The sequence below is a fragment of the Aythya marila genome, assembly GCF_965140915.1.
Source record: "Aythya marila genome assembly, contig: HAP1_HAP1_SCAFFOLD_153, whole genome shotgun sequence".
NCBI classification, from domain to species: domain Eukaryota; kingdom Metazoa; phylum Chordata; class Aves; order Anseriformes; family Anatidae; genus Aythya; species Aythya marila.
The window spans coordinates 2,901,535-2,972,302 of NW_028137334.1; the positions used below are offsets into that span (position 1 = coordinate 2,901,535).

The following is a 70,768-nucleotide window of genomic DNA, read 5'->3' on the forward strand; positions in this document are numbered from 1 at the left end:
TGAGCTCTGCCCTTGCTAAAACCATATCTCCGTCTCCACCATAATTTCCTGTTTTGGAGCCTGTCCTTGCTGTCACCCCCTACCAGCTCATTCATGGCCCCTCTCAGAGCCCTGTTCCTGCATCGTCCCAGCCCCACTGCCCCACACATGGTCCCACAGCAGTGCCACCATGGCACCGCACATGGCAGTGCACATTCAGGGCTGGGAGGAGCTCCCCCCATTACAATCCCAATGGCACCCTCAGGGTCCCCTCCTGCCATGGCCCTCCTTCCTTTGCAGCCTTCTCCTGCCCATGGCACCTGCCCTGACCCAGCCACCTCCCATGGGGGCCTCTGCAGACAGCCCTGCTCCAGGTCAGCAGGGCTCTGGGCCAGGACAGAGGCCAACAGAGCTGGCTGTTCCCCCAACACAGACCTCGAGCACGGCTCTTCCACCTCCCTGATCTCTGCCCACCTCCCTGCCCTCATCCCAGCCCAGTGCCAGTGGTACTTAGGGTAGTGTCTACCGCAGGCTGCTGCAGGGCTCTGGGCACTGCCACCACAGCCCCAGCCCCTCTGAAGGGCAAAGCAGTTCCTGGGGCACAGAGGGCTCAGCCCCACAGATGGGGACTTCCATGGCACAAGCGTACAGTGGTCAGTGTCCCCTGCTGTGTCCCCTTCTCTCTTCTGCAGCAGATCCCCTTGAAGCCTGCAGCCCCTCAGTGCCATCCCTGACAGCACTTGACATCCATGACATCACTTTCCTAATGGCAGACATGGTCTCTCTTTGTGCTCCTGGTTCCTTGTGCGGTAGATGAGGGGGTTCACTGCTGGGAGCATCACTGAGTACAGGACAGCCATCACCAGGTCCAAGGATGGGGACGAGATGGAAGGGCACTTCAGGTAGGCAAGAAAGGCAAAAGGCTTCCTGAGAAACAGGAAGACCATGGCCATGTGAGGGATGCACGTGGAGAAGGCTTTGTGCCATCCCTGCTCAGAGGGCATCCTCAGCACAGCAATGAAAATCTGCATATAGCTAATGGACTCTCCTGGCAGCTTCACATTTATGTCCTGGAGGATGTCCTCTGCTGTGTCCCATGTGGGACAGTCATGCCTATGTACCTCAGTGACCATCTCTGCTGCCATTAGACACCAACAGGTTGGTCCTAAATCCTATGCTTGGTCTCTCCCAAATCCATGCAACAGCATGGGGAGCAACTGCACAGCCCTGATTTTGGCACAAGCTGTGAAAGAAGAGCGAAGCATTCAGACTGCACTATGAAGATCCTGTTTTATTAAGCAGATACTAAAACAGGCAGTGCTGTCCTGCTGTCCTACTGTGAGACATGTTTATAGAGCCTCCAGAGTAAACAGAGCGGTATCATTACTCATTACAGACATCTGCAAATGTTTCTCTAAGAACATAAATGGTAATGACATTAAAGATAACAATGAAAATATACATATGAAACAAGGATGAGGCCTTCATGGGGATAGGAAAGTCACTTGTGTGGAAAGAAGGGAAATTTATCACTACACAGAAACATCCATGAAATCATTTGTCTAATGGCACCCTTGAGCTCCTGGTTCCTCATGCTGTAGATGAGGGGGTTCAGTGCTGGAGGCATCACCGAGTACAGAACTGCCACCACTAGGTCAGAGGATGGGGAGGAAATAGTCAGGGGCTTCAGGTAGGCAAAAATGGCTGTGCTGAGAAAAAGAGAGACCACAGCCAGGTGAGGGAGGCATGTGGAAAAGGCTTTGTGCCGTCCCTCCTCGGGAGGCGCTGTCAGCACAGCCCTGAAGATCTGTACATAGGAAAAGACAATGAAAGCAAAACATCCAGATGTCAAACAAGCACTGAACAGAAGCACCCAAACTTCCCTGAGGTAGGAGTCTGTACAGGAGAGCTTGAGGATCTGGGGAATTTCACAGAAGAACTGGTCCAAGGCATTGCCTTGGCAGAGGGGAAGGGAAAATGTACTAGCTGTATGCAGCAGAGCATAGAGAACGGCACTGCCCCAGGCAGCTGCTGCCATCTGGGCACAAGCTCTGCTGCCCAGGAGGATCCCATAGTGCAGGGGCTTGCAGATGGCAATGTAGCGGTCATAGGACATGATGGTGAGAATTGAAAACTCTGCTGATATCAAGAAGACAAACAGAAAGACCTGTGCAACACATCCTGAGTAGGAAATGGCCCTGGTGTCCCAGAGGGAATTGGCCATGGCTTTGGGGACAGTGGTGGAGATGCAGCCCAGGTCGAGGATGGCAAGGTTGAGGAGGAAGAAGTACATGGGGGTGTGGAGGCGGTGGTTGCAGGCTATGGCTATGAGGATGAGGCCGTTGCCCAAGAGGGCAGCCAGGTAGATGCCCAGGAAGAGCGCGAAGTGCAGGAGCTGCAGCTCCCGTGTGTCTGCAAATGCCAGGAGGAGGAACTCAGTGATGGAGCTGCTGTTGGACATTTGCTGCCTTTTAGGTATAGGGATCTGTACAGGTAGTAAAAGATAATGAAAAGTTAGAACAGTCTTCTCTGAGTGAAACCTATACTGTTCCTTGTAGACCCTCCCCCTGCCATTCTTACAGGCTTTTATTTTCTCTCCTGGAATCTTTCAGTTAGCTCCATGACATGTGCTTCATTTTTAAAGTTCACTGCACCATGAGGAGCAGGGAACTCTGCTCCTGGGCTCTTGAGGGAATCAGTCCTGACTCAGTGCAGTGAGTACACAGGCGCATGGCAGCTGGGCAAAGTTTTATATTCAGATTTTGTCAGATGAAATCCTTTTTCACACAGAAGGGCATGTCAGCATCTGCATTCCTGTGCTACAGAATGTAGTTGACAGAAAGGAGTTTTAGGGGCAATTTTTTCTAGATATCCTCTTCCCCCTCTTCATGCCAAAGCAGTGTTCTCTACAGTCAGAAATTCTGAGGATTTCTGCTGCACTCACAGTGAACGGCTGTGAGACCTGAGAGGCAAAGGGATTCCCTTTAGCTCAGAGCAGCCTGAGGTGAGTGGGCTGGGCTTGTTCCCAATGACCATGATCTTGCAGCTTTTGGAGATGGAGGATAATCACATTTCTCTTACCCTGAAAAGAAGCCAGACACTGCTAAGAGAGGAGGAATGCACTGCCAATCCCTCAACGCCCAGCCCTTCTCAAGGTACCTGAACAAGGTCTCAGCACCACACCTCTTGCCAAGGACACCTAACATTCATTTCTACAGCCCAATAGCATGTCTTTGCATTTAGCATCTCCTCTAATATGTATGCCTTCCAGATATTACAAACATACTATGGGAAAGATTTATCTCTTCAGGGCAGCTCACAGCTCAAAAGACCAAGAGGGCAGCGACTTTTTTGTTTAGGTGGGAGAAGAAGCTAGGGGTAGGTTCAGAGGAAGGGGTCTTCACTGAATGGAAGAACATGGAGTTTTCTGATGAATTAACCCTCTGATCTCCCTTCCTCTCATTCCTTGATCATATCCCCACTGACAGAAAGTTTTATTTCTGGGAGCTGTTTCCTTGTCTCAAGTCTTATTCCTGTTTCGGCTCACAGCCTCAACCCAATCTCTGTGCAGTAATCTTTGCCCTTCAGCAACCTCCTGTATGCAGGGGACTGGCTAGTTGCCTGTGCATGTTTACAGGTGGAAAAGGACCTGTAAAAATGCCTGGATGGGTGCAGCAAAGATGATGCTGTTGCTTTTGATAGGAAGAGGAGAGTCTGCAGGCAGCTTTGGGGCAGCTCACAAACCTACTGATCATCAGTACCACAGTTCAGGAGTCTCAGCCATGAGCTCATACTTGGCAGCTCCTTTTCCGTTTCTCCCTGCTATCCGTCTCCATCCAGAAGAGTAGGACACTGGCAAGAGGACAGAACATTCCTAATTGGACTTTAAACATTAAAAACTTGCCTGCGAAATGCCACTGGGTGCTGTGGAGCTGTGAGCAGGCTGCCCAAGGAAGCAGCCTCCTGCCAGCAGCAGGACCCTGCCCTGCCAGGGGGGCTCCTTCCACCCACAGCTTCTCCCCGCAGCGCCCTGGGCAGCTCCCCGGGCAGGCTGAGTGCTGAGCCTGGCAGGCGGCAGAGGCCCTGCCCCAGCACACAGCCCCTGGGGCACAGGAGGGACCCTGCTCTGCACCACAGCCCTGGCCTCCACTGCCTGCACCCCCAGCTTCTCCTGCCTCCAGGAACTGTGGCTGCATTGCCCTCCAGCCAGAGACTTACCAGGTGCAGGGCTGGGAAGTCTTGTCCAGCAAGGAGCTCCGTGCATCCTGCCACTGCTGCCTGCCTTTAAGCACTGTGTCTCTGCAGGCAGTGCCCCCAGCCCTGCTGCGCTGTGCACAGGAGCTGCTCCTGGGCAGAGCTGTCTCTCTGCAGCGCTGCCCGCTTGCCACGAGCTCCCCTTGGGCCCAGGAGCCCGGCCCAGCTCAGCAGCAGAGGCCCAGCCCAAGGCCTCCCTTGCTCTGCCCCCCACCAGGCTCTCTGCACATGGCCCTGGGGCTCCAATGCTCACGGCTCCTTGAAGACAGCAGGGTCTCTCCTGGGGAACACACTTGAAAGCAGACAAAGCAAACACTGACTGGCCCTCTCTAAACACTGTGCTGACTGATTCCTGCAGCAGGAATTGCCTTACCAAGATTTGCAGGGTTATGGGACGTGCCAAAGTTCCTCTCTGTTGTTCAACTTATTCATCAGTGAAGTGGATGATGTAACAGAGTGCACCCTCAGCAACTTTTCTGATGACACAAAGCTGGGAGGAGTGGCTGATACCCCAGAGGGCTGTGCTGCCATTCAGAGGGACCCTGACAGGCTGGAGAGACAGGTTGAGAGAAACTCCATGAAGTTCAACAAGGGCAAGTGCAGGGTCCTGTCTCCTTCCTAGGAAGGAATAACCCCCAGCACCAGTACAGGCTGGGAATGACCTGATGGAGAGCAGCTCTGCAGAGAAGGACCTGGGAGTCCTGGGGGACCGCAGGTTGAGCATGAGCCAGCAGTGTGCCCTTGTGGCCAAGAAGACCAACGGGATCCTGGGGTGCATTCCGAAGAGTGTTGCCAGCAGGTCAATGGAGGTGATCCTCCCCCTCGACTCAGCCTGTACTAGTGCTTGGGGTTATTCCTCACTAGGAAGGAGACACCACCTTTTCTTTGCGATGTCAAATGCATGAGAATCTTTACAGGGTCAGAAAAGTGGCCATTTAGTTGCAGAATAAATAATAGGGCTGAATTCTCCTGAAGTGCTACTTGTTGCTTGACAGAGCGGCACATTGCGACAGTCATGGTGACAGCCTGGCAGCCTTGTGCCTGGGTATGACTGTAAGATCAGTCCAACAGGATGAAGGCTTTGTTCCTCATCCATTGTGCCAAGAGAGGGGTTTTGCCTCTTGGCAGAAGCTATCGCTGCCACATGTCACCTGGGCAACCTCTGTGATTGGCATCCGCACTTGGGGACAGAGATACACAAAGCCCCAGTTCCACTGGCATTCATTCCAAGCTAAGCAACCCAAGGCCTTCACCAGAGCTGGTCACTGGGGAAGGCACTTCCAGGACTGCTTGCAACAGGTTGCAGTAATTCTGCTATAGCTTATGTCAATTGTGAGTGCCTGGAGGGTTTTGGACTCTTCTAGAGGTGAATTTGGAGTACGGGAATGCTCTATACAAACACAAAAGAGGTTTGATCTATTAGCTTGTGCTCAGTGACTTCTGTCCTAGAGGTTATTGAATCAAAGCCTAGAATATCTGGAGTGCATCCTTGTCCTACAGCCACTCACACACTGGCTGGTAATGACTTGGTTACTGAAAATACATTCGGGCGGGGGACTTCAACTTCCCAGATGTCAGCTCGAAATACAATGCAGCAGAGAGGAAACAGTCTAGGAGGTCTTTGGAGCGGGTGGAAGATAACTTCTTGACACAGCTGTTGAGTGAGACAAGCAGGGAAGGTGCCCTGCTGGACATTTTGCTTCCAAACAGAGAAGGTCTTGAGGGGAATGTGAAAGTTGAAGGGCAAATCTTGGGCATAGCGATCATGAATTAATAGAGTTTTTGATTTTTGGAGAGGTAAGAAGAGGGGTTAGAAGAATTGCCATCCTGGAATTCCAAAGGGCTGACTTTGGCCTGTTAAGGAGCCGGCTTGGCAGAGTCCCTCGGGAGGCAGTCCAGAAGGGCAAAGGAGTCCAGGAAGGCTGGACTCATTTCAGGAACGAAATCCTAAAGGCACAGGAAAAGGTCATCCCTGTGTGCTGAAAGATGAGCCAGCAGAAAAGGTCAGCGTGGCTGAACAGAGCTTTGGCTAGAGCTGAGGAAGAAAAAGAGAGTTTATGATCTTTGGAACAAGGAGCAAGATGCTCAGTAGGACTAACTATAAAGATGTTGTGAGGCTGTGCAGGCAGAAAATTAGAAGGGTCAAAGCCCAACTGGAACTCAGTCTGGCTACTGCCATAAAGGAGAATGAAAAATGTTTTTATAAATGCCTTAGGAACAAAAGGAGGACTAAGGAGAATAATATCCATATCCATCCATAACCAGCTCAAGGGTATTGAAGGAGCTGGCAGAAGTACTTACCAAGACATTTTCTGTAATTTATCAGCAGGCCTGGCTGTCAGGGGAGGTCCCAGTCAACTCTCGGCTAGCAAATGTGATACCCATCTACAGGAATGGCCAGAAGGAGTACAAAGGGAACTACAGGCCTGTCAGTCTTATATTGGTGACAAGGAAGGTTATGGTGCAGATTATCTTGAGTGCCATCATACGACATATACAGGATAACCAGGTGATCAGGCCCAGTCAGCATGGCATGAAAAGCAGGTCTTGCTTAACAAACCTGTTCTCCTATGGAAAGGTGATGCACTTAGTGAATGAAGGAGAGGCTGTGGATGTTTTCTACCTAAGGTTTAGTAAAGGTTTTGACTCTGTTTCCCAGAGTTAAATCCAATTGGCAGCAGGTCACAAGTGGAGTCCCCCGGGACTCAGTACTGGGGCCAGCAACAGGACAAGAGGAAATGGCCTCAAGTTGCACCAGGAGAGATTTAGGTTGAATATTGGGAAAAATGTTTTCCCTGAAAGGGTTGTGATGCACTGGAACAAGCTGCCCAGGGATGTGGTGGAGTGGTCATCCCTGGAGGTGTTCACAAGACGTGTAGATGTGGTGCTTAGGGACACGGTTTAGTGGTAGATGTGGTACTGTTAGGTAAATGGTTGAACTTGATGATTTGAGAGATCTTTTCCAATCTACATTATTCTATGGCTCTATGGTTCTATGAGTCTAACATAAGTCACAATCATTGGAAGGCAGCCACTGCAGTCTGGGAATTCAAGACTATGGCCTGGACAAGTCTGTAGGTTCTGCAAGGGATTCCTCTAGGCTGGCACCACACATCCTGGAAGACTTTCCAGTGGATTCCTGGAGTTCACTACACTTGAAATTGCCACTGAAACCCGAAGATATTAATGTTTGTCCATGTGTGATAAACTCAGGCTGAAAGACTCAAGAATAGGCGACTTTGAGTGGCTGTGGCAGAACCCAGCTGCTTGTCCCAGTCTGGGAATATGTTACATTCCAACTAGGGAAATTAAAAGGGATTAATGTAAACAGACCCATCAGGTCAATCCGCACAGTAAGGGAAAGTAATAGTTATTGTGTGGTGCATTCGGGCATCAGGAGACTCAAGCAGATGTAATCCAGTTCATCCGTGAGCTAAGACAAACACCGTGAGCAGAGCAAAGGACATGGAGTGGTGCCCTCCCGTGAAGGAGGATGCAGAGTGCATCTGTAAAAGGTGTCTTGCTTGTGCCACAACCAACACAGGTTTAGCTGAAGTGAAAGCCCCAGCACAGGACCAATGGAGTGAAGGTCCCTGGGCACAACTGCAGAAAGACTTTGCAAGACCTCTGCCAGTGACAGCTCGAAACACCAAATGCATCTTAGTGGTAGTAGGTCCTTTTGGCACATGGGCAGTTGTCCTCCCTGAAATTGTCCTGCACATCAGAAAGCCCCCTGGGCAGCAATGATGTCACTGCAGAGGGGAGGGCAAGGGGCTGGCAGAGCCCCATCGAGGGGCTGGCTGGGGGTCCCCTCTGCTACAGCCACCTGCCGGCGCGAGGCAGGCAGGAGGGCAGGCAGGGCTTGTGGCCGCCTTGCTCAGGACGAGCCCTGGGTGAGCTGGGTGAGTAATCTGAGCCTTAGCTCCAGCAGAAGCTCTTCTCTTTGCTCTTGACTTTTCTTGATAACATCAATTCCAGGTGAGCTCTGCCCTTGCTAAAACCGTATCTCCATCTCCGCCATAATTTCCTGTTTTGGAGCCTGTCCTTGCTGTCACCCCCTACCAGCTCATTCATGGCCCCTCTCAGAGCCCTGTTCCTGCATCGTCCCAGCCCCACTGCCCCACATATGGTCCCATAGCCGTGCCACCACGGCACCGCACATGGCAGTGCACATTCAGGGCTGGGAGGAGCTCCCCCCATTAAAATCCCAATGGAACCCTCAGGGTCCCTTCCTGCTATGGCCTTCCTTTGCAGCCTCCTCCAGCCCATGGCCCCTGCCCTGACCCAGCCACGTCCCATGGGGGCCTCTGCAGACAGCCCTGCTCCAGGTCTGCAGGGCTCTAGGCCAGGACAGAGGCCAATAGAGCTGGCTGTTCCCCTAACACAGACCTCGAGCACAGGTCTTCCACCTTCCTGACCTCTGCCCACCTCCCTGCCCTCTGCCCAGCCCAGTGGCAGTGGCTCCAGGGCAGTGCCCACTGCAGGCTGCTGCAGGGCTCTGGGTACTGCCACCACAGCCCCAGCCCCTCTGAAGGGAACACCAGCTCCTGGGGCATAGAGGGTTCAGCCCCACAGATGGAAACATCCATGGCAGAAGCATACAGAGATCAGCGTACCCTGCTGTGGTGTCTCCTGCTCTTCTCTGCAGCAGATCCTCAGAGGCCTGCAGCCCCTCCGTGCAATCCCTGTGGGTCCTCAGGCAGATCCTGCAGCCCACGGGCCAGGGCAGCCTGCCCCGAGCTGCTGCAGCCAGAAAGGGGTTTGCTGGTCCCATTATGTCTCTGCTCTGCTGAGAGTGGGATCCAGAAAAAGAATTTGCTTTAGGTTCATTTATTTTGTTTAAATACACAGACAGGCTGGCTCCTTGTTTATGCAGAGCCTCAGGGTCACACAAGATATGTTGGTACTTAAGTGCAAGGGGATGAAGAATGGCATTTCTTTGTGGAAAACAGTATCACAAGGGGAAAATGAAAAAAAAAAGACATCTAGAAGTAAAACCAGGCTTAGCCTGTCATGACGTAAACCACAATTCATGTGTAGAAGAAGCAAAAGAAGCAGTCTATAGCTGCTGAAGGGTCCAATTAATTTCCTGAGCAAATCCTGATAAACATCCATGACATCATTTTCCTAATGGCACACTTGAGCTCCTGGTTTCTCATGCTGTAGATGAGGGGGTTCACTGCTGGGGGAATCACCGCATATAGAACAGCCATTATCATGTCCAGGGATGTAGAGGAGATAGTGGGAGGCTTCAGGCAGGCAGATACACCAGTGCTAACCAGCAGGGAGACCACGACCAGGTGAAGGAGGCACGTGGAAAAGGCTTTGTGGCGTCCCTGCTCAGAGGTGATCCTCAGCACATCCCTGAAGATCTGCACATAGGACAGCACAATGAATACAAAACACCCTAAAACCAGAATGCCACTGAATGTGAGAAGCCCAGTTTCCCTGAGGTAGGAGTCTGAGCAGGAGGTTTTTAGGATCTGGGTGATTTCACAGAAGAACTGGTCCATGGTATTGCCTTGGCAGAGGGGCAGGGAAAATGTATTGGTAGCGTGCAGCAGAGCATGGAGAACCCCACTGCCCCAGGCAGCTGCTGCCATCTGGGCACAAGCTCTGCTGCTGAGGAGGGTCTCGTAGTGCAGGGGCTTGCAGATGGCAACGTAGCGGTCATAGGACATGACAGTGAGAAGAAACAAATCTGCTGACATGAGAAAAGGAAAAAGAAAAACCTGTGCAACACATCCTGCATAGGAAATGGTCCTGGTGTCCCAGAGGGAATTGGCCATGGCTTTGGGGACAGTGGTGGAGATGCAGCCTAGGTCAAGGAGGGCGAGGTTGAGGAGGAAGAAGTACATGGGGGTGTGGAGGCGGTGGTCGCAGGCTACAGTGGTGAGGATGAGGCCGTTGCCCAGGAGGGCAGCCAGGTAGATGCCCAGGAAGAGCATTAAGTGCAGGAGCTGCAACTCCTGTGTGTCTGCAAATGGCAGGAGGAGGAACTCGGTGATGGAGCTGCTGTTGGACATCTGATCTTCCTGGACAAAGGGGACTACCCAAGGAAGAAAAGACTGTGATAATTAAGAGAGACATCTCTGAGAAAAACCTACTCCACTTCTCACTGAAATCCCACACAGTGACTTTCCCCTTTCTGAGACCTTTCTGCTGCTCTGTTGCTTGAGCTTTGGATGGTGCTGGAAGAAGGTGCCACTGGGAGCAGGGGACACTGCTGTGCTCTGTGGAGGAGTCACGCCGGTCCTACAGGTCTAAACATAAAGAAATCAGGAGTGATCTCTGATTAAATCTACCTCTGATGTATGTGGACTTCCCAGCATTACCACTCTCAACACTCTTGATTGCCAAATGGCATTTGTGGTTTAATTTCTTCCAACTGCACGTGTGAAACTCTTCTAAGTTTTTTGAGGGTAGAAAACCCTGGCATTTTTCCTACATTCCAGGTGAGATTTTGTGAATGTCCTTAGTGCAGTGAGGATAGGCAGTCTGTCCATCTACCCTGGTCTCAGCCAAACTCCTCTAGGGCTCAGTCGAGTTGCCCATATAGAACTGCTCAATGATTGTGGCCTTAAGAATGTCTGGGAAAATGATTCATTTTTTTCCTTCCCTCCAGACTGCATTGCCTCAAGCCCCAGAGTTTAGACGGGGTTTGGGAACCTTTCTCCTAAGGACAGATCTGTGTGGTGGGACCAAGAGGGTCAGAGCTTGAGCTACAGCTGAAAGCCAGATCTGCAGGGAGCCATAAACCAAAAACAACAATAGGTGTAGGAGCAGTGAGAAACAGCAGAGGGCTTCTGCCAGGGGAGGCAAGGCCAGGGAGGGACTGACAAGAACTCAGGAGACTGCTCTGCTGGAGGTTCTGCTGCTGAGGTTATGAGTCACGTCCTTGTAGTGGGTTTATGTGGCAAGGTTTTGGTAGCAGGGAGCCATAGGGGTGGTTTCTGTGAGAAAGATCTAGAAGCTGCCCCATGTTTGGGAAGGGCCCCATTGTTTTCCAGATCTGAGCCAATAAGCGATGTTGTTTGCACCTCTGTGAAAGCATATTTAAGACAGGGAAAAAAAACGCTGTGCCAGACAGCAGCCGGGAGAGTCAAGGGAGTGAGAAAACAGCCTTGCAGATGCCAAGGTCAGTGTAGAGGGAGGGGGAGAGGTGCTCCAGGCGCCGGAGCAGAAGTCCCCTGCGGCCTGTGGTGAGGACCATGGTGAAGCAGGATGTCCCCCTGCAGCCCATGGAGTACCACGGTGGAGCAGGGTTCCACGCTGCAGCCCGTGGAGGAGACCACGGTGGAGCAGGTGGCCCTGCACCAATGGAGGCTGCTGCCTGTGGAAGACCCCTGCCGGAGCAGATTCCGGGCCGGACCTGTAACGCATGGAGAGGAGCCCACGCAGGAGCAGGTGATCTGGCAGGAGCTGCTGCCCGTGGGGGAGACAGGTTGAAGCAGTTTTCTCCTGAGGGTTGGACCCCGTGGTACGGACCCATATCCGGAGCAGTTCTGGAAGAGCTGCTGCCTGTGGGAAGCCCACGCCGGATCAGTTCATCAAGGACTGCATCCCGTGGGTGGGACCCCACAGCACAGGGGACGAGAGTGACCGAGAAGGAGCGGCAGAGAAGAAATGCTGTAGACTGACCATAACCCCCATTCCCCCGTTCCCCTGCACCGCTCGGGGGGAGGAGGTGGAAGAGGGTGGATGGGGGGGAAGGTGCTTTTGTTTTTTTCTTTTTTCCTTTGTTTTCTCACTTCTCTCACTTGTTAGTAATAGGCAATAAATCTTACTATCTCCTTATGCCGAGTCTGTTTTGCCCGTTACAATAATTATTGCATGATTTTCTCATCCTTATCTCAATCCTTGAGCCCTTTTCACATATTTTCTCCCCATTCCTCTTTGAGGAGGGGGAGTGAGAGAGCGGCTGTGGTGGAGCTCGGCTGCCCACTCGAGCGGAACCACGACACTGAGCCGAAAAGAAAACTGAAAGCAGAGGCTAAGGAAAGATGAGAGTGAAGTTCCCTTTGAAATTCCCTTGGTGTGCTGTGGATCTGTGAGCAGGCTGCCCCAGGCAGCAGCCTCCTGCCAGCAGCAGGACCCTGCCCTGCCGGAAGGGCTCCTTCCACCCTCAGCTTCTCCCCGCAGCGCCCTGGGCAGCTCCCCGGGCAGGCTGAGTGTTGAGCCTGGCAGGCAGCAGAGGCCCTGGCCCAGCACAGAGCCCCTGGGGCACAGCAGGGACCCTGCTCTGCACCACAGCCCTGGACACCCCTGCCTGCACCCCCAGCTTCTCCTGCCTCCACGAACTGTGGCTGCATTGCCCTCCAGCCAGAGACTTACCGGGTGCACGGCTGCGAAGTCTTATCCCGCAGGGAGTTCCATGTGTTCTTCCACTTCTCCCTGTCTTTAAGCACTTTGTCTCTGCAGGCAGTGCCCCCAGGCCTGCCGCACTGTGCAGAGGAGCTGCTCCTGGGCAGAGCTGTCTCTCTGCAGCGCTGCCCGCTTGCCACGAGCTCCCCTTGGGCCCAGGAGCCCAGCCCAGCTCAGCAGCAGAGGCCCAGCCCAAGGCCTCCCTTGCTCTGCCCCCCACCAGGCGCCCTGCACATTGCCCTGGGGCTGCAGGGGAACCTGCTGGCAAACAGCCTGAAGGAATCCCTCAGCTTCTCTCCCTCACCTGGCACACACACTTCTTAACAGTAGGCTCATTTCTCCTTTTCAGGAAGGAATCCATTTCTTTGTACATCTGTGTGCAGTACGGTCAGGGGTTGTAGTCTTGCCTTCAGCATGTCACAGGTCTCCTGAAATGAGAGAGTTTAGATCCTAAATCAGGATGGGTTCCTCCTCCATTGTGGACACAGACAAAAATGGTCTCCTGCAGGCAGATCTGGCAGCCCAGCTGCAAGGGGCAAGCTGCCCCTCCACCTCAGCCTCTTCTGTGGTCTCTACCTTCTCTGCAGGCACAACGCCGTGGGCCATGGGGAGGCTGTGGCAGCCTACAGGAGAGCAAGGCATCCATCCTAGACCATTCTCCCCACTCCCCTTTTTGTCTGCAGCGCTGCCCTACTCCTCTCTCTCATCATGACATGTTGAGGGTACGTCTGCCCTTCCCTCGTGTACCACCTCTGCCTCCTGCATGGCAGACTGGGGGATGGTGCTGAGGCCCTGGCATGTACCCCAATTCACTCTGTAAAACCCATCTTTCTTTCAGAAGTGAGTTCTATGCAGTGAAAAGTTCAGGCACACCGAGGGGCTGTTCCATCCCAGGTGCCTTTGCTCCCATCTTTTGAAAAATCCAAGCCCCAGGACAAGCCTCAAACCCAAACATCTTGGAATGGTTCCCAACAGCAAAAGCATGTTGGTATAAGGGGACCGTAGTGGTATCTCCAGGGCTCCACTTCCTTTATTCCATGGCCTTTGCCGCCATTTGGAGATGTCCCTGATCTGTTCCTGATCCCAAAAAGAACTGGGCAGAAGGAAAGTGACAGTTTCTCAGGACAAGAAGGGAAATCTCTCATGTCTCTCCTGAGCTGTGCCATCTCCATGCTGCTGACCTCACAGGCCTTGAAATGACACAGGCTGATGTCACAGGGGGTGCACTGCATCACCAGGATATCGTCACTGGAGCAGTGGCAGTGCTGGCACTTCCCTGCAAGGCCTGGTCCCTGCTGGGCACTGCTTGGGTGCTCCCTACCGCTGTCCTTCTGGTCAGTTCACCCATGAGCTAAGACAAACACTGTGAGCAGAGTGAAGGACACTTCGAGCAGAGGAGGTGGGCAACCGGCATGACTGAGCAAGGACCTGCTGCTTAAACTGAGGGAAAAGAGGGAAATGCACAGAAGTAGAAGCAGGGTTGTATAGCCTAGGAGGAATACAGGGGTGTCATCTGGAGGTGTAGAGACAGCTGATGTGGTTGCTGAGCCGCTCTCCATCATAATTTGAAAAATCATGGCTGTTGGGTGAAGCCCGCAGTGACTGGAAAAAGGGAAACATGACTCCCATTTTTAAGAAAGGGAGAACATAAGAGCTGGGGAACTACAAGCTGGTGAGCCTCGTCGCTGTGCCTGGGAACATCAAGGAGCAGTCCCTTCTGGAACACATCTGAAGGCATGCATGAGATAAAGAGGTGATCTGAGACAGCCAGCATGGTTTCACCAAAGGCAGATTTTGCCTAGCCAATCTGGTGGCCTTCTATGATGGAGTGATGGCATCAGTGGATGTGGCGTTAAGGGGTGTAGCTGATTAACCGTTATGGGCCCGGTCAGATTCAGGGTACTGAACCAGTCGGACATTCAGCAAAAACACATTAACCGTCTGGGGTTCCAGTCAGACATTCACCATCAACGCATTAACGGTCTGGGGGTCCATTCGGACATTCACCAAAAATGCATTAACCGCCTGGGGGTCTGGTTAGATTCAGAACACTGAACTATCACGGATAACCACCCTCACCCTCGTTGCACTTAATGAGAGTTATCACAATGCAATCAAGTATGGTTTATTACAGCAACAGATAATCAGGTTCTTTTGGATTGCCGGCAATAGTGACTGTCTGCAAAAGCAAGCTAGTATGCATAAAATACACAGGTGTTATAGGTGTTACAGATGTTACAGGTGTTATAGGTGTTGTAGGTGTTATAGATGTTACAGGTGTTATAGATGTTACAGATGTTACAGGTGTTTACAGGTGTCACAGGTGTGCAGCCTAGAAATAAAAACATTAAAAGGATCAAAGACTCTATAGATATTTATAAGCAAGTATTCAGATCTCACCCAAAGGTGTCCCAATGGGGGGGGAAGAGAGGCTCAGCCCGTCGACTGATCCCAGGAGTCAGGAGGTCCTAAGGATGTTGTATTTCCTCGGGATGGTATCTCCCCTGATGGTGGTATCTTCCCTAACATCCCCTCTCTCTTGGGCCAATTTATATTATTTTCTATCTTTTAGGTGGAGCTTGAGTGGCTCTAGTCAAGCATATCTTAGTTATGATTGGTGTAAAGTTTTCCCATCTCCGTTTAAAGTAATAGGCTCTGAGAAATTCAGAGCACATGCTCAGTGAGGGGTGGTCGCACCTTGGAGGCGGGTAGCTTTTGGGATGGAGGTGTGTTTTGGTATTATAATGATATTATAATGAGCAAAAAGTACACTAGGGTACAGCATTTGTCAAAACATGACAGGTCTTTGGCTTAGGGTGGCAAAAAGTGCAGCTTTGTGCACAAGAACAATCGAGGTCCCACCTGATTACAGAGCCTAGCCGTGGTGTCTCCACTCCACTCTACGCTCCGTGCTGTTCCTTAGAGCTAGCACACCAAGTTTCCCCAGCGCGATAGCATCAAAGGTTGGGAGCCTAGGGAACGCTCAGATAATGCAGTTATGCCCTACCCTGAAAGCCTCTTCAATGCTGTACCTTTTCCTTAAAAATGTGAATGTTGGTTTTATTTTCCTAGTTACTTCAGGCATTTACACCACAGTGGAGAAAGGAAGGGCTACGAATATCATCTACCTGGACTCGAGCAAAGCATTAGATATGGTCCCTCACCACATTTATCTCTCTAAATTGGAGAGGAATGGATTTGAAGGATGGACTGTTAGGTGGATCAATAATTGGTTGGCTGGTCGCAGCCAAACAGTTGTAGTCAATGGTTCTATGTTTGGGTGGAGGCTGCTCACAAGTGGTGTCCCTCAAGGGTCGGTCTTGGAGCTGGTGCTCTTCAACATCTTTATCAATGACACAGATGATGGAATCCAGTGAATCCTCAGCAAGTTTGCAGATGACACCAAGCTGAGCTGTGCAGTTGATACAATAGAGAGAACGGATGCCATCCAGAGGGACCTGGACAGGCTGGAGAAGTGGGCCCATAAGAACCTAATGAGGCTCAACAAGGCCAAGTGCAAGGTGTTGCACTTGGGCTGGGGCAATCCCAGGTATTTATATAGAATGGGCAAAGGAGAACTTGAGAACAGCCCTGTAGAGAAGGACTTGAGGGTCCTGCTGGACGAGAAGCTGCACATGAGCCAGCAGTGTGTGCTTGTTGCCTGGAAGGCCAACTGTGTCCTGGACTGCATTAAAAATGGCCAGCAAGGAGAGGGAGGTGATTGTCCCCCTCTACTCTGCTCTTGTGAGACCCCACCTGGAACACTGCGTACAGGCCTGAGGCCCCCAGCACAAGAAGGATGTGGAGTTCTTGGAACGGATCCAGAGGAGGGCCTCGCAGATGATCAGAGGGCTGGAGCACCTCTCCTGTGCAGAAAGGTTGAGGGAACTGGGCTTGTTTAGCTTGGAGAAGAGAAGGCTCTGCCAAGACCTCATTGTGGCCTTCCAGTACGCGAAGGGAGTGTATAAACAGGAGGGGGAAATGCCTGTTCATATGTGTTGGTAGTGATAGGACAAGGGGGAATGGTTTTAAAGTAAGAGAGGGGAGGTTTAGACTAGAAATTAGGAGACCTTTTTTCACTCAGAGGGTGGTGAGGCACTGGAACATGTTGCCCGGAGAGGTTGTGAATGCTCCATCCCTGGAGGCATTGAAGGCCACCTGGATGCAGCTCTAGGCATTCTGCTCTAGTAGTTGGCAACCCTGCCCGGAGCAGGGGGATTGAAAGTAGATGATCTTTAAGGTCCTTTTCAACCCAGGACATTCCATGATTCTATAATGTTTTTCCTCCCAGAGTCACATCCCAAAGAGGCGCCAGCTCCCAGGGAAACCTGGCCCTGGATTGTCCCCCATAGCAAGGAGGTATGCCTAGAGAAGGCCTAGGGATAAGGGCATCCCTAGCGTCAGGACCCAGGAGTCCTGGCTGCCACATTGTCCCCTGAGCTCAGAGGGACACTCAGGCAGGAGTCTCAAAACAGAAGCCACCAGCCTTGTCCAGCCTCCCTCCAAAGCCCAGGACTTGCAGCTTTGGGCAGCTGACAGCCCATGTGACAGATCTTGGGAAGGGACTCCTGACACCCTTACCTTTGTGGGAGAGGTGTAGGAACACTGGGAACAGGGAAGTAAGGACAGAGGCGATGGTCACGCTCCAGCAGCCCTCCATCTCACTTACTGCTGGCCCTCAGCTCAGGAAAAGGGATGCCCGCCCTGGCTCCTCAACCACAGCTCCTCTGCAAGGTGCCCCTGCTCCTCCGCCCGTCATCGAGGGTTGCCCAGTGCAAGCTTGCTGCCTGCTGACCCTACTCCTAGCCACAGAAGGACAGCGGTAGGGAGCACCCAAGCAGTGCCCAGCAGGGACCAGGCCTTGCAGGGAAGTGCCAGTACTGCCACTGCTCCAGTGACGATATCCTGGTGATGCAGTGCACCCCCTGTGACATCAGCCTGTGTCATTTCAAGGCCTGTGAGGTCAGCAGCATGGAGATGGCACAGCTCAGGAGAGACATGAGAGATTTCCCTTCTTGTCCTGAGAAACTGTCACTTTCCTTCTGCCCAGTTCTTTTTGGGATCAGGAACAGATCAGGGACATCTCCAAATGGCGGCAAAGGCCATGGAATAAAGGAAGTGGAGCCCTGGAGATACCACTACGGTCCCCTTATACCAACATGCTTTTGCTGTTGGGAACCATTCCAAGATGTTTGGGTTTGAGGCTTGTCCTGGGGCTTGGATTTTTCAAAAGATGGGAGCAAAGGCACCTGGGATGGAACAGCCCCTCGGTGTGCCTGAACTTTTCACTGCATAGAACTCACTTCTGAAAGAAAGATGGGTTTTACAGAGTGAATTGGGGTACATGCCAGGGCCTCAGCACCATCCCCCAGTCTGCCATGCAGGAGGCAGAGGTGGTACACGAGGGAAGGGCAGACGTACCCTCAACATGTCATGATGAGAGAGAGGAGTAGGGCAGCGCTGCAGACAAAAAGGGGAGTGGGGAGAATGGTCTAGGATGGATGCCATGCTCTCCTGTAGGCTGCCACAGCCTCCCCATGGCCCACGGCTTTGGGCCTTCAGAGGAGGTGGAGACCACAGAAGAGGCTGAGGTGGAGTGGCAGCCTGCCCCTTGCAGCTGGGCTGCCAGATCTGCCTGCAGCAAACCACTTGTGCCTTGGTGTCCACAGTGGAGGAGGAACCCATCCTGATTTAGGATCTAAGCTCTCTCATTTCAGGAGACCTGTGACATGCTGAAGGCAGGACTACAGCCCCTGACTGTACTGCACACTGATGTACCTGATGAAACCTCATCTCTTTCCATGTGCTGAAAAGCAGCTGGACTACAACATGCATTTTTCAAGAGGAGTGTCAAGACACAATTTTTCATGTTTGCAAGTCCCAGATCCTGGTGAACATCAGCTAGGTTGGCCCATCTGGCACCTGTGCACAGAAGCTGTCTCCAAGAACCCATAGAAAACAGTTGGAAGGTTTGCACAGAGCACTGTCACTGTCCTGTGACACTCAGTGATTAAAGGCCCCCAGTATGACATGGGGTCATTGCACTCAACTTACTCCAATGGCTTCTATAAGACTTTCCCCAATTCTTCAGCCTGACTGCAGAGATTTACCTCCTGCCATGCTGTCACCCTGACTAACTGACATTTTGACCCTCATCCAAGTGCTCCGCCAACCTGCTGCCCATTCCATAGAGGAGTGGCTCCTTCAAATGGAGGACAATATCCTGTTGTTCATCCCCCCATCCATATGTCCCTATCCAGCACAGCACCCCAAGCTGAGGGCCATGTCCCCTGACACCTCAGCAGCTCTTCTATCAATGTCCCAGCCCTGTGACAACAGATTGGGATCCAGCTCCTCCTGCCTGTGCCCCAGGGTGAGGGCATTGGGGCACATCTGGGTTATGTGTCCTGCTTGTAAAGAGGGCCAAGAAACAGGATAAAGAAAGTTGATACCAAGCCTATAAGGAGAAATTAGCATGCTTCCAAAAAGAGTGTGTGGCAGGGGAGGGAAGAAACCCCAAGGATTACTTCAGGCCATTTCCCATCAGGTTCCCCTGCAGCCCCAGGGCCATGTGCCAGGGCAGGGCCTCTGCCGCCTGCCAGGCTCAGCACTCAGCTTTGCAGTGGTGGCCTCCGTGGTGGTTTTGCCAGGGAGGACATCTGCCCATGTGCCAAAAGGACCTACTACCACCAAGATGCATTTGGTGTTTCGAGCTGTCACTGGCAGACGTCTTGCAAAGTCTTGCTGCAGTTGTGCCCAGGGACCTTCACTCCATTGGTCCTGGGCTGGGGCTCTCACTTCAGATGAACCTGTGTTGGTTGTGTTCATATTAATGCCTTCTAATTTCCCTAGTTGGAAGGGGACATATTCCCAGACTGGAGCAAGATGTTGGGATCTGTCACAGCCACTCGAAGTCACCTGCTCTAGAGTCAGTCTGAGTTTGTCACACATGACCCAGCATGAGTTTCTCAGGGTCCCAACAGTCATTTTAAGTGTGGGTGTTGTGGTTTGACCCATCTGGCAGCTAAGCTCCACAGAACCATTCGCTCACTCACCCCCCTCTGTCTCTGGGATGGGGGAGAGAAGCAGAAAGAAATGAAAGCATGTGGGTTGAGATAAAGACAGTTTATTAGGACAGAAAATGGACCTATTCTAACAGATCCAAACCCTTCTTGTGCTGGGAGCTGCAGTCCTGGAAACAGCACACCATGTTGGGCCTCACCCAGGCAGAGCAGAGTGGGGATCATCACTTCCCTTGACCTGCTGGCCACTCATCTGTTGATGCAGCCCAGGATGCAGTTGGCCTTCTGGGCTGCAAGAGCTCACTGCTAGCTCATGCTGGGCCTTGCATACACCCGAACCCCCAAGTCCCTCTCTGCAGGCCTGCTCTCAGTGAGTTCTTCTCCTAGTCTGTACTCACATCGAGGATTTCCCTGGCCCAGTGTGATGTGCCTCATATCTATGCACTGCCTGCCTCTACCGAATAGAGGTGGGACAGACCTTGGCACTCTGAGAAGCTGTCACTTGCTCATAAGCACCAGGTCTGTCAGAGATGCCCTCAGGGGTGCCCGTTAAGTACCAGCTGTGAATGACCAGAGCTGTCCTGTGGGTCCTTTGCTGCCTGTGTCAGCTCCATGCTCCAGTGGTACTGGGCACTGCTGGCATCTCGGGTAGCACTGCAGGCCTGGAATTGGCTATTAAATAGAGCAGCTGCCCTGAATTTCATTAGGCAATGTAGGGATGTCCATGAGACAAGTGCCGTTACAGTCCCTGGAGATGGAGGGAAAACCAGATAGAGAAGAGGGAGAGAGAGACTCAGCTCTCTGTGTGGCACAGTTCTCCATTGGGTCAGGTGGATGCCTCTACAGGCTGCCTTGAGCCTACCAAGGAGGGACAGGTTTAGTTGTCCAAAATGGGTGCATTTGCTGTCATTTTAGCTGGCCAAAGGCACTCCCCACCAGCCTCCAAGGGGATGCCCCCAGGTGCTGCCCTGTCCCTCATGGTACCTCCATGAGAGCTCGCAGATGCCTGCACGTACCTCTGCCCCCTGACATGTCACCAGGTGTTTGCAACCCTCTGATTTCCTCCATCTCCATTAATGATCCTGGAGATGAGACAAGGAGCTCATCTGCAGCTGCCCATGTTATGCACACTTAAACTGAGTGCAGAGGAATCCCAGCTCCCATGGGTTTGTGCCAGGCATGGGAGGGATCTGAGTCCCATTCCAGCTGCCCCAGGACAAAAACCCAACATGAGATGTTGGGTTAACTGACTCTGCTGAATCCCTTCCTGAAGCAGGGGGTTAAAGGAATTACTTTTATGACCATGTCTGGGTGTCCCACCATCAACTGGGAAGAGAAGAAAAGACTGCTACAGACAATTGTTTTTGTGCTAAGAGAAAAGAGCCTACTGTCAGGAAGTGTGTCTGCCCAGGTGAGGGCTGGAGCCCCAGGGATTCCTTCAGGCTGTTTCCCAGCAGGTTCCCCTGCAGCCCCAGGGCCATGTGCAGGGAGCCTGGTGGGGGGCAGAGCAAGGGAGGCCTTGGGCTGGGCCTCTGCTGCTGAGCTGGGCCGGGCTCCTGGGCCCAAGGGGAGCTCGTGGCAAGCGGGCAGTGCTGCAGAGGGACAGCTCTGCCCAGGTGCAGCTCCTGTGCACAGTGCAGCAGGGCTGGGGGCACTGCCTGTGGCTGGCACTGGGAGGGGAGAGAAGGGAGATAGAGGTTACGGGCTGCGTGAATTGAAGGGATACTGAAAGCTCGATGGGAAATGAATGCTTGCAGCACATTACAGGGTAAGTCTGTGGCAGAAGGAAATGTCAGATAGGACAGGCCCTGAGTGCTCTCTTTTCATAGGCTGGCAGCAGGCTCTGCAGCCAGGTTGCTGAAAGGGGTGTCCAGGGCTGTGGTGCAGAGCAGGGTCCCTGCTGTGCCCCAGGGGCTCTGTGCCAGGCCAGGGCCTCTGCCGCCTGCCAGGCTCAGCACTCAGCCTGCCCGGGGAGCTGCCCAGGGCGCTGCGGGGAGAAGCTGTGGGTGGAAGGAGCCCCCCCGGCAGGGCAGGGTCCTGCTGCTGGCAGTGGGCTGGTGCCTGGGGCAGCCTGCTCACAGCTCCACATCAAATCAAGGGAATTTCAAAGGGAACTTCACTCTCATCTTTCTTTAGCCTCTGCTTTCAGTTTTCTCTTTTTGGCTCAGTAGAAATAGCAAAATATAATGTTAATTTCTAGAAAAGCCTGACAGTCCTAAGGCATCCTAAGGAGTTTGCAATGACCCCCAGCAAGTCCCTTTCCTGCCCCTCAGCCCATAGAAAGCTCCAGCACCTGTGCAGTGTCAGCAGGGTGTGTGTGAGCTGGTATCTAGGATGTGCCCCCAGCGAGCTGCCCCTGGGCAGAGCCCTGCTGCCAGGAGGTGTCTGCAGGGCAGAGCTGAGCACCCAGCGGGTGGGATGGGTGCTGTGAGATGCAGGCAGGAGGTGTGGGGACAGAGACCCAGCTGCAGGCAGGGACAGCTGCAGTCAGCACAGCCATGGGTAGCGAGTGAGAGGGAGATGCTCCCAGTGTCTCCATGGCAGAAGGGATTTGGGCATCTCCCTGCCATCCTTGCACTGGAGACACCTTCCCTGGAGCAACCCCCTCCTTTCATTTCTCTCGCACCTTACACCTCCAGCCATAGTGTCATCAGGACTTCTGCTGGGCTGCAGGCTGCAATGCACAAGGGCACAGCTCTGTCCTAGCAGCTCTGTGTTATCTAGCAGCCCCATGGAGAAGACACATCAGTCCTAAGGCCATACAAATGCTGCTGCATGGCTGAATGCGGGCAGCTGCTGTGATCCCTCCGTGTCCGTGGTGAAGAGCAGAGAGCTGAGACCCTCCTCAGGTACAATGAGATGGATGAGGGGTTAAGAGATCTGCCCTTTGAACCTGGATTCCTCTGCTCTCAGCAGCATCCAGGTTCTTTTCAGGGGAACACCTGAGTATGACCATCCTCCAGAGGTGCCTGTACAGAGCAGCTGAGACCAGGACTGCTGGATATACCAGCTGCCCCCACTCTGCCTTGGGGGACTGTCTCTTTGCCTCACAGGACCCAAGATGTCCACAGGTGGGCAGTACAATTGACAAGTGTAAAGAAACAAACCAAAACATGCAAAAACCCTTGCTCTGCATTTGGATGTATTTCGAAAAAGAGTTCTGATAAACTCCTAGTTTTGCGAAGCACACTTCATCTGAGATCACGCCGTGTTCCATTTGTATACTGCTCTAGGGCAGGAACATCTCCTGCAGAGTCCCTTGACTCCTGAAGCATCGGTTTGATATCAAACAGAGAACCAGTTTTCCTGAAAGTGAAGAGGCAATTTTTTTTTTCAGGTTACTATAAGAAACAGAGTAGGTTTTCCTTACAGAGGTCTACCCTAGAATTTAAACCCTTCTTCCTTCTTGGACAGGCCTCCTTATTCAGAGGCAGCAGATCCCTATTCCCAGGAGGATCAGATGTCCAACAGCAGCTCCATCACCGAGTTCCTCCTGCTGGCATTTGCAGAGACACGGGAGCTGCAGCTCCTGCACTTCACGCTCTTCCTGGGCATCTACCTGGCTGCCCTCCTGGGCAACGGCCTCATCCTCACTGCCATAGCCTGCGACCACCACCTCCACACACCTATGTACTTCTTCCTCATCAACCTCGCCCTCCTTGACCTGGGCTGCATCTCCACCACTGTCCCCAAAGCCATGGCCAATTCCCTCTGGGACACCAGGGCCATTTCTTACTCAGGATGTGCTGCACAGGTCTTTCTGTTTGTCTTTTTGATCTCAGCGGAGTATTTTCTTCTCACTGTCATGGCCTACGACCGCTACATTGCCATCTGCAAGCCCCTGCACTACGGGATCCTCCTGGGCAGCAGATCTTGTGCCCAGATGGCAGTAGCTGCCTGGGGCAGTGGGGTTCTCCATGCTCTGCTACTCACTGCCAATACATTTTCCCTGCCCCTTTGCCAAGGCAATGCTGTGGACCAGTTCTTCTGTGAAGTCCCCCAGATCCTCAATCTCTCCTGCTCAGACTCCTACCTCAGGGAAGTTGGGCTTCTCACATTTAGTGGTTTTGTATTTTGGGGTTGTTTTGCTTTCATTCTTTTTTCCTACATGCAGATCTTCAGGGCTGTGCTGAGGATGCCCTCTGAGAAGGGACAGCACAAAGCCTTTTCTACATGCCTCCCTCACCTGGTTGTGGTCTCTGTTTTTATAAGCACTGCTGCATTTGCCGGCTTCAAGTCCCCTTCCATCTCCTCACCATCTCTGGATCTAGTGATTACAATTTTGTACTCAGTGATGCCCCCAGCAGTGAACCCCCTCATTTACAGCATGAGGAACCAGGAGCTAAAGAACGCCCTTTTGAATGTGTTATTACAGATATTTTTCAGTAATCATAAAGTTCTCATCTCTCTCCCAAAGTGACTCTCAATATATCCCATTCTAGCCTTGTGTTTCCTTGTTTTATGTTAACATACTTCTTTTTTTTTTCTTTTTTTTCTTTTTTTTTTTCTTTTTTGTAATTATTATGTTTTGTATTGTTTGTGCTTCTGCTGTTCTTAGACCTGGGGTACATCTTCACCACTCTCACCAAAGGCATGACCTATTCCCTGTGGGACACCAGAGCCATCTCCTATGCAGGATGTGCTGCACAGGTTTTTCTGTTTGTTTTCTAGGTACCAGCAGAATATTCTATTCTTACCATAATGTCCTGCCCCTCTGCCAAGGCAATGCTGTGGACCAGTTTTTCTGTGAAATCACCCAAATCCTCAAGCTCTCCTGCTCACACTCCTACCTCAGGGAAGCTGAGCTTCTCATAGTTTGTTCCTTTTTGGCCTTTGGATGTTTTGTTTTCATTATTCCGTGGTTGTTTTCTGGTTCTCTGATTTCATTGTTTTCTGGTTTGGGGGTGTTTTGTATTCATCATGTTGTCTTATGTGCAGATCTTTAGGGTTGTGCTGAAGATTCCCTCTGAGCGGGGATGGAACAAATCTTTTCCACGTGCCTCACTCACTTGGCTGTAGTCTCCCTGTTTATGAGCACTGGAACTTTTGCATACCTGAAGCCCCCCTTCATCTTCTCCCCATCACTGTATCTGGTGGTGGCCGTTCTATACTCACTCAGTGGTGCCCCCAGCAGTGAACTCCCTCATCTACAGTACGAGGAACCGGGAGCTCAAGGGTGCTGTTAGGAAAAAGATTTCATGGATGTTTCTGAAAATTGATAAGCTTGCCCTTTTTCTCTACAAATGATTTCCTGAGTATTTGTTTCATTATCGTTATATATTCTTACTTTTATCTTCAGTGTCATTTCCTTTCATTAGTTCCTGAATAAAAATTGTATTTCTCTAGTGTACAGGGAGGAATAAGACTGCTCTGTTTATTATGTTACTTTGTCTGTCTGTATGTCAGTATTTTCTCTCTCTTACCATCTATTTAATAAAACATGATCTCCCCTATGAATTGCCTGAATCTGTTTCTCTTTTTTCAAAGCTGGTGCCAATAACGTGGCCAAGTGGTATTGTGGTTTCACAACAATGGGCAGCTCAACTCCACAATGCCACACTTTCACCCCCCATCCTCAAAGGCACAGATGGAGAAAACGGAATGGAAAAGGGCTCCAGGGCTGATTTAAGGGATAGAATGATAGAATCATAGAATATTCCGAGTTGGAAGGGACCCATAAAGATCATCAAGTCCAACTCCTGGCACCACACAGGTCTGCCCGAAAGTTTAGACCATGTGATTAAGTGCACAGTCCAATCGCTTTTTAAATTCAGACAGGCTTGGTGCAGTGACTACATCCCTGGGGAGCCTGTTCCAGTGTGCAACCACCCTCTCACTGAAGAACCTCTTCCTGACGTCCAGTCTAAACTTCCCCTGCCCCACCATTCCCACGTGTCCTATCACTGCTGTTTACAGAGAATAGGTCACCTGCCTCTCCATTCCCCTTCGCGAGAAAGTTGTAGACCGCGATGAGGTCCCCCCTCAGCCTCCTCTTCTCCAGGCTGAACAGGCCCAGTAACCTCAGCTGTTTCTCATATGTCTTCCCCTCTAGGCCCTTCACCATCTTTGTCGCCCTCCTCTGGACACTCTCCAACAGTTTAATGTCCTTCTTGTACTGTGGTGCCCAGAACTGCACACAGTACTCGAGGGGAGGACGGAGCAGTGCAGAGTAGAGCAGGACAATCACCTCCCATAACTGTGCTTGATGCATCCCAGGGTACGGTTGACCTTCCCGGCTGCCAGGGCACACTGCTGGCTCATATTCAACTTGCTGTCAACCACAACCCCCAGATCCCTCTCTGCGGGGATGTTCTCTAGCGTCTCATCGCCCAGTCTGTATGTATAGCCAGGGTTGCCCCATCCCAGGTGCAGGACCCGGCACTTGTCTTTGTTAAACTTCATGTGGTTGGTGATCGCCCAGCTCTCCAATCAGTCCAGATCTCTCTGCAAGGCCTTTCCACCCTCATCTGAGTCCACAACTCCCCCAAGTTTGGTGTCATCAGAAAATTTGCTCAGAACACTTTCTAGTCCTAAATCATTTATAAAGACAATGAAGAGGACTGGCCCTAAAATGGAGCCTTGAGGGACCCCACTAGTGACCATCCACCAGCCAGATGTGGCCCCATTTATCACAACTCTTTGGGCCTTGCCCATCACCCATCGTATGATGTTTTTGTTAAGTTGTATGCTGGGCATTTTGTCCAGTAGGATCCTATGGGAAACTGGGTCAAAAGCCTTGCTGAAGTCCAAAAAAATCACATCAGCTTGTTTCCCTTGGTCAACGAGATGGGTGATCTTATCATAAAAGGAAATCAAATTTGTTAGGCAGGACCTACCCCTCATGAACCTATGTTGGCTGGGACCAATGACTGCATTGTCCCCCAGGTGCACCTCAATGACTTCAAAAATCATCTTCTCCATAAGTTTCCAGGGACTGATATGCTGAATAGGCAGATCACTCACCAATTGCAGTCACAGGCAAAGCATACTTAATGCAGGGAGATTAAGATAATTTATTGAGTGTTACTAGCAGACTAGAACAGTGAGAAACTAAAAGCAAAAGACCATCCACCGTCTTCTTCCTCCTCCCCCTGATTAGCTCAGGATAACGGGCAATGGGAGCTGCGGTCAGTCCATGACACTTCATCTCCGCTGCTCCTTCATGAACACTCTCTGCCCATGCTCCAGTGTGGGGTCCCTCCCATGGGATTCTGTACTTCCCAAACTGATCCTGCATGGGCTTTTCACAGTCAGAAGCTCTTCAAGAACTGCTCCAATATGGTCCATACCACAGCATCTATCTGTCAGGAGCAAACTGCTCCAGCACGGTCCCCCATGGGTGGCAGCTGCCCCCTGACCCCCACTCCTGTGTGGGCTCCTCTCTAAAGGCTGCAGCTCCTACAGGGCCTCTCCATGGGCCGCAGACTCCTCCAGGCCACATCCACCTACTCCGCCGAGGGCTCCTCCACGGGCTGCAGCATGGAGATCTGTTCCATGTGGGACCCTTGGGCTGCAGGGGGACAGCCTGCTCCACCAGGGGCCTCTCCATAGTCTTCAGGGGAACTTCTCTTCTGGTGCCTAGATCCCCTCCTGCCCTCCTTCTGCGCTGACCAGGGTGTGTGCAGGGCTGTTTCTTTCTACATTTTCTCACTCCTCTCTCCCAGCTGCTGTTTCAGAGCAGTATTTCTCCTTTCTTAAATATCCTCTTACAGAGTTGCAACTAGTATTGCCCATTCACTCAGCTTTGGTCAGTGATGGGTCACTTTTGGAGCCATGTGGAACGGGCTCTTACCTGGCAGGGGGCAGCTTCTGCACCCTTCTAACAGAGGCCAACACTACAGCACCACTGCTACCAAACCATTGCCACGTAAACCCAATACAAGCAGCTGTACCCCAGAAGGCCTGTGTCCTGGTTTCAGTTAGAACAGAATTAATTTTCTTCCTAGTAGCTGGTGGAATGCTGTGTTTTGGCTTAGGATGAGAAGAGTGCTGATAACACCCCGATGTTTTAATTGTTGCAGAGCAGTGCTTATACCAAGCCAAGGACACCTCAGACTTTTGCTCTGTCCTGCCAACAGGCAGGCTGGGGGTGCAGTAAGAGCTGGGAGGGGACAGACCCAGGACAGGTGACCCGAACTAGCCAAAGGGGTATTCCATACCATCTGACGTCATGCTAAACAATATATATGGGTGGCTAGCCGGGGGAGGGGGGCCGGACTGCTCGGGGTTAAGCTGGGCATCGGTCAGCGGGTGGTGAGCAATTGCATTGTGCATCACTTGTTTGTACATATTATTATTAGTAGTACTATTATCATCATTGTATTATTATTATTATTATTATTTTCCTGTCTTATTAAACTGTCTTTATCTCAACTCACGGGCTTCACTTTCCATTTCTCTCCCCCGTCCCAGAGAGGGAGGGGGGAGGGTGAGCGAACGGCTGCGTGGTGTTTAGCTGCCAGCCGGGTTAAACCACGACAGCCTGCTGCTCCAGAGAAAAAAAGGCTCGTCATCATACTCCGAGATGTGAAAGACCAAAGGTAGGATTTAAAAGTTACCCATCAGTGTCTGTTGGCAGTGGAAATGGAGAATGGTCACTGAAGTACTTCTCCAAGGCTGTCCCACATGTGGCAGGACAGAGGACATCCTCCAGCAGAGGAATGTGGAGATGTGTAGAAAGGCCAGGCTATCTTCATGAGCAGCAGCTGCCCAGGGTAGGCAGTGACTGGAGCCCCACAAGATGAGAGATGACCCAAGGGGTATAATATCACATCAGGCAATTATTACCCTCCTAAAAGTATCAGAAAAAAAAGCTCTCAGTTTGGATATAGAGGTAGCACGACTAGGACAGAGTGATGAGCATTGTGCGATCCCTTGTCAGTGCTGGTTCAAAGCCTGGCAGCACTGTAGGCACCTCTGTATATCATCCAGCTCAGAATTTGGGTCAGATGAACTATTTTTCAGTTCTCATAAACTCTACTGACTGTTTCCCCGTTGACCCAAATGGGACTGTAGTTATTGAGTCATGCAGGCTCTGGATAGGATATTCCTCCTGCAATGAGCTCTTGGAGGAACTCTGCTCACCACAGGCTCTCCCCATACTTATTGTCCTACACCTCTCACAGAAGGAAATCGCCCTGCTGTGCCTGGATTTGTCCACGGTTGCTCCAACTCACAGCATTGGCTCTTTGTGGCCTTTCTGACTTGTGTATCTTTTCATCCTGATGAGAAATGGTCTTGTCCAGATCTTGACTTTATTGGATACCCCAAAAAGACTGGAACTGCATTATATGTAGGATTTCAGAGTAAGAAATCAAAAACTGCATGAACCTCACACAAGGGCAGGAGATACTCCCCTCTGGAAATGTGACTTGTGCTGCTGACCATAAAGCCATACAAGGCTAGCTTGGTAAGACCCAGTCATCCCTTTTTTATAGGCACTGAAGCCACATTAATTTGTATGAATGTAGAGGCCTGCTCTGGAGTGGCATGATACCATCCTTTTTTCCTTGCTATCTGTTTCCAGCTGAGCTTTCTCTCCAGGTCCTTTCTGGGTGTGGACTGTGGGCAGAAAGCATGCACAATTGGAGCTGGATCTCTCAGGGCTGCCTCCACCTTTTAGCTAACACTGGATGCAGAAAAGGTGTTGGGACCTACAAAGGTGGAGATGCAGAGAAGCCTTCTCTGTTGCTCCAAAATAAAATTAAACACAGACTGATTTTTCTCATTTTCTGTGTTCTTCCTTTTTTTTGTTTGTTTGTTTGTTTTTAGCAGTTTTCATTTGAACAGCTAAATCTTATTCCTCAATTTCTGTACTTTTGAAAGACGTGTAATTATTCTGGAAGTTGTTCAGATCCTCTTAATGTTGTTACTGATGTTGTGAGTGTCTGGGGAGAAGCACTGGTAGCACTAGGGTTGCCGACTTCTCTCCTAGGATTGCTCACTGACTGACTTATAATGAGGTAGGAGCAAGAGTGATGGAGTAGTGTCCAGAGAGCCCCGTCCAGGTGCTTTCCAGGGAAATGACAAAGAGAAAATGAAGTCACCTCTGTCTACTGTATCACCGACTGAGAAGAGCGCACCTGTGTAAGCGCTCCTGGCAATGGTAAATCTCTTTTGCCGTGCTTTGAAGTGCTGAGATGCTGTGCTAGAACAGCCACTGCTAAAAGCAGCTGCAGGCATCTGTGGCTTGTCTGGGCTCAGAGGAATGGGTTTCTTTCAACTTGGAGCAATGCTGCTGGTGAGACTGTCACTATGTAAGGAGTACTCCACCAGTTTTCCTGGAGCAATGCTAGCCCAAGCCATGCTCTATCTGTGATCATGTGAAGCATTGAGATATCTGGGCATTAAAAAGCATACATGTATGTTACAGGTTTAGGGAAGAAACAAGGAAACAATGCTGATATATGGAAAATCTGCCTCTAAATGGTTGTTTTCAGTTACAAAACTTGTTTATGATAAATGCAGGGATCTCAAAGTATTTCAGGAAATAAAAGTTTTTAATTTTCCTGCTTATTTGCATGTGTAAATAGGTAGGTTAGGAAGCAGATTATGGCCACTTCTTCCTCAGATGTACACTAATTTTGTCTTGGAGATTTTGAATAGTACTTCTAGGAGAACTCCAAAGACAAGACATAGAAATAGGCAGGCGTGATAGAAAAAGAAAAGAATGAAATCAAGCTCTCGGATCACATCTCTGTGGATTCATTTTTCAGATGAAAAAAATATATATATCATTTTTTCCTCTCCTCTCCTCTCCTCTCCTCTCCTCTCCTCTCCTCTCCTCTCCTCTCCTCTCCTCTCCTCTCCTCTCCTCTCCTCTCCTCTCCTCTCCTCTCCTCTCCTCTCCTCTCCTCTCCTCTCCTCTCCTCTCCTCTCTTCTCCTCTCCTCTCCTCATTTCCTTTCCTCTTTTCTTTCTATTTTTTTTTTTTTTTTTACAGAGCTTAAGAAGACTTTTTGAGGCGAGTTAGCAATGGTTAGAGACATGCAGCAAGCATCCTCAGTTCTCTCTGCTTGGAATAGAACATTTCTTCCCCATGTCAAACTGATACCTTCCAAAAGCTTTCACCTGGGTCTGTTATTTCCAGGAAGCAACCTGCAATTGCAAGGGCTGCTTGCTTACAGCTCACGCCCTTCAAGTGTGATCAGCAACATCGTTACACTCTGGGAAATGGGAAATGCAAAAGGGAAGGCTTGGTTTTCCAGCCAGCAAGGGCATTGCTCTGCTCTGTGAGGGCTTGCAGTGGACTGACTGGGAAGCCTTGCTTTGTTGAGATCAGAGTGAGTAAGCCTTCAGTTGCATTTGTAAGCCTCCAGAAATCCAAGTGACAGAACAGCAAGGTCAAGCAAGGGAACTAGATGGAGCATATTCAGAAATTATATTAGCCTGCCCTGTTTGTCCCACCTTTAATTACCTTCCTCTTTGGATCCCTTGAAAGCTATTTGAGATTGTGTTGTGATTGCTTGCATAATGTCCCTTTTAGCCCCCTGAAAGCTTGTGATTTCTGCACAAGTAGCTATCTTTCTGCCTCATTAAAATGTCCCAGGGATGCATCAGTGTCCTTTACTCATTGACAGGTAGAAGTCTGTTCTACTTCTGATGGAGTTCACCCATCAGCCATGCAAAAAATTTGGATCTAAGGTAGTGCCTCTGCTCTCTGTGTGGTGGACAGAGCTTCAGGGGATGAGTTCTTATCCCTGAGGAAAACTGGGATGAATCTCTCTCACTGAAGTCTTGCAGCAAATCTTTGCCTTGCCTTGCCTTGCCTTGCCTTGCCTTGCCTTGCCTTCACTTCCCTTCACTTCTCTTCCCTCCCCTTATTTAAATCCTCTCCTACAAAGAAAACTAAATTTCTCTTATTCATGTGACAATTAGCTGTCATTCAGACTTAGCGATTTTGTTCTGACCCTTCCTGACAAGCAAGAAAATCAGGTACTAGGGCTGCCTAGGATGGAGATAATTTTCTTCATAGCAGTCCCTGTGGTGCTATGTTTTAGGTTGGAGTTTAAAACAGTGTTGATGACATACCAATGTTTTGGGTATTGCTGAGTAGAGACTGCACAGCATCAAAGCCTTCTCTTTTTCCCACTCTGCCCCTACAGTGTACCGGCCATGGCCAGACAAGAGTCAACGGGCACACAACCAGGACAGATGACCCAGACTGACCAAAGAGATATTCCATGCCATGTAATGCCATGTTCAGCAATAAAAAGCTGAGGGACTAGGTTGTTGGGAAGGTAGGCATTGCTTGAAGGCTGGCTTGTTTTGGTTTGTTGGTTTGTTTTCTTTTTCCTTCCTCTAACCCTAGCTTATTAAACTGTCTTTGCCTTGACCCATGAGTTTTCTTGCTTTTGGCCCTTCGTTTTTCTCCACCATCCCACTGAGGGGGAGTAAGTGAGTAACTGGGTGGGGGCTTAGCTACCAGCTGGGGTCTGCCCACCAGACCATGTTAGATTTCCATACACACATGCAGATTTTGGTCAAACTGTCCTAATACTGCAGTCATGTGTATGCTGATGTTTGTTGCTTGTCACTATACTTGAGATATACAGGGTGGTGGATGGGCCATAAGCATCCTCTAACAGCATGTTGTTGCCATTGATCCATGTGGAGAAAATGCCCCAGAGAAAAGGCTTGGATAATCACACCACTGAACCTGGATTTCTTCTTTTGGGATTTTCTGACCACCCTTGCCTACCCAGCGTGTGCTTCACAGTCTTCCTGATCATCTACCTCATGGTTCTCATTGGGAACAGCCTGATTATGCTCATCACAGAGATGGACTCAAGCCTCCACAACCCCATGTATTTCTTCCTGAGAAACCTGTCCTTCCTGGAGATCTGCTACACATCGACTACTCTACCAAAAATGTTGGTAGCTTTCCTGACGGGAGATGGCAGGATCTCCTTTCTTGGCTGTGCTGCCCAGCTGTATTTCTTGACCATGCTGGGAAGCACTGAATGCCTTCTCTTGGCTGCCATGGCCTTTGACCGCTACATAGCCATATGTGACCCCCTGCGCTACAGCCTCATCATGAATGGGGGGTTCTGCATCAGACTGGTAGTGGGGGCGTGGATGGCCATCATGCCACTACAAGTAGGACAGACCTATCAGGTGTTCACCTTGCCCTTCTGTGCATCCCATGACCTTCATCACTTCTTCTGCGACGTCCCCCCTCTGTTGGAACTGGCCTGTGCAGACACTTTCTGCAACCAAGTGACCCTGCACACTATCATCTTTGTAGTCGCTGTCCTTCCCTTTTCCATGATAGTTATTTCTTACACTAAAATTATCAGGGCAATTCTGAAAATGCCTTCAGTTCTGAGCAGACACAAAGCTTTTTCCACCTGCTCTTCACACCTTGGGATTGTGACTCTCTTTTATGGTTCAGCCATGCTTGTGTACTTTAAACGCCGGTCACGGGACTCCGCAGACACTGACAAATACCTTGCCCTGTTTTACACAGTCGTGACCCCCATGTTTAACCCAGTCATCTATAGTCTGAGGAACAAGGAAGTTAGAATTGCCCTGAGAAGACTCCTGTGGAGAAAGTGATATGGCAGAGTATGTGAAAGAAGCCCAAATTGTACCAAAAGTCCCAATGAGGCATTTGGCTGTGTGAGTGTAGGCATCAAGAATCAGCTCAGACAAAACTGATATGTCAGTCTCAGGTGGCTGATGAGAGAAAGGGTGGGGCTGAGGGGTAGGGATGAAGACTGTGCATGGAGTGCTTGGCAGAAAAGGTCTTGACTTCCCTACAGGCTCAGAATCCCTTAGGAGATATTCAGGACCAATATCAGTTGTAGATTGTTGATATCACTTTCTCTGTAGGCAGACAACTAAATAAACAGCAGAAAGAATAAATCTTTTCCTATACTTATTCTTATTCTTATTCTTGAAGTCTGTCCCTTTAAGGAGACTCCTGGCATCTCCGTAATGAACCCTGTAAGAATTAAAGACTTCAGGAGAATTATGCCCAGAGCGTTGGCTTGTGAGGGAGTTTTGCATGTTGATTTGCCCTCTGCTGCCAAGTTCCTGAACTGCAGATCCTGAAGCAAGTCTCTGAAGAAGTAAAGGACAGAAGCAAGCCCCCAGATGTTTGAGGGTGGGCCAACCCCGGTGATGGCCATCCCAGAAGAGACCACGAGAGTGTTATAAATGAAGTCTCATCTCAATCTGAATTTAGTAATACTTATAAAAGAATATTTATAAAAGATATAAAAGGCAAGTAAACAGCGCTGGGTGTGCGGGGAGTCTACGTCCACCAACACGCGCACACGAATATCAAACATTCTAAATATACAGAACATTGCTTTACACAGATGTCCTGGTTTCAGTTAGAACAGAGTTAATTTTCTTCCTAGTAGCTGGTAGAATGCTGTTTTTTGGCTTAGGATGAGAAGAGTGCTGATAACACCCCGATGTTTTAATTGTTGCAGAGCAGTGCTTACAACAAGCCAAGGGCATCTCAGCTTCTTGCTCTGTCCTGCCAACGGGCAGGCTGGGGGTGCAGTAAGAGCTGGGAGGGGACAGACCCAGGACAGGTGACCCGAACTAGCCAAAGGGGTATTCCATACCATCTGACGTCATGCTAAACAATATATAGGGGTGGCTAGCCGGGGGGAGGGAGCCGGACTGCTCGGGGTTAGGCTGGGCATTGGTCAGCGGGTGGTGAGCAATTGCATTGTGCATCACTTGTTTGTACATATTATTAGTAGTAGCACTATTATCATCATTGTATTATTATTATTGTTGTTGTTGTTGTTGTTGTTGTTATTATTATTTTCCTGTCTTATTAAACTGTCTTTATCTCAACTCACGGGCTTCACTTTCCATTTCTCTCCCCCATCCCAGAGAGGGAGGGGGGAGGGTGAGCAAACAGCTGTGTGTTGTTTAGCTGCCGGCCAGGTTAAACCACAACACCATCTCCTCATGCAGCCAATGAGAGGAGAAAGAGGGATGATATTAGACTAAAAGTGGGATATTTAAAGTAGAGATTAGGAGGAAATTCTTCACAGTGAGACACTGGAACAGGTTGCCCAGAGAAGTTGTGCATGCCCCATCCCTGGAGGTGGTCGTGACCAGCTTGCATGAGACCCTGAGCAATTTGTTCTAGTGGGTAGCATCACTGCCCATGGCAGGAGGGTTGGAAGTAGGTGTTCTTTAAAGTCCCTTCCAAGCCAAGCCATTCTATGATTCTGTGATTCTCTTCTGGGACTTCCTGTGGCCTCAGCCTCCCTTCAGTCTTCCAGGAGGACCTAAGCTGAAGAACCTTGTCTGGGGGTGATCTCTAGGGTAAAGGCCAGCACATGGGTTGGGAGAGACTGTCTGACCGTCTCAAGGACATGTGCTGCATACAAGTGCAGCAGGAGAGCAGGAAGCTCACATGGCTGCTGGCTCATGCTTCCATCAATGTAAACCCTGACACAGGATCCCAGCCTTGCTTTCCAAGACTCTCTTCACACAGGGCAAGGGCATTAAGAGATTGGCAGGTTAATCACAGAATTTCTAGGTTGGAAGACACCTCAAGATCATCGAGTCCAACCTCTGACCTAACGCTAGCAGTCCCCACTAAACCATATCCCTAACCTATAGGGATAAGGTACCAGTCCTTCTTCAGTCACTGTTCAGGCCAGGTGGTGCACCAGGAAGCCATGGACATGTGGTTCTGCATAATGAGTACAAGTTAGGGTACCCACAGTCCAGTTCTTATCTTGGATGAGATGAACACCAGTATTTAAGGCAACTTCTAGACAAGGTCAGCTTCCATCTGACCTCTCCTCATCCCTCCTCTCACCTCTCCAGCTCTTCCTGGCTGTCTCCCCATGCTGCCCATGTGGCCCTGAGCTGGTGGTGCTATGAGCAGACCAAGCAGGCTGCGGTGCCCAAGAGGTGACTGCACACTGGCTGTGCTGCACACAGTGGAAAGTAGGCCCAGCTGGATTGGGATCACCGCTGCTAACCTCTCACTCTGGGTTCAATATCTGTGTCAGATGCTCAGAAAGATTAAGAAACCTTTCCAAGGACTCTAGGGGTTTCCAGGCGTCTTTACAAATCCAGGCAGTTGCACTTCCTCAAGGATGAGAGGAACCAGTGTAATGGATTTATATGGCAAGGTTTTGGCAGCAGGGGGCCATAGGGGTGGCTTCTGTGAGAAGACTCTAGAAGCAGCCCCATGTTAGGTTAGGGCCGTGCTGCTGACCAGAGCCAAGCCAATAAGTGATGTTGTTTGTGCCTCTGTGAGAGCATATTTAAGAAAGGGAAAACAAACAAACAACAACAGCAACAAAACCATACTGCCACACAGCAGCTGGGAGAGTGAGAGGAGTGAGAAACAGCCTTACAGGCACCAAGGTCAGTGAAGAAGGAGGGGGAGAGGTGCTCCAGGCACCGGAGCAGAAGTCCCCTGCAGCCTGTGGTGAGGACCATGGTGAAGCATTGTCCCTCTGCAGCCCATGGAGTACCATGGTGGAGCAGGATTCCACACTGCAGCCCGGGGGGGAGACCACGGTGGAGCAGGTGATGGAGGCTGAGGTATGTGGAGGACCTCTGCTGGAGCAGATTCTGGGCCTGACCTGTAGCCCGTTGGAGAGGAACCCACGCAGGAGCAGGTGACTTGGCAGGAGCTGCTGCCTGTGGGGGACCCAGGTTGGAGCAGTTTGCTCCTGAGGGAAGGACCCCGTGTTATGGACTGTGAGGAATGTTTTAACAATTCGTGTCCATAAAGAACAATTTTGTTTGAATCCTGTCTGCCTCTGGGCCCTGCACTGGCAATTTAATTCTTGAACCACAGATGCAGTGTGTCCCAGTCTCCCCCTCATTCTAGTCAATTTATCACATCTTCAGAAAACACTCCTTAAATTTATGAACCTGTTTGCTTTTGTTATTCCGGACTTCTATTTCTAACAGTTACAGCCTTTTTTCCTGTCTTCTTTGAGATTAACTTAACACTGCTATACATGTGTCTGTGAATGGCTGGGGAAGAATGTTTTAATTACTCGTGAAACGTCAAATAAGAAAGCTGTTTGTGTTTGATGTCTGGGAGTTTCAGAACAACTGATAACAACTAGTGACTGTTATGGGATACTATGCGGATCTTTGGTATCTGGTTAGGGGGGGCCGAGAGATTAAGAGGAAGGAAAAAGAAGCTGAAGGACGGCTGGGAGACAAGACTTGCAGAGAATGTTCTATAAACTTGGCATGGTGCCAAGTAAGTACAAAGGAGGAGAGGAAGACTACAAGCCTTCAGCATGAAAGACCCCTGGAGACCCCCAGAAGAGACCCCCAGAGGAGACTGCGCATGCTCCAGTAGGAGGGACTGGACCCCGGAAGCTAATTATAATAATCTATTTTTTTTAGAAGTAGTAATGAATATGTATTAGTCTAGGAGCATAAAAATCAGCTGCTTGATGTAACTGGTGTGCGTCCTGGTGGAGCGGAGACTCCTGGTGCACCCAATGCTGTTTGCTTACATCTATTCCTTTATATTCTTTCAATAAATCCTTTTTTTTTATTTAATCCTAATTTGAATCCTGAGCCATTGGTAACAATTTGGGGGCTCGTCCGGGATGGCTATAGTTCCTGAATTCTGATTTAATCTAGGAGAGGCGCCCCACCATTTGGTGGCTCCTGTTTGAGTCACCTGTAGCCCGTTGGAGAGGAACCCACGCAGGAGCAGGTGACTTGGCAGGAGCTGCTGCCTGTGGGGGACCCAGGTTGGAGCAATTTGCTCCTGAGGGAAGGACCCCGTGTTATGGACCCATATCTGGAGCAGTTCTTGAAGAACTGCTGCCTGTGTGAAGCCCATGCTAGATCAGTTCACCAATGACTGCATCCTGTGGGAGGGACCCCACAGCACTGGGGACAGGAGTGATCGAGAAGGAGCGGCAGAGACAAAGTGCTATAGACTGACCACAGTCCCCATTCCCTCATTCCCCTGCACCACTCGGGGAGGAGGTGGAAGAGGCTGGATGGTGGGGAGGCATTTTTGGTTTCTTTCCTGTGTTTCTCACTTCTCTAGCTTGTTAGTAATAGGCAGTAATTCTTACTATCTTCCTACTCTGAGTCTGTTTTGCCCATCACGATAATTGTTGAGTGATCCCCCTGTCTTTATCTCAACCCTTGAGCCATTTTCATTGCATTTTCTCCCCCTTTCCGCTTGAGGAGGGGGAGTGAAAGAGTGGCTGTGGTAGAGCTTGGCTGCCCACCCAAGTAAAACCACCACATGTCTCACCACCCTCATGGTGAGGAAATGTTTCCTAATGTCCAGATTTAACTGCCCCTGGTGCAGCTTTATGCCATTCCTTTGGGCCTGAGGATGACTTGAATCCTTTTTCAGACCCACCTTCCCTGTGCCCGCTGGATCCACATCTCCTCTGTGGAGACTGCAGACATCTCATTTGCCTATAGAAGCCGAGATACCAAAAAGACACTATGAGAGAGTCAGCTCAGTCCCAGTGGCACACATATTTTATAGGGGCTACAGGGAAAGATGGCAGGTTGATGTTTCAGATGAAATGAGACAAAGCCAAAAGTGTGTCGGAACATCACAATGGTACTTAACAACAACAAAAGCAACAACAATAATAATAATATAATAATAACAAAATGCACAGGACTGTCATGAATATACTGTGAGTCATTTGTGGAGACAGATGAGAAGTTTACCATCAGTGAAAACTCTCAATGAAATCACTTTGTTCAGTGCAACTTTCAGCTCCTGGTTTCTCATGCTGTAGATGAAGGGGTTCACTGCTGGGGGAGCCACTGAGTACAGAACTGCCACAACCAGGTCTAGGGATGGGGAGGAGATGGAGGGGGGTTTCAGGTAGGTAAACATGACAGTGCTGAGAAACAGGGAGACCACGGCCAGGTGACAGAGGCACGTGGAAAAGGCTTTGTGTCGACCCCGCTCAGAGGGCATCCTCAGCACGGCCCTGATAATCTGAACATAGGAGAGCACAATGAATACAAAACATCCAAAGTCGATGAAAACATTACCCATAAGAACCCAAACTTCACTAAGGAAGGTCTGTGAACAGGAGAGCTTGAGGATCTGGGGAATTTCACAGAAGAACTGGTTCACAGCATTGCCTTGGCAGAGGGGCAGGAAAAATGTACTGGCCGTGTGCAGGACAGCACTGAGAACCCCACTGCCCCAGGCAGCTGTTGCCATCTGGGCACAAGATCTGCTACCCAAAAGGCTCCCATAGTGCAGGGGCTTGCAGATGGCAACGTAGTGGTCATAGGACATGACAGTGAGAAGAGAATACTCTGCTGAAAACAAGAAGACAGTCAGAAAGACCTGTGCAGCACATCCTGCGTAGGAAATGGCCCTGGTGTTCCAGAGGGAATTGGCCATGGCTTTAGGGAGAGTGGTGGAGATGCAGCCCAGGTCAATCAGGGCAAGGTTGAGGAGGAAGAAGTACATGGGGGTGTGGTGGTGGTGGTCGCAGGCTACGGCAGTGAGAATGAGGCCGTTGCCCAGGAGGGCAGCCAGGTAGATGCTCAAGAAGAGCCCGAAGTGCAGGAGCTGCAGCTCCCGTGTATCTGCGAATGGCAGGAGGAGGAACTGCTGCTGGAGCTGCTTTTGGACATTTGAGTCCTTTGGGCATGGGGACCTGTCTGAGGAAGAAAGTACAGCAAGATATTATGCCAGACTCTGTGAGGAAAACTCTATTTCTTGTACAAACCTGGGAATAGTGTGCTGAGGTCAAAATAATCCAATTTCAATGTGCAGATCTCCAAACTCCTGTTTGGAGTTGGGGATCTGCACAAGCTGGGGATCGTATCAGTTCTCCCCACGTAGCAAGAGACAGATCACTGCAGCTGACCTAGTCGATATGTCCAGTAGCATTTCCATGCCCTTAACTCTCACGTGTCTTCTCCATGCATAGCACAGAGCTGCTATGGCAGAACTGTGCCCTAGTTAAGGACAGCCTGCAGCCCAGCACAACACTTGCAGGAAAAGAGTGGAATGCCCTAAACATGGGGTGACCTGAACACAGAGACAGCTCATTCACAGCCCCACACACAGCATTTCCACAACCCTACACATCAGGAAGGGACATGGATGCTTTTCCTCCATTAACATATCTGCATGGCAGAACATGCAGGATCTGTGTCTGAGCTGCACCTGAATTATCCTCTACATCGCTGACTCCAAAGGCGACTCGTGAACAAGTTCCTATGCAATTATGTCTAGACGTCTATGCTGGGGGAAGGGAAGAGTCCAAGGGGCTGTACTGTGGAAGGCATCAGCAACGCACGGATGACAGGGAGGTGCCCAAATCGCCTCTGCCATGAAGATACTGGGAGCAGCTCCCTCTCACCCCCTGCCCATGGCTCTGCTGTCTGCATCTGTCCCTGCCTGCAGCTCACATCCCCCATCCCACCCGCTGGGTGCTCAGCTCTGCCCTGCAGACACCTCCTGGCAGCAGGGCTCTGCCCAGGGGCAGCTCACTGGGGGCACATACTAGAGCCTAGGTCACACAGACAATGCTGACACTGCATGTGAGGTGGTGGAGCTTACTATGGGCTGAGGGGCAGGAGAGGGACTTGCTGGGGGTCCTTGTAACCTCCTTAGGATGCCTTACAAGTATTCCTATTTTTAGGAATAACATCATATATTTCTATTTCCATTGAGCCAAAAAGAGAAAGCTGAAAGCAGAGGCTAAGGAAAGATGAGAGTGAAGTTCCCTTTGAAATTCCCTTGGTGTGCTGTGGAGCTGTGAGCAGGCTGACCCAGGCAGCAGCCTCCCACCAGCAGCAGGACCCTGCCCTGCCAGGAGGGCTCCTTCCACCCACAGCTTCTCCCCGCAGTGCCCTGGGCAGCTCCCCAGGCAGGCTGAGTGCTGAGCCTGGCAGGCAGCAGAAGCCCTGGCCTGGCACACAGCCCCTGAGACACAGCAGGGACCCTGCTCTGCACCACAGCCCTGGCCACCCCTTTCAGCAACCTGGCTGCAGAGACTGCTGCCAGCCTGTCACACGAGAGCACTCAGGGCCTGGCCTTTCTGCATTTTCCTTCTGCCACAGACTTACTCTGTAATGTGCTGCAAGCATTCATTCCCCATCGAGCTTTTAGTATCCCCTCAATTCACACAGCCAGTAACCTCTCTCTCCCTTCTCTCCCCTCCCAGTGCCAGCCACAGGCAGTGCCCCCAGCCCTGCTGCGCTATGCAGAGGAGCTGCTCCTGGGCAGAGCTGTCTCTCTGCAGCGCTGTCCGCTTGCCACGAGCTCCCCTTGGGCCCAGGAGTCCGGCCCAGCTCAGCAGCAGAGGCCCAGCCCAAGGCCTCCCTTGCTCTGCCCCCCACCAGGCTCCCTGCATATGGCCCTGGGACTGCAGGGGAACCTGCTCGGAAACAGCCTGAAGGAATCCCTGGGGCTCCAGCCCTCACCTGGCACACACACTTCTTCACACCAGGGTCATTTCTCCTTACAGAAAACCAATTAAGTGTAACAATCACATCTTCTTGCCCCAGTATCAGTTTGGACATGAAATCATGGTCAGGGACTGATCTCCTTCATCCCCACTTAAGGAAGGAATTCAGCAGAGTCAGTCAAGGCATCTCATGCTGTTGTTATTCCTGGGGCTGGAAAGGGATCTCAGCTCCCTCCCATATCTGCCACAGACCCACAGGAGCTGGGATTCCTCAGGCCTCAGTTCAGGTGTGCACAACATAGGCACTGTAATGTGAATTACTGAGCCACAGTAGCTCCTTAGTGGAGATGGAGGACAGGCAGGAGCTGTTCAGATGGAAATACCTGGTGAAATTTGAGGTTGATCCTCTGGTCTGATGGGGCATTCCTCAGGCCAACTGAAATGGCAGCAGATGCCACATGGAGGACAACTGAACCTGTTCCTACTCCTTATATGCAGGGCAGCCTGCAGAGGCTGTCAGCAGAGCAAAAGGAGTCATGTGTCACAGGGAGAGCTAAACCTATTCTGTTCTCTTTTAAATGTTCTCTTTTTCCTTTCTGTTCTACAGGACCCTTGGCTGTAATGGCTGTTGTGTCTCGGACATCTCCACAGGGCCTCAGCTCTCACCAGCAAGGTCTCCCTGCCCTTTGTGCCTTGAGGCAGGACTCTGCAGGGGTACAACAGGTGGTGGGTGGGGAGAAAATCCGTGGTTACTTTGCAAACTACACCCTCAACAGTCCATGGGACCTAGGGGCCTGCATCCAAAGGTACAGGGAGAGTGTTTTGGCCTGGAGGTACTGGCTCCTTATGATCCCAGGAAGGGATCAGACAACAGCATTCAGGTGCTGTAAGAGATCATTTAAATGCTCTTAGAGCTAAGACCATAAGGAGAGAAGACTATAGACGATCTATTGAATTTGGTGTGACTTCATTCTAGACACAATACTCCACCGTTAGTCTCAGATCTCCATTACATGTTTGCACTGACCCTATGGGATTATTAAAGGGTGAACAAATTTTGCTGATCAGTCCTTGGCTCTGCAGTTGATGAATCAGCATATATATGGGAATCTGGGAATCTTGGGTGGTGCCATATTGCCACTGGTGCACCATTTGGGTAGCTACTGGCACTTCGACCCTCAGCAACTCCACAACTGAAGGATCCTGTGAGGCACTGGGCAAGGTAGAAAACAGTTGAATGTGCATAAATCACCATAAATCACCTCCAGCATAGCCAATTCCATCAGATATGGACTGCCTCTCTCCCTGGTGGTCCATTTGCCCGGGTGACATACAACATTTTCCTTGAAGGGATACCTTTCCTTTACACCTGACAGGAGTTACCTCAAGAGAGGGAGGATTTGTGCCCCCTTTCCAATTGCTTTGTCAATGCCCCCTTCCCTGGAGAGGGATCCCAGCTGCTTGGCTTCCCTGCCCTCTAATTCTAGGCTACCAGCCCTGTTATCCCAGTATCGGAGCAGCCAGGTGACAATGTGCTGGCCTAGATGATGGCTGAAATCTAATCACACATCTCACAGCTCCCCAAGGAATGGTGATCAGGAGCTTACTGCTCCTTTTATGTTATCTCTGTCTTCATCCACCTTTTCCTGTGATGGCTCTACTTGGGAGGTGCATGCCTCGTCTTCTTCCTCCTTCCCTGTATGAGCAGGAGCTTCTTTCCTAGCTAAACAAGCTGATTTTGTCTCTCCTGTTTCTTCTCATATGTATGTATGAGTGATAGAGGCACAGGTTGCTTCTCTGGCCCAGTCGCAGGGATTGGAGTTGTGTAGATTGCAACTCAGTAAGCATAGGCCAAGCACCAGCACATTGCAGTGATTTCTCCCTCTTTGGAATCGCCAGGGTGATGACACTCCTTTTTCAAGCATTCTGCCTTTTTATTTATTTATTTATTTATTTATTTATTTATTTATTTATTTATTTATTTTTATGATTCTGCACTTCTTCAGGGGTGAATTTAGAAAGCATTGGAGGTGCCCACAGTTCTAAGTGCCTGCCCATATTCTCCCACACACCCTGCCCCTCATAATTATCCTGCCTCAGGGCAGATCATTGTGTGGCATTCTGAAATAGTTTACTCTGACCTTAAACAAAACCTGAAACACATTCAGGACACATAACAATAGGTACAGGCTGGTTTGAACATTCCAAGGATTCCAAGTTTTGAAGAGCTGTGGGTAGAAGTGTCCCCCCCTCCCCCCCCATCATTTCCATAGATTGGCTCCCCGAGGAGAAAAGTAAAGACTGTTAATTATAAATAGTTTCTGAGAGAAAGTTCCTCAGGCATGGAGGTGACAGCAATGCTGAGTACAACTACCAGATTTGTCTCATGACCAGTAATTTTATCACAACATAAGGCAGTGTTAGGCCGTAGAGTAAACTAACAACCATAAACCAGCCCTCACAAAGGATAAACAGCACAACAGGGAACACACACAATATGTAATGTGCTACCCAACACAGTTCTGAGACCAAACACAACTACTACACCAACAAAAAATGAACATTGTGGTCAACAACTATGAAGCTGATATACTGCTTCTAACAACTTTATTTTAACATGATCCAGTCATATCTGTCATTATCTGAGCCCTTTATGGCCCCACGTAGGATTCATTTGGGAAGAAGGGCATCCCACAGGAGGGCAGAGATTGACCATCAAGGAGCAGTAGAAGCAACGTCATGGACTGACAGCAATTCCCAATTCTCCTGTTCCACCCAGGAGAAGTAGTTACAAGAGGCTGGATGGGGGGAATGGTGTTTTTACACAGAATCACAGAATCACCTAATCACCGAATCACAGAATCACAGAATCACAGAATTTCTAGGTTAGAAGAGACCTCAAGATCATCGAGTCCAACCTCTGACCTAACACTAACAGTCCCCACTAAACCATATCCCTAAGCTCTACATCTAAACGTCTTTTAAAGACCTCCAGGGATGGTGACTCCACCACTTCTCTGGGCAGCCTGTTCCAATGCCTAACAACCTTTTCGGTAAAGAAGTTCTTCCTAACATCCATCCTAAAACTCCCCTGGTGCAACTTAAGCCCATTCCCCCTCATCTTGTCACCAGGCACGTGGGAGAATAGACCAACCCCCACCTCGCTACAGCCTCCTTTAAGGTACCTATAGAGAGCAATAAGGTCGCCCCTGAGCCTCCTTTTCTCTAGGCTGAACAAGCCCAGCTCCCTCAGCCGCTCCTCGTAGGACTTGTTCTCCAGGCCCCTCACCAGCTTCGTCGCCCTTCTCTGGACCCGCTCAAGAACCTCGATGTCCTTCTTGTCGCGAGGGGCCCAAAATTGAACACAGTACTCGAGGTGCGGCCTCACCAGAGCCGAGTACAGGGGGACGATCACTTCCCTAGCCCTGCTGGTCACACTGTTTCTGATACAAGCCAGGATGCCGTTGGCCTTCTTGGCCACCTGAGCACACTGCTGGCTCATATTCAGCAGACTATCAACCATCACTCCCAGGTCCTTCTCTGCCTCGCAGCTCTCCAACCGCTCATCTCCCAGCCTGTAGCTCTGCTTGGGGTTATTGCACCACAGGTGGAGGACCCGGCACTTGGCCTTGTTGAACTTCATGCAGTTGACCTCAGCCCATCAGTGCAGCCTATCCAGATCCTCCTGCAGAGCTTTCCTACCCTCAAGCAGATCGACACACACACCTAACTTGGTGTCGCCTGCAAACTTACTGAGGGTGCACTCAATGCCCTCGTCCAGATCATCGATGAAGATATTAAAGAGGACCGGCCCCAGCACCGAGCCCTGGGGAATGCCACTAGTGACTGGCCTCCAACTGGACTTGACTCCATTTACTACGACTCTTTGGGCCCGGCTATTCAGCCAGTTTCTAACTCAATGAATCGTGCACCAGTCCAAGCCAAGAGCAGCCAGTTTCTTGAGGAGAATGCTGTGGGAAACGGTGTCAAAAGCCTTTCCCTCATCCACCCAGCGCGTCATCTTGTCATAGAAGGAGATCAGGTTCGTCAAGCAGGACCTGTCTTTCATAAACCCATGCTGACTGGGCCTGCTTGCCCTGCAAGTGCCGCGTGATGACTCTCAAGAGGATCTGCTCCATGAGCTTCCCTGGTACTGAGGTCAAACTGACAGGCCTGTAGTTTCCTGGGTCAGTCCTCCGGCCCTTCTTGTAGATAGGCATCACGTTTGCTAGTCACCAGTCCACTGGGACCTTCCCCAATAGCCAGGGCTGTTGATAAATGATGGTAAGTGGCTTGGCCAGCTCCTCCGCCAGTTCTCTCAGTACCCTTGGGTGGATCCCATCCGGCCACATCAACTTGTGCACATCCAAGTGCCGTAGCACTTGGATGTGCGTAGGTCACCAACTAGTTCTTCGTGGATAGTGAGGGCCACATCCTGCTCCCCATCCCCTTCCACAAGCTCAGGGTACTGGGTATCCAGAGAACAACCGGTATTGCCGCTAAAGACTGAGGAGAAGAAGGCATTAAGCACTTCTACCTTTTCCTCATCTCTTGTAACTAAGTTTCCCCCCGCATCCAGTAAAGGATGGAGATCCACCTTAGTCCTCCTTTTTGTGTTGATGTATTTATAAAAACGTTTTTTTGTTATCTTTAATGGCAGTAGCCAGATTGAGCTCCAGATGAGCTTTGGCCTTTCTAATTTTGTCCCTGCACAGCCTCGCAACATCCTTATAGTCCTCCCTAGTGGCCCGCCCTCTTTTCCAAAGATTATAAACCCTCTTTTTTTCTCCTAAGCTCAAGCCACAATTCTCTGTTGAGCCAGGCCGGTCTTCTTCCCCGCCAGCTCATCTTTGGGCACGTGGGGACAGACCGTTCCTGTGCCATTACAATTTCCCTCTTGAAGAGCGCCCTGCCTTCCTGGACTCCTCTGCCCTTCAGAACTGCCTCCCAAGGGACTCTCCCAAGTAGAGTCCTGAGCAGCTCAAAGTCAGCCCTCCGGAAGTCCAATACAGTGGTTTTACTGGTCCCCTTCCTGGCCTTGCAAGAATAGAGAACTCCACCATTTTGTGGTGGAGTTCCTGGCTTGTATCAGGAACAGCGTAACCAGCAGGGCTAGGGAGGTGATCGTCCCCCTGTACTCAGCTCTGGTGAGGCCGCACCTCGAGTACTGTGTTCAGTTTTGGGCCCCTCGCTACAAGAAGGACATCGAGGTGCTTGAGCGGGTGCAGAGAAGGGCGACAAAGCTGGTGAGGGGCCTGGAGAACAAGTCCTACGAGGAGCGGCTGAGGGAGCTGGGCTTGTTCAGCCTGGAGAAGAGGAGGCTCAGGGGTGACCTTATCACTCTTTTTAGGTACCTCAAGGGAGGCTGTAGCGAGGTGGGGGTTGGCCTGTTCTCCCATGTGCCTGGTGACAAGACGAGGGGGAATGGGCTTAAGTTGAGCCAGGGGAGTTTTAGGTTAGATGTTAGGAAGAACTTCTTCACTGAAAGGGTTGTGAGGCATTGGAACAGGCTGCCCAGGGAAGTGGTGGAGTCACCATCCCTGGAAGTCTTCAAAAGACGCTTAGATGTAGAGCTTAGGGATATGGTTTAGTGGAGGGCTGTTAGCGTTAGGTTGGAGGTTGGACTCGATGACCTTGAGGTCTCTTCCAACCTAGAAAATTCTGTGATTCTGTGATTCTGTGGTCACTCTGCCCAAGACAGCTCCCGACAATCACATCCTCCACCAGTCCTTCTCTGTTTGTGAAGAGAAGGTCTAGCGGGGCGCCACACCTGGTAGGTTCACTAACCAGCTGCATCAGGAAGCTATCTTCCGCACTCTCCAGAAACCTCCTAGACTGCTTTCTCTGGGCTGTGTTGTGCTTCCAAGATATGTCAGGGTCTGGGCTGTGTTGTGCTTCCAGGATATGTCAGTTTAGTTTGCTTGTAGTTCCTCAAAGTTGTAGTCCGCCACTGATAGGCAATAAAATATATTTATCTGCCTATGCTAGGTCTGTCTTATCTGTGATGATAATTGGTACCCATGCAGATATTTGGTGGGTGTCCTGTTCTACCTCAAGCCTTGAGCCATTTTCATCATATTTTTCCCCCTTTTCCTTGTAGGTTGGGAAGTAAAAGAGCAGTGGCCATGAACTTCTCCTGTGTACCTGTGTAAAACCACCACAGTAGGGACATTGGAAGGGTCCAGCACCAGGGCTGTGGCCATCCAGGGATGAAATCTCAGCAGCCAGAACATGCTCTGCCAGCCTGGTGGCACAGGAGGGGCTGGTTTCCCTGAAGGAGATCAGTACAAGGGGAAGGCTTGATTTCCAACACAGGCATTTCTGGCACATTCCTGAGAGGCCTGTGGAGCTGCAGGCCACACCAGTCTCTGGGACACCGGTCGTCTTTCCTCCCAGAGCCAGATCCTGAAGAGGCACCAGCTCCCAGGGAAACCTGGCCCTGGACTGTCCCCATCACGAGGAGGCTGAGCCATGCCCAGAGGAGCCCTAGGGCTGAGGACAGCCCTAGCATCAGGACCCAAAAGTCCTGGTTGCCACATTGTCCTCTGAGCCTAGCGGGACTCTCAGGCAGGGCTCTCGCAGCAGCCACCAGCTCTGTCCAGCACCACCACGACCCCCCAGTCCAGACATTGCAGCTTTGGACAGCTGACAGCCACTGGGCCACCCTGTGGGAAGGGACTCTTGACACCCTTACCTTTGGGGGAGAGGTGTAGGAGCACTGGGAACAAGGAAACCATATCAGGGGCGATGGTCACCCTCCAGCAGCCCTCCATCTCGCTTGCTGCTGGCCCTCAGCTCAGGACAAGGGATGCCCGCCCTGGCTCCTCAACCACAGCTCCTCTGCAAGGTGCCCCTGCTCCTCTGCCCATCAGCGAGGGTCACCCAGTGCAAGCTTGCTGCCTGCTGACCCCACTCCTGGCCACAGAAGGACAGCGCTGGGGAGCACCCAAGCGGTGCCCAGCAGGGACCAGGCCTTGCAGGGAAGTGCCAGCTCTGCTGCTGCTCCAGTGACGATATCCTGGTGATGCAGTGTGACATCAGCCCGTGTCATTTGAAGGCCTGTGAGGTCAGCAGCACGGAGATGGCACAGCTCAAGAGAGAGACGACAGATTTCCCTTGTGTGGAGAAACTGTCACTTCCTTTCTTCCCAGTTCTTTTCCACAGGATCCTGACAAATTTACCAGGAACATCTCCAAATGGTGACAAAGGCCATGGAATATAGGAAATGGAGCAATGGAAAAGTCTCCAGTGTCCCCCTGCCACAACACGCCTCTGCTGCTGGGAGCCCTTCCAGGAGAGTTGGGTGTCAAGCTTGTCCTGGGGCTGGGCTTTTTTCAAACAATGGGAGCCAAGGCACCTGGGATGCAGCAGCCCCTCACAGTGCCTGAACACCTCTTCTGCACCAGTCTGGGATCTCTCTTGTAGCTTGACCAAGTCTCCCATTTCTGGAGGCCTGTGCTATCCTGAAGGCCAGACTACCACCCCTGACTGTGCTGCACAGAGATACACGTGGTCCTGTGTCTATGCTGCCAGTGCGCACTGCTGGGTCATGTCAACCTGGTCATGGTGTCCAGGGCATGAGCTGCCATGTCTGCAACCAAAGCCCCAGAAGAGGAGAGGTGCATCTCTGTGGGCATGATTCCCTTTCCTCTTGCATGACAGAGGGGTTGCCAGTGACTGGAAAGCTGTGCCCATCCCTGGGGGCTCTGCACAGCTGGGTGAGGCGCTCTGGGGGTTTTCTCTGACTCTTTGTCTTCCTCAGAATGAGCACTGTGGTATTTCCCCACATTTCTCCACCTGTTCATCCTGTTCCTGCTATAGTGTTCAGGCTCCCTAGGGATGCGGGATTCAGGCACAGTTCCAAAAATGACCCTGAACATCCTGCCACAGATGTGTCAGCACAGCAATGAGGTGTTCCCTCACCCATCTGACTTGTGGGGCCACAGTCAATGCAGTGCAAGGGGGTGTGCAATGTGCCAACTATCCTTGCACAAGATGTAGAGTGCCTTGTGCCTTTCTTCTGGGATCATAATGAACCAGAACATCCTGGTCACAACCAAGATTTCTTCAATGAAAGCCCTACTGTCCCATGCACTATAGGGATGTAGTTTGCAAAGCACCAGTGATTTTATTCCCACCCAGCACCTCTTATACCCAGGCAGAGTCTTGTGTCAGGGCATAAAAGGCAGACAGACCTTGCTCGTGTTGGATGAGGCCATTTGGACATGTCCATGACAAACTAATTCTCAGAGAAGATGTGATTGTTACACTCAATTAGTTTTCTGCTCAGAGAAATGAGCCTGCTGTTAAGAAGTGTGTGTGCCCAGGGATTCCTTCAGGCTGTTTGCCAGCAGGTTCTGCTGCAGCCCCAGGGCCATGTGCAGGGAGCCTGGTGGGGGGCAGAGCAAGGGAGGCCTTGGGCTGGGCCTCTGCTGCTGAGCTGGGCCGGGCTCCTGGGCCCAAGGGGAGCTCGTGGCAAGCGGGCAGCGCTGCAGAGAGACAGCTCTGCCCAGGAGCAGCTCCTCTGCACAGCGCAGCAGGCCTGGGGGCACTGCCTGCAGCTCTCATGGAAAGGGGAGAGAAGTGAGTAGGAAAGAGGTAATGGGTTGTGTGGAGAGGCAGGATGCTAAGAGCTCGCAGAATGAGGAGTGCTTATAGCCCTTAATGGGGTAAATCTTGTAGCAGTGCAGTGCACAGGTATTATCCTGGAGGAACAGAACAGGCTGGTGGCTCTTCATATGTCTTTATTGCAGAGAAGGATGTGCTGCAGAGAAGGGCTTCCCCACTGCAGCGTCAGCAGCCAGGCCCCGAGGGTTCCCTTGTCATGGGCCAGCTGCAAGCTTTGAAGCTGGGGCTGCAGGCAGGGGTGTCCAGGGCTGTGGTGCAGAGCAGGGTCCCTGCTGTGCCCCAGGGGCTGTGTGGCGGGGCAGGGCCTCTGCCGCCTGCCAGGCTCAGCACTCAGCCTGCCCGGGGAGCTGCCCAGGGCGCTGTGGGGAGAAGCTGTGGGTGGAAGGGGCGCCCCCAGCAGGGCAGGGTCCTGCTGCTGGCAGGAGGCTGCTGCCTGGGGCAGCCTGCTCACAGCTCCACAGCACATCCAGGAAGTATCCAAGGGGACATTGCAATAGAAGAGGAAAGGCAGGTGTTAGCTCCTTCAATCTCTGCTTTCCTGAGTCTCTGCTTTCATTTTTTTCTTTGTCTCAGCCAGAATAGAAATAGATGCTCTTATTTCCAAGAAGAGCCTGAGACTCCTTAAGCATCACTAGGAATGTTATAAGGATCACAGCAAGTCCCTTTTCTGCCCCTCAGCCCATATAAAGCTCCATGACCACACGTGGCATACTCCCCAAAGCTGAACCTGGCGGAGGCAGTTCTGTACTCCATTTCGTGCCATCCCTGTACTGCAGACACCTTCCCCTGAGCAGCTGCATGGTCTGCTCTCCCATCCAGAAAAGCTTCTGCTCTCAAAATCATGGGATCTCTAACCGGTACACTTTGGCTGCCCAACCTTCAGAACAAGAGGACACTCCCAGTGCTCATCTCTCACTCTCATTCTTGCCTTCCTCAGCAGAAACACTGGGGCATTTCTTTGTGTTTCCCCTCCCATTCATCCTGCCCTTACTATTCTCCTCAGACTCTGGACAGTGGGATTAAAGCCAGAGCTCTAACACCAGAATAGTGAGTCCTGCTCTGGAGATGTCTCACTGGGAGCAAAGCACCCAAGCTGTTCTAGCCAAAATGTCTCAGGGCACTGCAGTGCGTAGTGCTGGGAAATGAGCTGACTCTGTTCATGTCACTCTGGTTAAAGGTAATCCAGCAGTGTCCCTGAGGTTATCCTGCTGGAGGATGTTGAACGGCCTTTCCTTATTATAGGTGCACTACATCTGAACAAAAATATGTGTTTCAGAATGTTCCCTTCCCAGAACGTTCAATTCCTTTCCCAGGAACACACTGCTGTACAGAGCAGGTGAGAATGGGGAGAGGGGGGGTAAAGGATGGGTAAGGGAGAGTCCTTGAGAGCTCATGGGCATAGGCCGCTGCTCCAAACAGCGCTCAGCCAGCACAAACCAGAGCTCCAGCCAGAGAGGAGAATGAAGCTGCTTCTGAGAAAGCACGTGTTTGTGAGTGATAGGAACAACATTGTCACTGTTTGAGCTGCATTAGGGATCATAATTCATATGCAGCTCAAACAGTGACGATGTTGTTCCTATTGCTCAGGTATATGCACGAAGAAAAAGCATCCATGTTCCCTCCTAACTTTTGAGCCTCTAAGGTGTGTTGGGCTAGGAAGGAGCTCACTCTTCCTTCAGGACACCACATCTAAGGACATTTGACTCTTTATATGGGGCTTCTGCCGGGCTGCAGGCTGCCATGCTCAAGGGCACAGCTCTGCCCTAGCAGCTCTGTGTTATCTAGCAGCCCCATGGAGAAGACACGTCAGTCCTAAGGCCATACAAATGCTGTTGCATGGCTGAATGCAGGCAGCTGCTGTGGTCCCTCCATGTCCGTGGTGAAGACCATAGAGCTGAGATCCTCCTCAGGTACAATGAGATGGGTGAGGGGTTTGTAGGTCTGCCCTTTGAACCTGGATTCCTCTGCTCTCAGCAGCATCCAGGTTGTTTTCAGGGGAACACCTGAGTGTGACCATCCTCCAGAGATGCCTGTACAGAGCAGTTGAGACAAGGACTGCTGGATATACCAGGTGCCCCCACTCTGCCCTGAGCTACAGTCAGCCTGAAAAATTCTTTGATAGCTCAAATGTATTCTACCTGAGAAAAGCCCATGTTGTCATCTACCTAACTCTGTAGGGCAGGACTCCCTCCTTCAGAGCCCCTCTGATCCTGATGGCACTGTCAACCAGTACCAATCACAGCTCATGAAAGGGACCTGCAAAGGCCTTCCTGAAAGGGGAGAGGCAGTCTGTGAGGTTTCTGCAAGAAATGGAGTAGAGTGGATCACAGAGTTCTGTCTTAATGTTTTCCTGTTTTTTTCCTCCTCAGACACCTCTCCATACCCAGATTACTTCCCCAGCTCTGATCTAAAGGACAGAGTTGTTGCCTCGCAGGACCCACAAGATTTCACCTGGAGTGCAACCGAAATACAAAGGGTTTCCATAGTTGGCTGCTCCCAGTAGCACTCTCTGGCACCACCAAGCAAGACTCTAGCAAGACACCTGCAGAGGTCTTCCTGAAAGGGAAGCATCAATTTTGAGTTTTAAGAAGTGGGGTACATTTTTCTCACACAGTCTAGACTAGCATTTTGCTGTATTTTCCTCCTCAGACAGGTCTTCGTGCCCAGAGGAATCAAATGTCCAACAGCAGCTCCATCACCGAGTTCCTCCTCACGGCATTCGCAGACACACGGGAGTTGCAGCTCCTGTACTTCGCGCTCTTCCTGGGCATCTACCTGGCTGCCCTCCTGAGCAATGGCCTCATCCTCACCGCCGTAGCCTGCGACCAGCGCCTCCACATGCCCATGTACTTCTTCCTCCTCAACCTCGCCCTCCTCGACATCGGCTGCATCTCCACCACTGTCCCCAAAGCCATGGCCAATTTCCTCTGGGACACCAGGGCCATTTCCTATGCAGGATGTGTTGCACAGGTCTTTTTCTTCTTTTGTTTGTTTTTAGCAGAGTATTCTCTTCTCACTGTCATGTCCTATGACCGCTACATTGCCATCTGCAAGCCCCTGCACTATGGGAGCCTCCTGGGCAGCAGAGCTTGTACCCAGATGGCAGCGGCTGCCTGGGGCAGTGGGGTTCTCTATGCTCTGCTGCACACTGCCAATTCATTTTCACTGCCCCTCTGTGGAGGATATACCCTGGACCAGTTCTTCTGTGAAATCCCCCAGGTCCCCAAGCTCTCCTGCACAGACTCCTACCTCAGGGAAGTTTGGCTTCTACTGGCTTGTTTCTGTTTAGCATTTGTCTGTTTTGTTTTCATTGTGCTCTCCTATGTGCAGATCTTCAGGGCTGTGCTGAGGATGCCTTCTGAGCAGGGACGGCACAAAGCCTTTTCCACGTGCCTCCCCCACCTCTTTGTGGTCTCCCTGTTTCTCAGCACTGGCTTTTTTGCCTACCTGAAGCCCCCGTCCATATCCTCCCCATCACTGGATCTGGTGGTGGCAGTTCTCTATTCAGTCATGCCGCCAATATTCAATCCTCTCATCTACAGCATGCGAAACGAGGAGCTCAAGCGTGCTATCAGGAAAGTGATTACATGGATTTTTCTTAAGATGGATACATTTTTCACTTTTCTCCACAAATGACATTGTTTGTTTTCCATTGCAGGCCTGAGTGGTATTTACTCATTACTTTACAATTGGTACTTTCTCATTACTTTACAATTACCTTCAGTGTCATTTCCAATCACTACTTTCTTAGAAAAAATCATTTGTTCATCCCACATCTCCTGAGGTGTGAAACTGCTCTGTTTACTGTGGACATTATTTGACTACCTGTTTGTAAGCACTCTTCCTTGGCATCTGCTTAATAAAACAGGATCTTCCCCAAGATGACCCATCCGGGAATTTTACTAGTGGCAATTCCCACAGCCCTTGGTTGCCCCCAGTGAGAGTGTCTTGCAGGGGGTTTAGGACCTATCACCCACCCACGTATCACTCCATTCACCAGTCCAGCCCCCCCGACAGGAGATTAGAACCAGTGAGAAAACAAAAAGACTTCTACGCAGACTTTAGAAGCCTCAGTTACACTCTCACACACAAACACGGGCAACCGTACCTTTACCCAACCGGACGGTATCTTACGAATCAGTCGTCTTCGTCCAGAGTCCAACTGGACGGTATCCACAAGCGTCTTCGTCTGGGATCGAACCAGACGGTATCCAAACGACTGTCGTCTTCGTCCGGTTCGATCCCGGACACCGGAATCCAACCGAACGGTATCCAAACGACCCTGTCGTCTTCATCCGGATCTTCGCGCGCAGAATTACGGGCACAAAAACACAGCCGGCAAGGGAGCTCAAAAAAAAATCAAATTCTTTGCTTACCTTTATTCAGGTTCAGGATGGCATTAGTCCCGATCTGACTCAAACAGGAGCCACCAAATGGTGGGGCGCCTCTCCTAGATTAAATCAGAATTCAGGAACTATAGCCATCCCGGACGAGCCCCCAAATTGTTATCAATGGCTCAGGATTCAAATTAGGATTAAATAAAAAAATAGGATTTATTAAAGGATATAAAGGAATAGAGGTAAGCAAACAGCGCTGGGTGCACCGGGAGTCTCCGCTCCACCAGGACGCACACCAGTTACATCAAGCAGCTGATTTTTATGCTCCTAGACTAATACATATTCATTACTACTTCTAAAAAAAATAGATTATTATAATTAGCTTCCGGGGTGCAGTCCCTCCTACTGGAGCATGCGCAGTCTCCTCTGGGGTCTCTTCTGGGGGTCTCTAGGGGTCTTTCATGCTGAAGGCTCGTAGTCTTCCTCTCCACCTTTGTACTTACTGAGCACCATACCAAGTTTACGGAACATCTTCTTCAAGTCTTGTCTCCCAGCCGCCCTTCAGCTTCTTTCTCCTTCCTCTTTATCTCTCGGCCCCCCCTAACCAGATACCAAAGATCCACATAGTATCCCATAACAGTCACTAGTTGTTATCAGTTGTTCTGAAACTCCCAGACACACGAGTAATTAAAACATTCTTCCCCAGCCATTCACAGACACATCTATAGCAGTGTTAGAAATAGAAGTCCGGAATAACAAAAGCCAACAGGTTCATAAATTTAAGAAGTGATAAATTGACTAGAATGAGGGGGAGACTGGGACACACTGCATCTGTGGTTCAAGAATTAAATTGCCAGTGCAGGGCCCAGAGGCAGACAGGATTCAAACAGAATTGTTCTTTATGGACACGAATTGTTAAAACATTCCTCACATTGAGCATTACTAACAGTCTGGAGCAGTGTGTACTGGGTCTGGTTTAACTCGTGGTTTAACCAGCTAAACACCACACAGCCGTTCGCTCACCCTCCCCCCTCCCTCTCTGGGATGGGGGAGAGAAACGGGAAAGTAAAGCCCGTGAGTTGAGATAAAGACAGTTTATTAAGACAGGAAAATAATAATAACAACAACAATAATAATAACAATAATGAAGATAATAGTACTACTACTAATAATGTGATGCACAATACTACTAATAAACAAGTGATGCACAATGCAATTGCTCACCACCCGCTGACCAATGCCCAGCCTAACCCCAAGCAGTCCGCCCCTCCTCCCCCGGTTAGCCACCCATATATATTGTTTAGCATGACGTCAGATGGTATGGAATACCCCTTTGGCTAGTTTGGGTCACCTGTCCTGGGTCTGTCCCCTCCCAGCTCTTGCTGCACCCACAGCCTGCCTGTTGGCAGGACAGAGCAAGAAGCTGAGATGCCCTTGGCTTGTTGTAAGCACTGCTCTGCAACAATTAAAACATCGGGGTGTTATCAGCACTCTTCTCATCCTAAGCCAAAACATAGCATTCTACCAGCTACTAGGAAGATAATTAACTCTGTCCTAACTGAAACCAGAACAAGGACTTTCCCCAACTTGGTACAGATCCATGCTGAAGAACATCTTGTAGAACTGCTGTCTGTGGGGAGGTCATGTAGGATCAGTTTGGGAAGGATGGCATCCCATGGGAGTGACCCCTCACTTGAAGGGGGGGAGAGTAACCCCGCACTTGAAAGGGGGAGAAGGGGAAGAGAGAAACTTGGAGGGAGCAGCGGAGATGAAGCATCATGGACTGATGCCCCCATTCCTTATCACCCTGCACCTCTTGGTGGGAGGAGGTAGAAGAAGTGGGGTGGTGGTAAAGTTGCTTCTAGTTGTCTTTTAGTTGTCACTGCTCTGTGCTGCTATGTGCTGGCAATAAATGATGTTAATCTTCCCCAAGTCTGTCCTGTCTGCGACAGTAGTTGTGAGCCTTGGTCCTTACCTCAGCCCATGAGTTGTTTCTTTGTATTTTCTCCCTGTATCCTGCTGAGGAGGGGTGTTGAGAGAGCAGCATGGTGGGCACCTGGGAGACAGCCAAGGTTAACACACCAAAGCTGGGCATTGAGTTTGGGAGTAATTTGGGAGTCCTGGCACAGTGGAAGCTTCCTGTACTGTTATTGCTTTATGTGCGTTCCCCTCTGCAGGACAACCAAACCCCACTGCCCCTCCTGTGGCTCTCTGGGACCTCTCTGCAGTCACTGAATCAGGCAGCATGCATGCAGGGGTAAGGAAATGTTCCCCCAGCACAGCCCCCTGCCAGCCCTCACTGCCCCGGCCCCCACTGCCCTTCTGCTTTAGCAGCCTCCCCCCTTCATCCAGCCCTGCCCCAGCCCCAGCATGTCCCTCACAGGGGTTCACAGACAGCCCTGTCTTGGGGTCTGCTGGGCTCTGGGCTCTGGACCAGGCTGGGCTGGCTGTTCCCCCAGTACAGGCCCTGAGCCCAGCAGGAGGATGGAGGTGCTCACGTTTCAGTGATCAGCCATCCCCAAACTGTGGTGGAAGGCTTGTGCTGGGAACTACTGGCATGAGGGGCTGGGCCTGGTGGTAATTTTCCTGGGCAGTTTCTCCTTTTTTCCTGCTACAAGAAGCAGAACAAATCATGTCTGACCAATCTGGTGGCCTTCTATAATGGAGTGATTGCATCAGCTGACAAGGGAAGATGGCACCTAGCTGGACTTCTGTGAGGCCTTTGACAGAGTCCTTCATGACATCCTGATCTGCAAGTTGGCGAGCGGTGGGTTTGAAGGGTGGAGCATTCAGTGGGTAATGAATTGGCTTGAAGGCTGTGCTCAGAAGTGTTGGTCAATGGCTCCATGCCTAGGTGGAGGCCAGTGGCGAGTGGTGTTCCTCAAGGGTCTGTCTTGGGACTGGTGTTGTTTAGTATTAATATCAATGACACAGACAGTGGGATCGAGTGCACCCTCAGCAAGTTTGCAGATGACACTAAGCTGAGTGGTGCAGCGATACACCAGAAGGAAGGGATGCCATCCAAGGGACCTGGACAAGCTAGACAAGTGGGCCCATGTGAACCTAATGAGCTTCAACAAGACTAAGTGCAAGGTGCTGCACCTGGTTCAGGCAATCCCAGACATGAGGACAGACTGGGTGAAGAACTCATTGAGAGCAGTCCTGCAGAGAAAGACTTGGGAGTTCCAGTGGATAAAAATCTCAACGTAAGCCAGCAGTGTGTGTGCTTGCAGCCCACAAGGCCAACTGCATCCTGGGCTGCATAAGCAAAAGATAATGGCAGGACAAGGGGTAAGGTTTTTAAAGGAAAAGAGAGGAGATTTAGATTAGAAATTAGGAGGAAATGCTTCACTCAGAGGGTGGTGAGGCACTGGAACAGGTTGCTCAGAGAAGCTGTGGATGCCCTATCCCTGGACGTGTTGAAGGCCAGGTTTGACGAGGCTCTGGGCAACCTGATCTAGTTGTTGGCATCCCTGCCCATGGCAGGAGGGTTGGAACTAGATGATCTTTAAGGTCTCTTCCAACCCAAGCTGTTCTATGATTCTGTGATTCTATCATCTCTGCCTTGAGGTACGCTGCTTGAGAGCCCCTTGGGTATGGGGATGGTGGGCAGGGCCCCAGGACCTCCTCTGCCTGCTCCCTCCTCCCGTGGGGTTCATGGAGGCTGCTAGCCCTGCAGAGGACCCAGAAGAGGGCTTGTCCTGCCCATGGTCACAACTGGACCATGGCCCTCCAGATTCACCCCAGCACCTCCAGCTTTGCCCAAGGGTTATGTCTGGGGTACTGGCAAGCACTCAGGGTGAGGAGACTGTCTCAAGGACATGTACTAAGGACAGGGACTGAGGAACAGCATGGGTCCTGGGTCATGCTTGCCTCATTAAGGCAGTTTCCATCCCAGAACACCCCTTCAGTCCCCATCCCTCCTCTGATCTCTTGAGTGCTCCGGGTTGACTCCTGGTTCTGGTCTTGCTGGTCAGGGTGGAAAAAAGATGCAGTGTACTGGGTCTGGCTGGGATGTTAACTTTCCCTGCAGCAGCCTATACAGTGCTGTGCTCTGCACTTGTAGCTAGAACAGCACTGGTATCACACCAGTGTTGTGTCTGCTGCTGAGCAGTGCTGGTACAGCATCAGGACTTTCTCTAACCCTCACAGAGCCAGCAGGCTAGGGGTGTGAGAAAAAAAGTGAGAAACGAACATCACCAGGACAGCTGACCTAAACCAACCAAAGGGATATTCCATACCATGTGATGTCACACTCAGCAATAAAAGGTGGAAAAAGGAACCAGAGGGGAGGGGTGGGCTCTCATTGGGAAAATGTCTGTCCTCCCAAACAACTGCTATGGGCATTGAGGCCCTGCTTCAAGGACATGGTCAAACATCACTCATTTGTGGGAAGCAGAGAGTAATTTCTTTCCTCTGCACTTCCACCCAGACTTTACTTGTTTTGTTTTCTTTTCTTTTCCCTTTTCCCCTCCCTTTTCCCCTTCCCCCATTTTCCCTTTAGTTAAATTGTTAAATTAATATTTTCTTAATAATTATTTTTCCCTTTAATTAAATTATCCATATCTCAACCTGTGAGTTGTTCTTTCCTTTACTTCTTTCCCTCCACTTCTAAGGAGTGGGAGTGAGAGAGCGGGTGAGGTAGAGTTCAGCTGCCCAGCATGGTAAAACCACCACATCATGATGGATGGGAATGAGTGCTGCCAAAACTCCTTCCCCAGGGGTCTTTAGATATGCAGGATGCTTGGAAGGATTATGGAGCATTTCCAAAGGCACTAGGTATGTTCAGATACACCTGAGGATGACCTGAATCCCCCCTCAGTCTCCCTTGCCTGTGCCTGCTGCATCCCCATTGCCTCCACAGAGACTGCAGACACCTCCTTTACCTCAGATGCAGAGATATCACACAGAGGCTATGAGAGAGCCAGCTCACACCCAGATACATACTTTATGTGGGCTCCAGGAGAAAGAGAGCAGGTTGATGCCTCAGCAGAAGTGGAAGGAATCCAAGCAGTTGTGAAGGAACAGGGTAACCACTTATAACAAAAGCAACAGAAAAAAAAATGTATTCGTGTATATTAATAAATCATACATATTATATGCATAAAAAAAAAACAGTAATAGCAACTAAAAACAAACAGGTCTGTCATGGGACAGACTGTGAGTCATTTGTGGAGAGAGAGGAAAAGTTTATCACTTCTGAAAAATGTCCATGAAATCACTTTCCTCAGGGCATCCTTCAGCTCCTGGTTCCTCATGCTGTAGATGAGGGGGTTCATTGCTGGAGGTATCAGCGAATACAGAACTGCCACCACTACATTCAAGGATGGGGAGGACAGGGAGGGGGGCTTCAGGTAGGAAAAAATTCCTGTGCTGATAAACAGGGAGACCACGACCAGGTGAGGGAGACGTGTGGAAAAAGCTTTGTGCCTTCCCAGCTGAGAGGGGAACCTCAGCACAGCCCTGAAGATCTGCACATAGGAGAGCACAATGAAAACAAAACACCCCAAAACCAGAAAACCACTCAATATGAGGCGTGCAACTTCCCTGAGGTAGGAATTTGAGCAGGAGAGCTTGAGAATCGAGGGGATTTCACAGAAGAACTGGTCCCCATTGCCATGGCAGAGGGACAGGGAAAATGTACTGGTAGTGTGCAGGACAGCATTGAGAAAGCCACTGCCCCAGGCAGATGCTGCCATCTGGGCACAAGCTCTCCTGTCCAGGAGGGTCCCATAGTGCAGGGGCTTGCAGATGGCAATGTAGCGGTCGTAGGCCTTGACAGTGAGAAGAGGATACTCTGCTGAAAAGAAAAAAAAAAGAAGAAAAAGACCTGTGCAGCACATCCTGCATAGGAAATGTCACTGGTGTCCCAGATGGAATTGGCCATGGCTTTGGGGACAGTGGTAGAGATGCAGCCCAGGTCGAGGAGGGCAAGGTTGAGGAGGAAGAAGTACATGGGCGTGTGGAGGTGGTGGTCGCAGGCTACGGTGGTGAGGATGAGGCCGTTGCCCAGGAGGGCAGCCAGGTAGATGTCCAGGAAGAGCCCGAAGTGCAGGATCTGCAGCTCCCGAGTGTCTGCGAATGCCGTGAGGAGGAACTCGGTGATGGAGCTGCTGTTGGACATCTGATCCTTCACGGAATGGTGACCTGTCCAAGAAGAAAACGGAAGGAGATATTAAGACAGACTTCAGAGGACTCATTCCTGTTCACACTGGACTCATGGGGCTTCCTATATGAGAAGGGAGACGTTTTCAGTGGTTGGGTCCCTGCATTGCATGAGTGACATTAGGTCCATTGAGGGTTTTCCCTATTTACTACCATGAGAGATGATGGCATATTGGCCATCAGCCTGTGTATGAGAAGAAAGACTGATTCATCTCATCCTAGTTTACCCTCCTTCACAGATGATATCAGAACCAGAAACAGGCTCACGAAGCCACAACTGGCCTAGTCATTGCATACCCCTTTGTTTTGACAAGGTAGACTCTGTCTTCACATCAATTTCCCTTTATCACACCCTTTACTCAGGTACTGCATAGGTAATGAAATTTTAAAAGCTTGGAAGTACCCTTTCTCCTTTAGATGAAAGTGAAACTTCACACTCCTCTCTCCTGAAGACAAGGTGCAACAGAAGTGTCTGCTTCTGTACCTTTTTAGGATTTAGATTCCCCTGTAGCTTCTGGGAAATGGTAAAATTCTTTTTCCGTTGTTCTCAGTGTCAACACAAGCCAGTGCTTGGAGGTAAAATGCTCAGCTGGAGGGTGACTGCCCCCACAGGTTGCTCTGAAAAAGAGCCCAGACTGTGCTGAGTGTGAATGCACAGCTCCTCTCTTTCACTGCCCAGGTATGGGGAGAAGGAGGACAGGGACAAGACGAGACTCCTGATTCATGTGGCTGAAATAAGGGCTCTGAGAAATGCAAAAGGGCACAAAGAAGCAGTGCCCTTCTTGGGGCCTGTTGTAGCTTTCCAGGGATAACCTCAAGCTGACGTGTCCTCAGGAGTGTGACCTCATTGCTCAAACTGAAAGGATTGCATTGCACAGAACTTGAAAAGTTCAATGGGCATTTGGGCACCTGTGTCCAAGTAAAACACTTCCAGGGCAGTGGCAGTGCCAGAACTGGAGCTTAACATCCCCCATCAGCACTGTTACTGCCAAAGAGTGCCACAGCAAGAACAGGAGCAGTGCACACAAACGGAGAAAGCTGAGGGGAGAGGAGAACGAGGGGGCTTACTCAGAGGACAGCATTCACATGGGAGGGACAGACAGGGAGCAGCCACAGTCCACCCACCAAAGCATTTCTGTCACAAGATCCCTCACCTTCTCTGCCAGTGTCTCTGCTGCCCGCAGCTGTCCCTTCCAGTAGCTGCTTCCCACGTCTCCTTCTTGTCATCACTCACAGACCCCAGCCCAGCCCCCGTTCACACAGCTTTGCCCTGCAGACACCCCCTGGCAGCAGGGGAGTGATCAAAAGCATCTCCCTGCTTGCAGGTGCACAAGAACAGGTCAGACAAACCCAGATGTGTCTAGCAAAGGTGATACTTGTGAGGTCTTTAGGCTGCGCAGTGCGTAATATACCATTATGAGGTATCTGGCAGATGTACTGATTTCTCCTGATGAGGATCTTAGTGCTGTATTTACACCTGACAGTGTCATTTCATTTTCCCTTTGGAGGCAACAAAAACCACCGACTTTACAGTGTCCTCATCTGAAAGCTGTCATCCCTTGCCTGTGAGGTCACTGGGCCTGTTCAGCCTGGAGAAGAGGAGGCTGAGGGGAGACCTCATCACAGTCTACAACTTCCTTGTAAGGGGGTGTCGAGAGGCAGGAGACCTTTTCTCCATTAACACTAGTGACAGGACCCGCGGGACCGGGGTTAAGCTGAGGCAGGGGAAATTTAGGCTGGACGTCAGGAGGGGGTTCTTCACAGAGAGGGTGGTTGCACACTGGAACAGGCTCCCCAGGGAAGTGGTCACTGCACCGAGCCTGTCTGAATTTAAGAAGAGATTGGACTGTGCACTTAGTCACATGGTCTGAACTTTTGGGTAGACCTGTGCGGTGTCAAGAGTTGGACTTGATGATCCTTAAGGGTCCCTTCCAACTCAGGATATTCTATGATTCTATGATTCTTAGTAACACCCTCTTGGAAGTCTCCTTGGTGTGCTGTGAGCAGCCTGCCGAAGGGAGCAGCCTCCCACCAGCAGCAGGACACTGCCCTGCCGGGGGGGCTCCTTCCACCCGCAGCTTCTCCCCGCAGCGCCCTGGGCAGCTCCCCGGGCAGGCTGAGTGCTGAGCCTGGCAGGCAGCAGAAGTCCTGCCCCAGCACACAGCCCCTGGGGCACAGCAGGGACCCTGCTCTGCACCACAGCCCTGGACAACCCTGCCTGCACCCCTGGCTTCACAGCCTGCAGCTGGCCCATGACGATGGACCCCTTACAGCCTTCACGCTGACCCTGCAACTAAGAAACACCTGCTCTGGAGCTTCTGCTTCTCCACATTGAAGAACCACCGAGTGCATCCTGCCTGAACTTCTATAGGAAGTTCTGGGTCTGGGAAACCTCCCTGATACCTCTGTGCATTGCACAGTAGAAAGAGACTTACCCTGTTATGTGCCAAGAAGATTTCTCCTCCTCTGAGCTCTCAATATTCTCATATTTCACACAGCCAGTAACCTCTCTCTCCCTTCCCTCCCCTCTCAGTGCCAGCCGCAGGCAGTGCCCCCAGCCCTGCTGCACTGTGCACAGGAGCTGCTCCTGGGCAGAGCTGTCTCTCTGCAGCGCTGCCCGCTTGCCACGAGCTCCCCTTGGGCCCAGGAGCCCGGCCCAGCTCAGCAGCAGAGGCCCAGCCCAAGGCCTCCCTTGCTCTGCCCCCCACCAGGCTCCCTGCACATGGCCCTGGGGCTGCAGGGGAACCTGCTGGCAAACAGCCTGAAGGGATCCCTGGGCTTTCATCCCTCCCCTGGGCACACACACTTCTTGACAGTAGGCTCATTTCTCCTTTTTGGGAGAAATCCATTTCTTTGTACATCTGTGTGCAGTACAGTCAGGGGTTGTAGTCCTGCCTTCAGCATGCCACAGGTCTCCTGAAATGAGAGAGTTTAGATCCTAAATCAGGATGGGTTCCTCCTCCATTGTGGACACAGACACAAGTGGTCTCCTGCAGGCAGATCTGGCAGCCCAGCTGCAAGGGGCAGGCTGCCCCTCCACCTCAGCCTCTTCTGTGGTCTCCACCTCCTCTGAAGGCCCAACGCCATGGGCCATGGGGAGGCTGTGGCAGCCTACAGGAGAGCAAGGCATCCGTCCTAGACCATTCTCCCCACTCCCCTTTTTGTCTGCAGCGCTGTCCTACTCCTCTCTCTCATCATGACATGTTGAGGGTACGTCTGCCCTTCCCTCGTGTACCACCTCTGCCTCCTGCATGGCAGACTGGGGGATGGTGCTGAGGCCCTGGCATGTACTCCAATTCACTCTGTAAAACCCATCCTTCTTTCAGAAGTGAATTATATGCAGTGCAGAGTTCAGTCACTCCGAGGGGCTGTTCCACCCCAGGTGCCTTTGCTCTCATCTTTTGAAAAATCCAAGCCCCAGGAAAAGCGTCAAACCCAACCATCGTGGGAGGGCTCCCAACAGCAGAAGCATGTTGGTATAAGGGGACCGTAGTGGTATCTCCAGGGCTCCACTTCCTTTATTCCATGGCCTTTGCCGCCATTTGGAGATGTCCCTGATCTGTTCCTGATCCTGAAAAGAACTGGGCAGAAGGGAGGTGACTGTTTCTCAGGACAAGAAGGGAAATCTCTCATGCCTCTCCTGAGCTGTGCCATCTCCATGCTGCTGACCTCACAGGCCTTCAGATGTCATGTGCTGATGTCACAGGGGGTGCACTGCATCACCAGGATATAAGCACTGGAACAGCGGCAGTGCCGGCACTTCCCTGCAAGGCCTGGTCCCTGCTGGGCACTGCTTGGGTGCTCCCCAGCGCTGTCTTTCTGTGGCCAGGAGTGGGGTCAGCAGGCAGCAAGCTTGCACTGGGCGACCCTCACTGACGGGCAGAGGAGCAGGGGCACCTTGCAGAGGAGTTGTGGTTGAGGAGCCAGGGCGGGCATCCCTTGTCCTGAGCTGAGGGCCAGCAGTAAATGAGATGGAGGGCTGCTGGAGGGTGACCATCACTTTTGGCCTAACTTCCATGCTCCAGGTGCTCCTGCAGCTCTCCTCCAAAGGTGAGGGTGTCAGGACCCGCTTTCCAAGATGTGTCTCAAGAGCTGTCAGCTGTCCAAAGCTGCAATTTCTGGGCTTTGGGGGGAGGCTGGAGAAGGCTGTTGGCTGCTGCAAGAGCCCTTCCTGATTGTTCCTCTGAGCTCAGGGGACAATGTGGCAGCCAGGACTCCTGCGTCCTGATGCTAGGGATGCCCTTATCCCTAGGGCTTCTCTAGGCATGCATCCTTGCTATGGGGGACCGTCTAGGGCCAGGTTTCCCTGGGAGCTTGGTGCCTCGTTGGGATCTGTCTCTGGGAGGAAAGATAGAGAATCATAGAATCATGGAATGGCCTGGGTTGAAAAGGATCTTAAAGATCACCTAGTTTCACCCCCCCCGCTCTGGGCAAGGTTGCCAACCACTAGTGCAGGCTGCCCAGAGCCACATCCAGCTGGCCTTGAATGCCTCCAGGGATGGGTCATCCACAACCTCTCTGGAAAACATGTTCCAGTGCCTCACCACCCTCTGAGTGAAAAAAGATCTCCTAATTTCTAGTCTAAACCTCCCCTGTCTTACTTTAAAACCTGGGGGCTTCAGTCCTGTACTCAGTATTCCAGGTGGGGTCTCACAAGAGCAGAGTAGAATGGGACAGACACCTCCCTCTCCCTCCTGGCCACTCCTTTTTAATGCAGCTCAGGACATAGTTGACCTTCTGGGCTGCAAGCGCGCACTGCTGGCTCATGTGCAGCTTCCCGTGCAGCAGGACCTCCAGGTCCTTCTCCACAGAGCTGCTCTCAAGTTCTTCTTTACCCAGTCTATATAAATACCCAGGATTGCCCAAGCCAAGAGCAATGTCTTGCACTTGGTCTTGTTAAACCTCATTAGGTTCTCTTGGGCCCAGTACTCCAGCCTGTTCAGGTCCCTCTGGATGGCATCCCTTCCCTCTACTGTATTGAGTGCACTGCTCAGTTTGGTGACATCTGCAAACTTGCAGAGGATGCACTCCATTCCATCATCGATGCACATCATTCCATCATTGATAAAGATGTTGAAGAGCACCAGTCCCAAGACCGACCCCTGAGGGACACCACTTGTGACTGGCCTCAACCCAGACAAAGAACTGTTGACCACAATCCTTTGGCTGCGACCAGCCAATTCTAGATCCACCTAACAGTCCATCCTTCCAATCCATTCCTCTCCAATTTAGAGAGACGACTGTGGTGAGGCACCATATCTAAGGCTTTGCTCAAGTCCAGGCAGATGATATCCATTGCCCTTCCTTTGTCCACCAATGCCATCACTCCATCATAGAAGGCCAGCAGATTGGTTAGGCAAGATCTGCCTTTGGTAAAGCCATGCTGGCTGTCTCGAAACACCTCTTTATCTCATGCATGCCTTAAGATGTGTTCCAGGAGGGACTGCTCCGTGATCATATCAGGCACAGAGGTGAGGATCACCGGCCTATAGTTCCCCAGCTTTTGTTCTTCTGTTCTCCGTTTCTTAAAAATGGGAGTCATGTTTCCCTTTTTCCACTCACTGGAGGCTTCACCTGACAGCCATGATTTATCAGATATGATGGAGAGCATCTCAGCAACCACATCAGCCACCTCTCTCCGCACCCTGGGATGTATACCCTATGGCCCCATGGACTTGTACACATCCAATTTCATTAGGCAGTCCCGGACTTGTTCCACTTTCACAGTGGGACAGAATCCATTCATCTGACCCTCTCCTCAAGGTTCAGGGTCCTGACAGACACAGGAAACTTGACCATGAGTGAAGACTGAGGCAAAGCACTTACTGAGTACTTGAGCTTTTTCCATGTCTGAGGAAGCCAGTTCTCCCATCTTGTTTATCAGAGAGGGAACACTCTCCTTGGGCTGTCTCCTCCTGCCTATGTATCCGTGGAACCCCTTCTTGTTATTCTTCATGTCCCTTGTCAAGTTCAGCTCCATCTGCGCCTTGGCGTTCCTGATCCCGTCTCTACACCTCTGGATGACACCCCTGTGTTCCTCACAGGCTATACAACCCTGCTTCCACTCCCTGTACATTTTCCTATTTTTCCTTCAGTTTAAGCAGCAGGTCCTTGCTCAGCCATGCTGGTCGTCCACCTCCTCTGCTTGAAGTGTACGTCACTCTGCTCACAGTGTTTGTCTTAGTTCATGGATGAACTGCATTAGATGTCCTTGAGTCTTCTGAGCCCAAATCCAAGGTGTATCACCTGCTGCACCTACAGCACAATAACTATTACTTCCCCTTACTATGCTGACTGACCTGATAGGTCTGTTCATATTAATGCCTTATAATTTCCCTAGTTGGAAGGGGACATATTCCCCAGACTGCGGTAGCTGCTGGGCTGTGCCACAGCCACTCAAATTTACCTGCTCTTGAGTCTTTCCACCCGAGTTTATCACACATGACCCAACACAAATTTCTCGGGGGTCTCAATGGCCATTTCAAGCATAGCTATCTCCAGGAATACAGTATGTGGATGGGTGTGCTAGGATGCATGGTGCATTGCCACAGGAATCCCTTGCAGAACCTATGGTATTATCCAGGCCATAGTCTCGAGTTCCCAGACTGAAGTGGCTGCCTTCCAATAACTGTGACTTATATTAGACTCATAGAAGCATAGGACCATAGAGCCATGCAGATTGGAAAAGACCTCTCAGATCATCAAGTCCAACTGTTAACCTAACACTGCCATGTCTGCCACTAAACCATGTCCCTAAGCACCGCATCTACATGACTTGGGAATACCTCCAGGGATGACCACTCCACCATATCCCTGGGCAGCCTGTTCCAGTGCATCACAACCCTTTCAGGGATGACATTTTCCCCAATATTCAACCTAAACCTCCCCTGGTGCAACTTCAGGCCATTTCATCTTGTCCTGTTGCTGGCCCCAGTACTGTGCCCTGGGGGACTCCACTTGTGACCTGCTGCCAATTGGATTTAACTCTGCGAAACAGAGTTGAAACCTTTACTAAACCTTAGGCAGACAACATCCACAGCCTTTCTCTCATCCACTAAGTGCATCACCTTTTCATAGGAGAACAGGTTCATCAAGCAGGATCTGCCTTTCATAAATCCAGGCTGACTGATCACCTGGTTATCCTGTATGTGCTGCATGATGGCAGTCAGGATAATCTGCATCATATCCTTCCCTGGCACCAAAGTCAGACGGTCAGGCCTGTAGTTCCCTGAGTCTTTCTTCTGGCCTTTCCTGTAGATGGGCATCACATTTTCTAGGGGAGAGTTGACTGGGACCTTCCCTGACAGCCAGGACTGCTGATAAATGTTGGAAAGTTACTTGGTAAGTACTTCTGCCATCTCTTTCAATATGCTTGGGTGGATCCCATCTGGCCCCATTGTGTACGTGTAAGTGGAGTAGCAAGTCGCTAAACATCTCCCCTTGGATTAGGAGGGCTTCATTCTGCTCCTCAACCCTGTCTACTAGCTTCGGGGGCTGGACACCCAGAGAACAACTGGACTTCCTACTAAAGAAGGCAAAGAAGGCATTAAGCACCTCTGCCTTTTCATCATCTCTTCTCAACTGTGTTTCCCCCCACACATTATTAAGGATGGAGATTCTCCTTAGTCCTCCTTTTGTTGCTAAGGCATTTATAAAATCATTTTTCATTCTCCTTTATGGCAGTAGCCAGACTGAGTTCCAGCTGGGCTTTGGCTCATCTAATTTTCTCCCTGCACAACCTAACAACATCTTTGTAGTTAATCCTCCTGAGTGTCCTGTTCCTTCTTCCAAAGGTTATAAACTCTCTTTTTCTTACTGAGCTTCAGCCAAAGCTCTCTGTTCAGCCAGGCCGATCTCCTCTGCTGGCTCATCTTTCAGCACACGGGGATGACCTTTTCCTGTGCCTTTAGGATTTCGTTCTTGAAGTGTGTCCAGCCTTCCTGGACTCCTTTGCCCTTCTGGACTGCCTCCCGAGGGACTCTGCCAATCAGTCTCCTTAACAAGCCAAATTCAACCCTCCAGAAATACAGGGAGGCAATACTGCTATCCCTGCTCCTTACCTCTCCATGACTCAAAAGCTCTATTAATTTGTGGTTGCTATGCCCAACATTTGTCTTCCAACCTTCACATCCCTCCCAAGTCCTTCTCTGTTCACAAGCAAAAGTTCCAGCAGGGCACCTTCCCTGGTTGCCTCACTGACCAGCTGCATAAGGAAGTTATTTTCCACCCACTCCAGAGACCTCCTAGACTGTTTCCTCTCTGCTGTGTTGTCTTTCCAGCAGACATCTGGGAAGTTGAAGTCCCCCACCAGACTGTATATTCAGTAACCCAGTCAGTGTCAGCCAGTGTGTGAGTGGCTCTAGGACAAGGATTCACTCCAGATATTGCAGGCTTTCATTCAATAACCTGCCATGCTCTAGGACAGAAGTCACCGAGCACAAGCTAAAATATCAAAGCTCTTTTGTATTTCTATAGAGCATTCCCATACTCCAAATTCACCTCTAGAAGAGTCCAAAACCCTCCAGGCACTCACTATTGACATAAGCTATAGCAGAATTATTGCAGTCTGTTGCAAGGAGTCCTGGAAGTGCTTTTCCCTGATGACCAGCTCTGGTGAAGGCCTTGGGTTGCTTGGCTTGGAATGAATGACAGTGGATATTGGAAAGCAAGAGAAGCAAGTCTTTGCACAGGTTTGGGCCCCAAGGCTGCATGCCACTCACAGAGGTTGCCCAGGTGACATGTGGCCATGATAGCTTCTGCTGAGAGGCAAAACCCATCTCTCAACGGAAGTGACGAGCAAGAAATCCTTCATCCCATTTGGCTGATCTCACAGTAATATGCAGGCACAAAGCTGCCAGGCTGTCACCATGACTATGGCAGTGTGCCACTCTGTTAAGCAACAAGCAGCGTTTCAGGAGAATTCAGCCGTATTACTTATTCTGCAACTAAATGGCCACTTTTCTGACCCTGTCAGGATTCTCATGCATTTGACATCACAAAGAAAAGGTGGTGTCTCCTTCCTAGCGAGGAATAACACCAAGCACTAGTAAAGGCTGAGTAGAGGGGGAGGATCACCTCCCTTGGCCTCCTGGCAACACTCTTTGGAATGCACCCAAGGATCCCGTTGGCCTTCTTGGCCACAAGGGCACACTGCTGACTTGTGCTCAGCCTTATGTTTCCCAGGACTCCCAGGTCTTTCTCTGCAGAGCTGCTCTCCATCAGGTCATTCCCAGCCTGTACTGGTGCTGGGGGTTTTCCTCCCTAGGAAGGAGACAGGACCCTGCACTTGCCCTTGTTGAACTTCATGGGGTTTCTCTCAACCTATCTCTCCAGCCTGTCAGGGTCCCTCTGAATGGCAGCACAGCCCTCTGGGGTACCAGCCACTCCTCCCAGCTTTGTGTCAAAGCTGCTGAAGGTGCACTCTGTTACATCATCCACTTCACTGATGAATAAGTTGAACAACAGAGAGGAACTTTGGCAAGTCCCATAGCCCTGCACACAGGTAGGGCAATTCCTGCTACAGGAATCAGTCAGCACAGTGTTTAGAGAGGGCCAGTCAGTGTTTGCTTTGTCTGCTTTCAAGTGTGTTCCCCAGGAGAGACCCTTCTGTCTTCAAGGAGCTGTGAGCCCTGGAGCCCCAGGGCCATGTGCAGGGAGCCTGGTGGGGGGCAGAGCAAGGGAGGCCTTGGGCTGGGCCTCTGCTGCTGAGCTGGGCCGGGCTCCTGGGCCCAAGGGGAGCTCCTGGCAAGCGGGCAGCACTGCAGAGAGACAGCTCTGCCCAGTAGCAGCTCCTGTGCACAGCGCAGCAGGCCTGGGGGCACTGCCTGTGGTTGGCACAGGGAGGGGAGAGAAGGGAGAGATGTTTAAGACTTTGTGGAGTGTTAGAAAGCTGAGAATACACTGGAGAAGCAATTCTAGCAACCCCTAACATGGTAAGTTTAAGTGCATTGCAATGCACTGGAATATCCTGGAGGTGTCCTAGACCTCCATTGTCCTAGAGCAGCACAGTCTGGAGACACTGCGTATTTCTTTAATACAGAGAAGGACATGCTCCAGAGCAGGGGTTCCCTCCTGCAGGGTCAACATGGAGGCCCTTAGAGCTCCTTTGTCACAGGCTGGCTGCAGGCTGTGAAGCTGGGGGTGCAAGCAGGGGTGTCCAGGGCTGTGGTGCAGAGCAGGGTCCCTGCTGTGCCCCAGGGGCTGTGTGGCGGGGCAGGGCCTCTGCCACCTGCCAGGCTCAGCACTCAGCCTGCCCGGGGAGCTGCCCAGGGTGCTGCGGGGAGAAGCTGCGGGTGGAAGGAGCCCCCCCAGCAGGGCAGTGTCCTGCTGCTGGCAGGAGGCTGCTGCCTGGGGCAGCCTGCTCACAGATCCATTGTACATCAAGGGCATTTCCCAAGCAATTTTTCTAAGCAAGCAAGGTCAAAACAGGGATTTTTTGCACTCTTTTCAGTTACCTACTCTACTGGAAGGGAGGGGAAGCAGGAAGAAATCGAAGAGGAGCTGTAAATATGAGCAGATTGCTGAGACTCCTGAACTGGAACTTTGATGATCGGTATGTTTGTGAGCTGCCCCAAATGTACCTTCAACCTCTCCTCTTCATATTGAAGGAAACAGCATCAACTTTGCTGACCCCATCT

At 50.9% G+C, this 70,768-nt stretch overlaps 3 protein-coding genes and 1 pseudogene across 4 annotated transcripts; 2 read left to right on the forward strand and 2 right to left on the reverse strand.

Annotated features, from left to right (window-relative positions):
- Positions 1 to 1,511: 1,511 nt before the first annotated feature.
- LOC309890908 (olfactory receptor 14C36-like) lies at positions 1,512 to 2,440 on the reverse strand (annotated as a pseudogene). The gene has a single exon. The product of its transcript is annotated as an olfactory receptor 14C36-like (transcript).
- A 6,874-nt stretch (positions 2,441 to 9,314) lies between these two features.
- Positions 9,315 to 10,259, reverse strand: LOC309890909 (olfactory receptor 14C36-like; the record flags this gene model as incomplete). Its single annotated transcript, XM_082785300.1, has 1 exon — positions 9,315 to 10,259. One exon carries the CDS (start codon positions 10,257 to 10,259, stop codon positions 9,315 to 9,317), a length of 945 nt encoding a protein of 314 aa, XP_082641426.1.
- A 12,820-nt stretch (positions 10,260 to 23,079) lies between these two features.
- On the forward strand, positions 23,080 to 53,265 carry LOC309890910 (olfactory receptor 14A16-like; the record flags this gene model as incomplete). The annotated part of the gene is made up of 2 exons (XM_082785301.1): positions 23,080 to 23,249; positions 52,476 to 53,265. The coding sequence occupies 2 exons, from the start codon at positions 23,080 to 23,082 to the stop codon at positions 53,263 to 53,265; spliced, it is 960 nt and encodes a 319-aa protein (XP_082641427.1).
- On the forward strand, positions 32,237 to 33,175 carry LOC309890894 (olfactory receptor 10AG1-like; the record flags this gene model as incomplete). Its single annotated transcript, XM_082785289.1, has 1 exon — positions 32,237 to 33,175. One exon carries the CDS (start codon positions 32,237 to 32,239, stop codon positions 33,173 to 33,175), a length of 939 nt encoding a protein of 312 aa, XP_082641415.1.
- Positions 53,266 to 70,768: the final 17,503 nt, after the last annotated feature.